The 72,089-nt window shown below is 45.1% G+C and overlaps 1 protein-coding gene and 1 pseudogene across 1 annotated transcript; one reads left to right on the top strand and one right to left on the bottom strand.

The window, feature by feature from the left end:
- The first annotated feature begins 41,281 nt into the window (after positions 1-41,281).
- LOC140216392 (uncharacterized) lies at positions 41,282-42,807 on the top strand (annotated as a pseudogene).
- Positions 42,808-48,988: 6,181 nt separating this feature from the next.
- Positions 48,989-57,761, bottom strand: LOC140216527 (uncharacterized). Its single transcript, XM_072286879.1, has 6 exons — positions 57,728-57,761; positions 57,156-57,408; positions 55,818-55,989; positions 55,184-55,295; positions 53,927-54,398; positions 48,989-49,067 (listed from the first exon to the last, which is right to left on the bottom strand). The coding sequence occupies exons 1-6, from the start codon at positions 57,759-57,761 to the stop codon at positions 48,989-48,991; spliced, it is 1,122 nt and encodes a 373-aa protein (XP_072142980.1).
- Between the last annotated feature and the right edge of the window lie 14,328 nt (positions 57,762-72,089).

Below are 72,089 nucleotides of genomic sequence, written 5' to 3'. Positions count from 1 at the left end.
TCCAACTTGAGAATTCCTAAAGCCATAAAATGTGTGCTGCACATGACATCTTACTTTTGTGTTTTACGCACAATTAGTTTCCCTCAGGAAAAACGAAAACATGCTAATCATTGTGATTTTTGCCACTTACCTTATGAAATGTCTGTTCTTGTTGTGCGGCCTGTTTATTTATTTTGCAAGCTGGTAGTGTCAGTTAACGCCTTTGCGTTACAGAAAAATGACAAACACTTAAGGCAAAAAGGGGAACTACATAGTAGGAGAAAGAAACGAGTTTGTAGATTGGAAAAAAAGGAACGCTGGTAAACATTGGAAAAATACATACGATCTCAAGGGAATACAAGGCAAAACAACGTCGAAAAACGATACAACCGAGAATACAATACAAAGTCGTACAACATAGTCAAGTGAACATGTGAAGTTCTAAAATTTCACGAAATTTGGCAGGATCTTTTAATGAAGCAATATTATTTGGAAGGCTATTCCATAGTGCGGTGGTGCGCAGAAATGTTGAGTTATTGAATGGCTATATGCGGCGAAAAATGCGCCTGAAACTGAGATGGTTATGAAATCAAATAGATGTGCGAGAAGGAATTTCGAGCGACAAATGGCGGGGCCGTGAGTTATAGTAGAATATATAAAAGAGGCATAGAAGTGCAACAGAGCGGCGGGAATGGAAATGCGGAAAAGGAACATCGTGTTTAACTTGGGTAATGCTAGATTGACGACTGTAATTAGAAGTTATAATGTGGGCAGCACGATTTTGGATGGATTCCAATTTTTCTGTTAGGTATCGTATGAGGAGACTACATCGATGAATCATATTCTAGTTGAGGGGATACAAAAGCTTGGGAGGCCTGTTGACGGATGGTAGATGGGGAAAGGTGCAGATGACGACGTAAAAAGCTTTCGCAGCCTTCACACGCTCCGGCGCATCTCGCGACGGTGCGTGTGCAGGCTGCGAAGGCGTCATGCGGCAACCGGACTCCTCTCTCGCATTTCTTTCTGTGAACGCTGTGCCATCTAGTGGCGCTGCCGATAAATCCGCGCGTTGCCTCCGAGACGAGAAGTGCGGCGCCCGGCGCGTGCCAACGCTCATGATTGTTCTCTCACTGGCCGTACAGCCAGTGGCGCATGCTCAATGACGCAAGCGCGCCAGTGCCTCATGGAAGAGTGGTGCACACCCAGTGCATGTATCAGCATATCAGTGTATCATCGGCCTTCATTAAAAGGCGGCACGAACACAGCGTACATATGGCGCAGCTTCTTAATGTGTCGGGTTGCTGTTCTTGAGGAATTCTTGTGACTCGGGTACACCTAGCATCGGAGAAATTTAAGGGATCTTTTTCGTCATTAGAGATCGGCCTATCCGCAGTGGCGCATACTGTTACGATCGGCCAGCGTAGTTAGTGACTTTCTAGACTCCTGCACCACTGCGACGAATCGTTCCGCAAAGCTTACAATGCTTCCGGGAGAGATCGTGATGAAGAAGACAAACACCACGAACTAAAGATCATACACACCATCACTGACAGCTGCAGCATTGTGATCGTTTCACGAAAGACGACGCTGATGTTATGGGTCACAGAGCTCAGCGACGTAACTGTACTAGCTGCTTGATCCAGAAATTAAACCTCACTTTAATTACAATTGTCCCAAACTTAAGATGCGTGATATAAAATTATGGAGTGCTGTTTTGTGCAATGTTAGCGCTAGAATTCTGAAGTCCTTTTTAAGATGAGCTATGCTGCTGTGGACTTTACTGCCTCAAAATAAATTCAAGTTGTGCCGACTACTTGGGTCACCGAGAGGCTGTGCTTCTGGCCGCCAAATGTAAAAATGGAAGAAGTTGGGAAAATGGCAAAGAAGCAGCATCCACTGAAGTCATGGTGGAAGTAGTTCAAATTGCTGCGAAAGGGTTGATTTGGTAATTGCATTTCAGTCTCCTTACGTCTAAAGCCAGGTGTGTTTATATAGGTCACATTTTGCACCCCTTTATTCTTTTACCTATGAACATGCCTGGAAAAAGCTAAATGATGGTCGCTTCCGTACAGACCTGACCAGTTAAACTTAACTTACCTCACAGAAGAGGCGCAGACGCCCACCAGCAGCCTGGAGCAACTCTCAGAGGGAAGAAGAGGAGGACGAAAGTGCCACAGGACAGCAAGGACTGCCATCAATTCGAAATTAATTTTCACCTGGTATTGTTAAATGCACTTGCCATTACTTTTGAAGATGCAGTTGTGCTTTATGTTGCATTGTGGGCGTAGCCATTTAGCCTTGCAAGCACTCCGTTGGTCCTTGAGGCCAGTTTTTTCTCAATCCACTGACATTACAATCGGCCACCACCTTTGTTTCATCTGCATTAAATATTTGCGTACCAGCCATGAAAAACTGTTTGTTTGAAGAGGAGCAGGTTGCCAGCTGCATTCGGAACTACTCTCTTCTTGGTAATGCTCATGTCCCATTACCAATAGTACATTTAAATTTAGAATCCACATTTCCAAACAGTAAAATTCAGAGTAAGTGCGAGTGCGTATGTTAGTAATAATCCATTGTGAAGGTCGCACCGCACATTTGAAACACACAAGAAGGGCGAATAAGGACGAAGCGCGTCGTGATTCTCGTTATTCGCCACGTTTTTCAAAAGTGCGCTGCAAACATCTTTGTATCACGGTGACATAGATGCAAACATGCAACGCGGTCTGATAATTCCGCTTTGAATGTCTGGCTAGCACACGTTTTCAACAAGTGTGAACAAGGTGCTCGCCTTCCATATGCATTGAAATCATACTAGTGGCAATGTGTTTACAGGCTCTGCCAATTTGGCTTTTACTAACTCGCTTGAAATGGTTGTCATGGAGTATGGCGGGAAAATAATTCTAAAGTATGTGGGATTGTAGCGGACTTCTTCAAAGGAAATTCGTTCAGTAAAAGTCAACTGCGGAAATAAAGCTTTTAAGGTCAGTATAAATGGTGGAACATTCTTAAGTTTCTTTAATATAGGAGTATACTTATCTCCACGGCAAGTCCATAAGTGTGATTTATGCTCACAGGCATCAGTGTGTATAGGAACCGAGGTTAGTTGCACTACACCAATGTGTTGTGCTAGACCTTAAGGGAAAGCTACGGGGGTGGGGGTCCTACACTTGTGGCATTGCGTATAGAAGGCGTAGCTTGACATCACTTTTTATTTCTTGAAACAGGTACTAAGGTATATCAGCGTTCACGTGCCATGGTTTTGCGTTCGACAAGACGCAGAAGAGAAATGCAAGAAAATAATAAATTTATCTCTCAGCGGAGTATTTTGTTTCATTGTTCTATTTGGCTCATTCTTCTATTTGGCTCAGAAAATCTCATTTTTCGCCTTTTCCCTTGTCTAAAATAAAGAGAATGCCAATGTGAGATATGTTTTATGTACGCTTTTGAGCGCCGTTTGCCACGTTTCGTTTCCCTTCACTGCCGCAGAAAGTCATCAGGGAGTATAGGAACCACCACTGGAACCACCAACAAGGGCATTTGATTCTGGTGCTGTGCAAATGACAAGCACCGTCAACAGCATTTCGCGACGTAGACTAGTAGGTAACCGTGACAGGTTCTATGAACGATTGCATATATATAGGGTACGAATTTTTCTGCTATATATCAGTAATAAATATGAGTTCTCTGAGGAGCAATGCAGATGAACGTGCGACAGGCAAGTCACCATTATTTTTTTGTGCCTGTTTTTAAGGGTTGTAATGCTTTACTGATTGGCTGAATAAATAAATGATTAGCATCGCCTGCGGAAAACATCGTCATGGGACTGCACTGTTTTTATACTTAATTCTTGAGAAATCTTCTACCAGATTTCAAAAACTATGGTTCACTTAAGGGCACCTCAAATGCCTGAATTGCTTTGGGCAGACGACCAGCTGAAATGCAGCCCATGTAAAATATGTTTTCAGTGATTAAGAAACTAAGAAGACCGACGAAATAGTAGGGCCATTAACATTGAAAGATGGTAGCATAAAGAAGTGCAAACTGTAGCAAGTCAATTTTCAGAAGTAGAAGGTTTCGTTTTTCATTTTGATCCTGATGCTGCACGAATGACATGCACCGTCGACAGCGTTTCGCGACTTAGACTAGCAGATGACCTTCACATGTTCCATGAACGACTGCATACATAGGGAAACGTGTTTACATTTCTTGTCGCGTTGTACGTCTTTTACTGCTATATATCTGTAAGAAACATGCGTTGTGTGAGGAGACATGTAGGTGAAAGTACGAGTTGCATGTCAGCCACTACTTTTTTCCGCGGTTTTCTTAAGGGCTGTATTGTTTCAAAATATGAAGCGCCAACAGAGATAGCACCCTAAGAAAGTACAAAGCTCTGAAGCAACTAGCCCCACAGCGTGTTCTACTCTAATGATTTACTGTTTCGCTCACTAAAAAATGTATAACATCGCCTGCGGAAAACATCGTGATGGGACTGAACTGCTTTTAATCTTAATTCTTGAATAATGTTCTGTCAAATTTCAAAACATTATGGTTGATTAAAGGGCACCTCAAATGCCTGCAATGCTAGTTGGGCAGACGACCAGCTGAAATGTAGCCGATGTAAAAAATGCTTGCAGTGATTACGTAAAAAATTAAAGACACAGAGGAAATATTAGGAACATTAACAATGAAAGATTGTAGCATAAAGAAGTGCAAACTGTAGCAAGTAAAATTTCTGAAGTTTGAACGTTCCTCTTTTCATTTTATTTGAACGACGAGACCTGGTTTTGTTACCAGTAATGTAAATGAAAAAAAAAAACTTATTATCCCTGCAAAATAGCGTTATTGCCACGAATTTATTTATTGTAGTCTCCTTGAATAAGAAGTGCGGCTAATTCTTCCACGCATTTAACTCGCCCTTGCAAAAAACAATGCAAGCGAGACAGCAAGTTTACGCACCTAAATATTTCTGACGCCTTTCCGCTGACTAGGAAAGAAACGTTGCACTGGAAGCCACATGGCAACTGCATACATTATCTATCTCACCAGTTAACAAAGAAGCCCTTGTTTGACATTTCGAAGTATCTTTTTATTTTCATTATTAAAAGTACAGCGAGCGAGAAGCACGTGTGGTTCTGAGATCATTCGTTTTGTGGTGAAATCACAGCTGCCAGGCTGCAATTTCAAATCCGTCGGGAGTTTTGTCGTGACGTGTCGGCATACTTCACATTCGTGTTGACGCACTTGGCATATATTAAATAGAAACGATGCATGCTTAGATATTTATTTTACACCTTTCGAAATGCGGTTAAGCTGTCAGTGAGTAATGCGATTGAACTTGCCTGCGTGTTCATTTTCGAAAGTGCCTGGATGTCTTGATTTCAAGGGACGCACACAGAGTGTGCTTAAGACGTTTGCTGTGAAGGCATTGCCGGATATCACCGCCAAACTCCATGCTGCGTTCTTTCCTTCACTCGTGTGAAATCATATCCTAAGTTTCATTACAAAATCTGTTCGGCGGAAGTTCCTGATGACTCTGCTTACAAATATCTTGGAGTTTATTTTTGTACTAATCTTGCCTGGAGCTGTCACATGAAGAAGATATGCGCTAAAACTAACAGAGATTAAGGTTTTTAAGTCGTCATTTGCACCTTTCGCCCTCTACCATCCGTCAACAGGCCTCCCAAGCTTTTGTATCCCCTCAACTTGAATATCATTCATCGATGTGGTCTCCTCGTCAACAATACCTAATAGATAAATCGGAATCCATCGAAAATTGTGCTGCCCACTTTATAACTTCTAATTACAGTCGTCAATCTAGCATTACCCAAATTAATCCTTTTCCGCATTTCCATTCCCGCCGCTCTGTTTCCCTTCTATGCCTCTTTTATATATTCTACTATAACTCACGGTACCGCCGTTTGTCGCTTGAAATTCCTTCTCGCACATCTACTCGATTTCATAACCGTCTCAGTTTGAGGCGCATTTTTGGCCGCATACAGTCATTCAATAACTCTACATTTCTGCGCACCACCGCACTATGGAATAGCCTTCCAAATAATATTGCTTCATTAAAAGATCCTGCCAAATTTCGTGCAATTTTAGAACTTCACATGTTCACTTGACTATGTTGTACGACTTTGTATTGTATTCTCCTTTGTATCGTTTTTCGACGTTGTTTCGCATTGTATTCCCTTGACATCGTAGGTATTTGTCCAATGTTTACCAGTGTTCATTTTTTTTTTCAATGTACAAAGTATTTTTTTTTCCTACTATGTAGCTCCCTTTTTGCCTTAAGTATTTGTCATTTTTGTGTAACGCCCCCACCCCTACCCACTGCTCCTCCGAGGCTGTAGGGCAAACTCAATAAATACATACATTAATTAACCTCAACAATAACAGTTGTCTTGTTCAAAGTGCCAATTTTAGGAGTCAAACAGCCTATTGATCCTTCAAAATGTTTAGAAATTACTGCCTAGTGAAAGTCATTCAACTAATTATAATTTGTTATGTTGAATGGAGTCGAGTACTTCACTTTCACTTCCGTTAACAAATGATAATGAGGCATAGCATCAGCCGAAATGGTCAAGTGCTTTTTATTTTTCACTTTTGGCTGCTTTTTGAATCGCCTCCCACTGCCTTGCACTCAAAGGCTGCCTTCTGAACTGAAGCTTTAACTATGCCATTAGATCTTTCATGACAAACATTTATGTTCGAAACTTATAAAGCTAAGAAATTAAAGCTGTTATAAGCTGTACTTAGCTTATAAAGCTCAGTCTGGACCTCTAGAGTGTTACCGAATTGTTCCTTTTTAGCACGTACGCTTCTATGCTCTACCTTAAAATTTAAGCACACAAGTAAATTCCAGCACCCTGGCAGTGCTCAATTATGCAGCCCATAGCAAAGGCGATAACTGACACTACCAGCTTGCAAAATAAGTAAACAGGCCGCACTACAAAAACAGACATTCCATAGGGTAAGTGGCAAAAATCGGAATTATGAGCATGTTTTCGTTTTTCCTGAGGCCGGCTAATTGTGCGTAAAACACAAAAGTAAGATGTAATATACAGAACACCTTTTATTGCTTTAGCAATTCTCAAATTGGACAAGCTGAGGTTTTTTTTTTCGACCCATCCAGGAAAGCTGTGCCCGAACCTCGTCCGTGATGCAGTATGACATGATTCTGCTTGTTGACCCCGTGGGCATTTTTCCCACCGCGCTGTGCCAACTCACGAACTTGTGTAAAAATGTAATACTTTTTTCCCGACAAGCACAATTTTAGATGATCTGGATCTTTTAGAATATGAAAAAGCATTAAGTTATAAAGCAAGTTAGCAAAGTACGACAAGTACTTCGCATATACTTGATATTGCCAAAATTGAAATGTTTGACCAGTTTTATTCATGAGTTTTATTACAGAACAAGCATTATGAGTTCGAATTACCGAAGAAAAGCAAACAGGATTTTTAACTACCAGAAATCGAGCTTATCATATACCTCTTGTGTTTCTTCAAGGATGCTCAATGGTTGGCCTAAGAGATCTGCGCATTCGGTGACTGAACATATAGTATATCGAATAACTTGTTCAGGCTGTCTGCTTGTTGTTCCAGCATGAAGCGAAGCGCGTTCAACAACCGTATTACATGCCACTGTAAGTCTGAAAAATTAAATAATTACTTGCATTCTATGTTAACGGCATTAAAATTTAGCAATCTTTAAGAAAATTTTAAGGAAATCGTCTTACTTAAAACAGAAGTTATATTTCTCAGAAGGTGCGAGCTCCTCTCTGCACAGAATTGATGAGGTGTGTTTAGTGGCCATTCCTGCTCTATCTGCTCAGCTGAAGAGCACAATTTCAATAGATCGGTAGTTTGAGGTAACTGTATAATGACTCATTCAACTGACATGACCCATCTAGTACATACTTGCATCTACAGAGTGGTTATCAACCATTCCTTGTGGCGAGTTTCTCTCTTACAACTGGGTCCCTGCATTGCCAAGAAGAGAGCAATGAGCCACAAGTGCCACTGTACTTGTTGGAAATTCTGATGTACAAGAGACAAGTGACAAAGAGCCTAGCAGAGCGAAGAAAATTATTGGCAACAAAGTTTTACTAGTTTCATTATAAAATTAGGCAATGCAGGTTAAACGTGTTTTTCATCGTCCACTGGCTGCAACAATGCTTGAGAATTCATCAATACATTACTCATCAGAAGTTTTATGGCTGTATAGTTTAGGACTACAATAGGTCGATAAACTCATTTGACACAAAAAACAACAGATGAGCTTGTAAATTTTTATCTTTTAATCAGACAGCTGCATATGTTTAGCATAGCCGCTGTTCTTTGGTCTCCGTGGCCAAATGTGGCCTAATTCGTTGCTTCTCTCGAGGCTAGTTCTAGAAAGCAGTAGATGTAGTTCATTACACATTCTAGCAGCCATCCCCATCTTTCTCCGCCGCCTTTTATATATAGCACGCTCCGGCGCCTGTATCTCGCGCCACGAGCTACGAGGTTAAAAAAGGGAAGAACAATAAAAAAGGAGCTTCTGCTCCCGCCATCAGTCCGACCGGCTCTCAGGTCTCACGCAGGCTGACTCACACAATCGTGTAGTGCACCTAACCTCGGTCCCTATACATATCAATGCTGTGAGCATAAATCACACTTATGCACTGGCCGTAGAGATAAGTATACTCCTATAAAACCACACTTAAAAAGCTCCAGTCTTTATACTAAACTTCAAAGCTTCAGTACCGCAGTTCACTTTTACTGGCTGAACTTCCTTTGTAGAAATACGCTACATTTGCATGGATTTTACAATTCTATCCACGCTATGCTCCATTACAACCATTTCTGACGAGTTAATAAAAGCCAAATGGGCAGAGCCTGTAAATACATGGCAACTAGCATGGTTTAGAAGTGTATGGAAGGCAAACACCTCGTTCAGACTTGCGGAAAACATGTACTTGCCAGACAATAACAGCGAAATTATTAGAAAGCGTTCCATGTTTGCATATATTTTACCATGATCCAAAGCGACGATGGCCGCGCTCTGTTGAAAAACATAGGGAAGAAGGAGATGCATGAAGTGCTTCGTCCTGATTCGCCCTTCTTGTGCGTTTCAAATGTGCGCTGCCACCTTCACTATTATTACTGACATACCCACTCGCACTTATCTTGAATGTTACTGTCTGGAAGCGTGCTTTCTAAATTTAAATTTACTATTGATAACGGGACATGAGCATTACCAAGAACGGATTAGCTCCGAATGCAGCTAGCAACCTGCTCTTCTTCAAACGAACAGTTTTTCATGGCTGGTACGTAAATATTTTTTGCAGATGAAACAAATGAGGTGCTCGATTTTAACCCCAGCGGACTAAAAAACACTGGCCTCAAGCCTCAACTGAGTGCTTGCAAGGCTAAATAGCTACGTCCACCATGCAATACAAAGCACAGCTGCATCTTCCTAAGTAATGGTAAATGCATTTAACAATACCAGGTGAAAATTAATTTGGAATTGCTGACAGTCCTTGCTGTCCATTGGCCCTTTCTTCCTCCTCTTCTTCACTGTGAGAGTTGCTCCAGGCTGCTTATGGGCGTCTGCGCCTCTTCTGTCGGGTATGTTTACTTTAATTGGTCAGGTGCGTATGCAACTGACTGTCGTTTAGTTTTTCCAGGCATATTCATAGGTAACTGAATAAAAGAGTGCAAAATGTGACCTATATAAACACGACTTACTTAAGACGTAAACTGACTGAAATGCGCTTACTAAATGAACCCTATGGCAGCAATTTGAACTACTTCCACCATGACTACTGTGGATGCTGCTTCTTTGCCATTTTCCCAGCCTTTTCCACTTTTACATTTGGCTGCCAGAAGCACACCCTCTCGGTGACCCAAGTAGTCGGCACAACTTGAATTTCTTTTGAGGCAGTAAAGTCCACGCATAGCTGATCTGGAAAACTAATTCAGGATTCCAGCGCTAATACTGCACAAAACAGCACTTCATAATTTTCTATTACGCATTTTACCTTTGGGACAATAGTAATTAAAGTGAGGTTTACTTTCTGGATCAAGCGGCTAGTAGAGTTACGTCGCTGAGCGCTGTGACCCATAATTTCAGGGTCGTCTTTCGTAAAGTGATCACGATGCTAAAGCTGTCGATCATGGTGTGTATGATCTTCCGTTCGTGGTGATCGTCTTCTTCATCACAATCGCTCCCGGAAGAAGAAGCTTCTCTTTTTACGAGCCATGTTTTGAGGCAACAACAAGAGCAGCCATACTGGCGTCTCAAGCAGTAGCGACCACGAGCGGCTCAAGGCAATGCTTCAGCCATCCACTTGAAGACTGTGACGCCCAAGACGTCGGAAGTCATAGGGGAGGAGTTTAGTAGTTATATGCGATAATTCACCGAGTACGTGCGCTGGATAATGCTATAAGGTCCATGGAGTAATAAAATGTATAACATCGCCTGCGGAAAACATCGTGATTGGACTGAACTGTTTTTAATCTTAATTCTTGATTAATATTCTATCAGATTTCGAAATGTTATGGTTGATTAAAAAGCACCTCAAATGCCTGCAATGCTAGTTTGGCAGACGACCAGCTGAAATGTAGCCGATGTAAAAAATGCTTCCAGTGAATATTGGAATTTTTCTATCTAACTTATTCTGCCTAGGATTCTGGCCGCTAAGGGCGAGATCCTTCCCTTGCTAAAATTTTGTATGGCAGTTTTGCTGTCACTGATCACAAATTTCGCGTCCGTTCCAGCGCAAGCTAATGCGATCGCAATTTCCTCGGCAACTTCTATGTTGCGCCCACGCAGAGTGACAGCAGTCACGGGAATACCCCGGCCGCTGACGGCCGTTGCCACCGTAAAAGTGCCGCTACCTCCCACCCCATCTACATAGGGCACCTCATGTTCCGAAATATTACCGAATCTAATTTTTAATGCTTCGGCTCGTTTATGCCTCCTGTCTTTGCTATGTTCCGGGTGCATGTTCGTTGGCAGGGGGGGGGGGATAATCAGATTTTTTCTCACTTCCCTATCTACTTCCAGCTTTTGGGTGGGGCCTCTGTCCGGATGTATTCCAACTTTGGCCAATATGGCTCTTCCTGTCCTCGTGGTGGTCTCCGGCGCACGAAGCCGTCCCCGGCAACGAGGGGGCTCACGAGCTGGCTCGGTATCTCTACCGCCGAGCCGCTACGGGGCCCCTCGATGAACGAGGAAGTGGAGAACGCATGCTAAAATATGGGGAGATCACGCAGCATTATAGATTGGCTCGTAGACGGCATCCCCGCCAGACCCAAAATTAAACGAGAGACAAGCAGTCGCGTGGAGACGACTACAAACTTATACGTAGCCGCACCCAGTTATGGCGAACCACATGTTCCCCGAGGCCAGGAGCGATCGATGTAATCTTTGTAGGGCGAGAGGGACCCTCGACCACATAATCTGGGAATGTCCGTACTCTCCCGGGGGAACGCACAATATAGGTGGTAGAGACACCTGGGAGACCCTGCTGCGCAGCTCGGACTCTGAGCTCCAGCTCCGGCTCGTCCAACTGGCTGAAGAGGCTGCTGGGACCCAAGACCTCCCATCCTGCATCTGAGGCGGCGGCACTCGCCCCCTGAGCTGCGTGTCGGGGGGTGGGTAGATCACCTTACCCGTTGGACAATAAAGTTTATTCTTTCTATCTATCTCCATTCAAAAAGTAAAAAATTTAAAAAACAGACGAAATATTAGGGCCAGTAACAGTAAAAGATGGTAGCATAACAAAGTGCAAACTGTAGCAAGTCAATTTTCAGAAGTTTGAACGTTCCTCTTTTCATTTTATTTGAACGACGAGACGTGGTTTTGTTACCAGTAATGTAAATGAAAAAAAACCTTATTATCCCTGCAAAATACCGTTATTGCCACGAATTTATTTATTGTAGTCTCCTGGAATAAGAAGTGCGGCTAAATCTTCCACGCATTTAACTCGCCCTTGCAGAAAACAATGCAAGCGGGACAGCAAGTTTACGCACCCAAATATTTCTGACGCCTTTCCGCTGACTAGGCAAGAAACGTCGCACTGGAAGCCACATGGCAACTGCATACATTATCTGTCTCACCAGTTAACAAAGAAGCCCTTGTTTGACATTTCGAACTATCTTTTTATTTTCATTATTAAAAGTACAGCGAGCGAGAAGCACGTGTGGTTCTGAGATCATTGGTTTTGCGGTGAAATCCCAGCTGCCAGGCTGCAATTTCAAATCCGTCGGGAGTTTTGTCGTGACGTGTCGGCATACTTCACATTCGTGTTGACGCACTTGGCATATATTAAATAGAAACGAAGCATGCTTAGATATTTATTTTACACCTTTCGAAATACGGTTAAGCTGTCAGTGAGTTATGTCATTGAACTTGCCTGCGTCTTTATTTTCGAAAGTGCCTGGATGTCTTCATTTCAAGGGACTCACACAGAGTGTGCTTAACACGTTTGCTGTAAATGCATTGCCGGATATCACCGCCAAACTTGAAGCTACTCAAAGGTCGAAACTCCATAGCCTTTGGGAAGCGATAGTGCTAATGCCACGTTCTTGCGAATGCTTCAGCACGTTATTTTTCGTTAGTTCTTTTTACAGAGAAATATCGTTTGTTTCCCGCCTACAACATCTGGATTGCTGACGCACACGCTATTTCTGAGAAATGTGTTTGAGAAATGAGAATGCAAGGGGTGAGAACAAACTCTCCCCAAACAAGCTTCATGCACATGGGAAAGATGATGAAGGGAGGAATCTCACGGGTCAAGTTGAGAAGATTTCTATGAACGTATCACGAGATATTCTAGGCAGTTCAATGTGTGGGGAGACTAGACTTTCACGCGTCCCCTCATATTGTTTTTCCCTGCATGGCCCTCGCATATCCTGTAATCAAGCTGAGGCACGTGTCTCAATCGGTGTAGATGCGAATGAGTGCGAAAGATGGCGCAAATGTTGTGCCGCCAACACCAGCTAGCGTTGGGGTTACTAGGGCGCAAATGGGAGTAGCCTCTTCCTCACTTCCTTGGGGTCGGCAGAGGCGGGATCAGACACGCCTTTTAAAGTGCAGAACTCGCAACAGTTTCCAAGAGATCTCAAATATAGTAGCCGCGTCTGCCACCAAGCGACAACTAAATAACTGCCATAATCCGGTGAAAACAAATAATAGTAAAAATTGAAAGAATGCCGACAATGCCTCCTCATTAACAAGCTTTGTTTTTAAGCTGGAAACAGAAAACATAAACAGTTGTTAGAAACGATAGTGTAAACAGGCATTTACAGAAAGTTCGCAGGTGATTGCACCTGCAGTTGAAGTCCACGATACACAATCTTTTGCTGAGAGAGTGGGGGGTGGGAGTGGGGTGCAGTCACTGCGCACCGCACTTTTCGCGTCAGTTTTCACGCGAGGAGAGTAGAACGAGCATTGCACTATAATTTTGAATGCGAAGGCTTCCTTGTGAACCCCCCTGCGCCTCCCTTGCTGGCGCTGGCTGCCACCTGCATTGTGCCGCCTGTCGTACGTTCTCACCGGCTAACTCACATCAGCAGCGAGACAGCGGCGTCGTCATGGAGCAATGCCGCAAAGTAATTCATCCGCATCAGTGGAAGGTAGGCGGTAAGCTGGCCTGCGAATGCGGCACATTGGCGACTGGTGGAAGGGGCAAGGGTTCCGCGAAGAGACGGGAGTGAGGGCACCGAAGCATATGGCCGCATGTTGAGCATGCGTTGCGCCATCTGGCAATTATGTAGACGGTCGCATCTGCTACTCCAAGGGGATTTCCTGGAGTTCAGGTGTCAGAACAACGATCCGAATAAACTGCGATAATCAACATGCGGAGGCATGTTTGTGCGGTACGAGGAACGTGTTGCTTTGCTGCGGAAACCCGCAACTAAAGGTACTACCGTGGCTACTACGTGTGAGAAAACTAGGACACAATCTGGCAGGGCTGCATAGCTGTGTTAAAATTAGTTCTTTCAAGCAAAGCTGTTTAACGTCGGGTCTTAATATACACCTGCCTCTGTGCACAAGTCCTTGCGATTAGAACACGAAGGCGCCTAGACATATTTCGTCACCTGGCATTGCAATTCGGACGCAAGGGGAGAGCGTAAGTTAATGGGAGTAATTTTCTTCAGAAGATGAACAAACGCTAAACAAATCAATACTTTAACGTGTAATTATCGACGACACCGAAACATGCCACGGAATGTTTATATAAATTATACCGCTATAAAACGCGCCAAGCGCTTCAACGCACTTTCTGACTGCACGTGCGAAATGCCTAAGGTTGTTCTATTCCCGCTGCTGGGACATGCACCCGTGTTGCACTGGTTAGAGCATCGGGCTGCTGTGCTAGTGCTAGCGGTCGTGTGTTCAATTCCTACAGTCGGACAATTTATTGATATATAGTTTTTTCGGAACATCACATATATTCGTACACGTCAGCCTACTTTTTTAGGCCGCACCATCTCCGGGATCGGCCTGCGATAAGAGGCTAGAAATATACCCGCTAGCTAAAAGTGGCGGTGATCCGCCAAAAAATACTTTGTCTCTAAAAATGTCTGTGGAACCCGCGCACTGTCAGAATCAACGTCAGCAAAGCTTTCTTTGCTGTTTCACGATAATTGGCGGTGATATCGACGGTGAGTGTCTGAGTTCTTCAGCGTTTAGGACAACCCGACAGTGGTGAGTAGATGCTGAATGCTATCTTGCGTGCACCCTCTGTATTTAAAAAAAATTATAGGGTTTTACGTGCCAAAACCACTTTCTGATTGTGAGGCACGCCGTAGTGGAGGACTCCGGAAATTTCGACCACCTGGGGCTCTTTAACGTGCACTAAAACCTAAGTACACGGGTGTTTTCGCATTTCGCCCCCATCGAAATGCGGCCGCCATGGGCGGCATTCGATCCCGCGACCTCGTGCTCAGCAGCCCAACACCATAGCCACTGAGCAACCACGGCGGTTCCCCCCTGTATTTGTCAATAAAGTACACTGAACACACATTGAGACGTGTTTAATGGAGGTGTTGGTGTGCACCATTCCCTGCGATAAGGTTAGCAGCATCGTTGCCTGACACGATGCATGTCACTGTGCAAGAAGTGTTAAGCCATAATTAAACCACGGAGTTCTATGTAGCCAACGCGACAGCCTTATTATGATAAAGGCGGTTATCGGGGATTCATCATTAATTTTTACCAGCTCGAATAACTTAACATTCTCCTAAATCTAAGTACACGAGCGTTCTTGCATTCCGCCCCTGTTGACAGCTGGATGACGCGGTAGGGACGGAACCCGTGCGTCGACCAACGTCATGGCCACGTAGCTGACGCGGCTGGTACAGAAGTGTTGATCTGATGGACGGCAGTTATACGTAGTGTCATCTAGACGCGGCCGTGCTTTTTTGCCGCTAAGCCTCTGCACACCATGCATCAGTTGTCCGCTTTACAAGTTTGCACGGTGTTCATCTTTAAGAAATAACAGAAACCTATCTTGAATTTAAATTTATCCGGTATAGCCGTAAATGCTTTCGTGTCAAGTAAACGAGAAGAAATGGTGTTAGCCGAGGGGCCCTATTTTTATTAATCGCATCATAAGGAACCAACCACCAACGACGCCTAGGACAACATAGGGAAAATTATTTGTACGTACTAGATCACAAAATGGGAATGAAAGTGGATGACAAATCAGCTTGCCGCATGTGGGAAACGATCCCACGTCTTCGCATTACGTGTGCGATGCTCTACCGATTGAGCGGCTGCAGCGACATTTCCTCATTCACTTTCTTGGGTATTTATGTTTCCTATTAGAACCCTGGGAGTGTTGGCCCGCGCCACCACTCACAAACTTTGGCGGCTGATGTGGAACATCCTTTCTGCCGCAGGCTTCACGATCACATGGTCTTTTTTTTTTTTCGGGGGGGGGGGGGGGGGGGGGAGTGCAGGCAACTGGTCAATAAACCCACGCGTGCTACCTGAAGGCATCAATGTTGCCGGATTCGAGACCCTCGTCATGTAATAAACCAGAAGAAATGGGGTCAACCAAGGGGCCCGATTTTTTATTAATCATATCATAAGTAGCCAAACAACATTGACGCTGAGGACAACATTGGAGAATTTACTTGTACTTATTAAATTAATTGAAGAAATTATAAATTAATCGAAATGAAAGTGGACTTGCCGCAGGTCACTTGCCGCAGATCGGGAACGATCCTACGTCTTCGCATTACGCGTGCGATGTTCTACCATTGGGAGTGGTGGCGCTGGCTAACACTCCCAGGGCTCTAGTAGGAAACATAAATAACCAAGAAAGTGGATGGGGAAGTAACGCCTCGGTAGCTCAACTCAAATTCCCAGTAAAGGTCAACCTTTATGGATAGCTATGGGGTGGACGTTCTGCACTTGTGGTATTGCTCCAAGTAGTCAGGCATAGCCTGACAGCGATTTTGATTTCTTAATACAGGTACTACGTTAGATCAGCATTCACGTGCGATGGTATTGAAATGCAAGAAAATAAAGAAATTTATCTGTCAGCGTGGTATTTTCGTTCATTTTTTTTTTTTTCGGCTGTCTTAGAAAATCTCAATTTCCACCCTTCCCTTGCCTAAACTAACGAGGACGCGCATGCGGCATATATTTTATGTACGCTCTTGAGCGTGCTTTGCATTCTTTGAGTCCCCTTCCCTGCCACATAAAGTCATAAGCGAATATAGGAACCTGCAACGGAACCACCAATGAGGGCATTTGATTCTGGTGCTATGCGAATGACATTCACCGTCGACAGCGTTTCGCAACTTAGCCTAGCAGGTAAGCTTCACAAGTTCCATGAACCACTGCATATATAGGAAAGCGTGTTAACGTTTCTTGTCGCGTTGTACGACTTTTACCGCTATATATCAGTAATAAACATGCGCTGTGTGAGGAGACAGCTAGGGGAAGGTGCGCGTGGCATGTCAGCCACGAATTTTTTCCGCGTGTTTCTTAAGGGCTGTAATGTTTCAAAAGATGAAGCGCCAACAGAGACAGCACACTAAGAAAGAACAAAACTATGAACCAACTAGCCCCACAACGTCTTCTACTGTAATGCTTTACTGATTGGCGGTGCTCGGTTGCTGGTTTCGTTCTGGTGCTGCAGTTTTTCTCTATATATGTTATTTTCGTGCATCAGTGCTGATGACGTTTGTGCTGAACCACGAAGACTCGTACTCTGCTGGGAGATCCTGCCCACGGAGCTTGCCATCGAAGATATGGTCATGGAGTCGTCTGGCGGTCAGCATAGACCGCCCGCGGCTCGGAAGAGGCTCAGTTCAGCAGTAGGACCCGGTGCTTCTGATTCCGAGCTTTCTCGCTCAAGATCGGAAGATTCGGATGCTTTCATACCTATCAAGCACCGCCGTCCAAGGCGGACGTCTCCTACATCGTCCTCAAGTGAAGTGACTATCATGTACATCACCGTCAAGACTACGACAGTAGCTTTCATGCCCGTCGACGCGATGGTAAGCCAGAATGCTATCTCCCGACAGAAACTTAATGATTTCTTCTTCAAACTTGCCCCTGGACTAATCCATGAGGTTCTCGTGAACCCCTGGAATAATGTCGTTGCCGTTGACACAACTGATAATAAAATGGTACAAACTCTACTTGCTTTGTCTGAAATCTGTGGGGTCCACACGGGTTCCTACATACCACAGGGTGCGAATATAGCAGCTGGTGTCGTGTCTGATGTCGACTTGGATCTCAAATACGACATATTTAAGTACATGATCGTTTGCATGCCACCATGCAAAATAATTAGCGTTCGAAGGCTGGGCTTGTCAAAGTGTATGAAGATACTTTTTGCCTCTGGAAAGCTGCCTAGCCATATAAAGGCTGGACTTGTGCGCTCTCCTCTTCGATCATTCGTACCACGGCCTTTGCAATGTCATAAGTGTTATAAAATTGGTCATGTTCAGGGCTTTTGCACCAGAGATCTGGTATGTGCCAAATGCGGTGGGAATCACCATGTAGATTCCTGTCAGTCAGGCATATCGGTGCCCTAACTGTAACGGTGAACATCTGGAAACGGATAAAGGATGTCCCTCATTGAAGAATGTACTAAAGGCACTAAAATAAAAAGCCACAAAGCAGGCAGCAGGAAACGAAATCTCCCGTCGCTGTAGTGCTGCCCCAGCGGCTGGAAAAGCACCGCATAAAAATACTCACAAAGACACAACGCATGGGAAAGTAGGGGGGTGGACCTTCTGCCTGTCAGACACATTGTGGCCAACGCTGCCATCGACATCGTCGGAAAAAGTATCTACAAAGACTTCGAGCACAGTGGAAAGCACTGCGGAAACAGTACCTAAACTGGTCTCAGCCAACGACGATGTGCAACTTGTCAATCTTCTGAAGATGCTTGTGAAAGTCATCAGATCTCTAATCACCGGTCGTCAGAGACCAGCAGCATCAGCAGCAGAGCAACTTTTGAAGGCCCTCGTTCCAGTCCTCGACGGCCTTCTGTAGACGTTTTACCGGAAACAGTTCTAACAGCTGTCAGCAGCCTCGCCCCTTTGTGCTGCAATGGAATGTCAGGTTGATGCGACCGCGGCACGCTGATCTAGTTCTTCGACTCATCGCTATGAAGACTCCACCACACGTTCTAGCGCTTCAGGAAGCTACGGTGAGGAAAAACGAATGTCGATTGCCAGGCTTCGTCGGTGTCCGAAGTTACACTGGATGCGCGGAACCAGCTTGTGGCTCTTTCCATTGTGTGGACGTGGCGCATACGCGTAATGCTTCAAAAGCATCCGTGTATGTGCGTGATGACTTGGATTTCGCGGTTCTTGACACAGACGGCATCTGTGACGATGAGTTTGAGTGTGCAGCTGTTACTGTGAGCCTCAGAGGTGTGTCTCTGACGGGTAGCAAGCATATACAACAGGCCTACACGTTCTTCCGATACCTCACTAATTGAGTGCTTAGTGTCTCGATGTGGTGCATCGTTTGTGTTATGCGGAGATTTTAATGTCCACCGTCCACGATGGAGTAGCCGTGCCCAAGACGATCGTGAGGCTCAACGATATCATTATCAAGAACGATCTGCAAATACTGAATCAACGTTCACCTACATATGTAAGTAGAGGAAAGGAGCGTTCCGCTATAGACCTTGCGATATCAACGAGAGATGTGTGTTTAGCCTGGTCATCTGAACCTGACCCGTGGGGCTCCGATCACCTACCCATTTGGTTAACACCAACACATACTGCGGATCACCAGGATGTCGTTTATACAGTGACTAATAATTTATTTATTTATCATACCCTCAAGGTACGGTTGTACATTGCAGAGGGGAGGGGCAAAGTAAATACAGAGGCAAATCACAAAATGAAAGAAGGCAAACAACATGGCAAAAAACGTCGTATACAAAATAGGAATCGTAAATAGAAACTTGTAAGCTTGGCAAAAATACATGACGTAACAAAAAAAAGAAAGGAAAGAACATACGATATAAAAATACAAGCGATAATGTAAAATAATGGCATAAGAAGCAGTTATTATACAGAACAAGCAAACGCAACATTAATTTATAACATGAAGCTTTGAAGTGTGCTTTTAAAGTTATTGGTGTCAATTATGCTCGTAAGTAATGCGGGTAAGTTATTCCAATCTTTGCTCGTTTGGGGAAGAAATGAATGTGAATGACGGAATGAATATGAATATGAATATGAATATGAATATGAATATGAATCTCAGAGGCACCATCTCAAGACAGCCTGTTTACACTTATGAGTGAGCGCTTACGAGAAGCTACAGTACAACGACGACGGGGTATCGGCAAACCAAACCCCGATCTAAAGCTTTTGCGTCTGCGCGCATGTCGATGGCGCGCTTATAGACGGCCACAGCGCTCTAAACAACGCACCGACTGGACTATATATAATCGCATTGATGCAGCCATACGGCGGCATACAAAACAGCTTCGTCGCAAGAGCTGGGCAGCTTTGTGTAGTTTGTTGCATACTAGAAGTGGTTTTGGAAGTGTATGGCGACTACTGGGGCTCTCCGCACTCCTGGAATTTGCAAGAATCCTACGGCTGCATTGAGCATAGCGACTGGTCAGTCACCAAAAGGTAAAGCGGAGGCATTTGCAGACATTTCCGTCTCTTCTGCATCTAGTGACACCACAAATAGCGACCTTCCTTTTTTGACAGGTAACAGCACCATAACCGCTTCCTACGATCCAGCCTGCAATATTGACGAGGCAGATTTCACACTTGAGGAGCTGCGACACGCGCTTCACCTGTCCAAACGCCGTACTCCTCCAGGTGAAGATGGTGTGACGTATCAAGCATTGCGGAACGTCGATAAGAGTTTTCATGACCGTACATTGGATGAGTATAATGAAGTATTGAGAACTGGTATAATCCTTGCTGAACGGAAATCGTCCGTGGTGATACCAATTTTAAAACCCGGGGGCTCTGCAGGACACCTCAAGTCCTACCGGCCAATATCCCTAACTTCAAATGTCATCAAATTAATGGAGTGAATGGTCTTGTTTCGCTTAGAGGACAGACTAGAGGAGCTGAATTTTTTTCCTGATGTCATGACTGGCTTCCGTCGCCGCCGTTCAGCTCTGGACAGCATAACAGACCTTATCTCAGCCTACGAATTTGCTAAAGGAAACAAGCATTCCGCCTGCATGCTTTTCCTAGACATACAGCAAGCTTTCGATTCAGTTCCGCATAAGGCGATTATTTTCGCTCTTGCAACCGCGGGAATTTCGGGTCGTCTTCTCCGCTTTGTGCATAACTTTCTAACGGAGTGCCGGATGAAAGTGCGTGTGGGAGGAGTAACTAGCGAATATCGAAATCTGAAGTGCGGTGTCCCACAGGGCAGCGTATTATCGCCGCTTTTGTTTAATACCATACTCGCCGCGCGTCCAAGTCGTTTGCATCACGACGACAGTGACTTCCCTGTGAGCGTAGCTGTCTACGCAAATGACATTGCTCTGTGGATAAGCGGCCCTTCGCACCTTGGTCCGCGTCTTCGTGCAAGCCTGCAAAGAGCTCTAAACGCTACTTCGGAGTACTTGGGTGAAGTTGGCCTGCTCAAATCACCTGCTAAGTCGGCAGCAATAGCATATCACCCTAAACAACGCGCTCGTCGAACAATGAGCCGAGTGTACCTTGACGAAACGCCTATAAACTGGTTGCGACAACACCGTTATTTGGGGTTAATTATAGATGATCGAATTTCTTGGCGTGCTGCCCTTAAATTTGTACGACGAATATGTGGCCTCCTTGGCTGTTAGAGGTGCTGGCTGCGACAAAACAACGTCTCTCCAGGTGTACCAGTCATCTGTACTCTCAGGCATGATGTACGGATTGCCAGTCCTGAACATACCACCTATTTTGATGGCCCAACTGGAACGAGATCATCGCGTTGCCCTTCGACTAATGCTTGCATTACTTCGTGAGGCGCAATCTGTTGCACTACTCACTGAATCGCACCGATTACCACTGAGGATACAAGCAGACCAGAGAGCTCTATGTCATATTGAGTGTCTGCACCGCGCATCGAATGGTCATTCGCTCCTTGGTCATCTCATTCAGCGCCCGTTATCTCGCATGGGAAAAATGGCGGCATTATTTATGACTATCACTAACATTTCTGAACGTGCTGCTTCAGTTACGCCTCCACCTCCAAAAGATGTCATGAAACACGTATTCCCCAGTTACCTCACAACAACTGACATACACAAAAAGTGTGATACGCCTGTTTCCGCAAAATTCCAATTGGCTCAGTCTCACATGTTCGAAAAGTTTCCAGATTATCTTCGTGTATTCACAGATGCATCTGTACCCAGCGACGCCCAAGGCGCCTCTGCATCTTTTTTCTGCCCTTCGAATCAAATGCGGCGTATCTTTCAAATACCTCATCCAACTACGTCAACAACTGCTGAGCTAGCAGCGAATAATGTTGCACTGAAATACGCGCAAGAGGAGTTAACTACATCGAAGATTGTCACCTTTACGGACTCCCGCGCTGCTCTTAGCCGGTTACAACGCAGTGAGATTGGTTGTCCATTTGTGCGCAGCATTACTGACTCTGCGAGCAAAATTTCATCACGTGGGGTATTTCTCGTTGCTCAATGGATACCTTCCCACGTAGGAATCGATGGAAATGAAGAGGCTCATCGGTTCGCTTCAACTTACACTCATCACAACTGTGACTGGCCAGAAATATTGCACAAGCTTGATGACGCTCGTCTGCTGATTCGTCGCCACCTACTCAAGCAGCATCCAGACCAGCGCGTCGCAAAGGGAACGTTCCCACCGCGTGTTCGCGGTCGAAGCTTGCCTCGACGTGCTAGAGCACAATTACTCAAGCTGAGGGTAGGCTGTGTGAACGTGCACGAACGTTTGTACAGACAAAGACGTGTGGTGAGTTTATCGTGTACGTCTTGCGGTCGCTGCGAGACACTTCAGCATCCTATATTTGAGTGTCCCGCTCTCAGTGCGCAGCGCATGTCCCTAGTAAGAAGGACATACGCTGCGGTGTATGACACTCGACGAATGTTTGTACCCCATTGGTTGTGCGTCTAAACGTGATTATGCTCATCGCGCTCTACTTACTTTTTTAGAGTTAACTAACTTAGGTTCAGGTTTGTAGCGTCGAAACTATTTTATTCAACATTCTGTAGTAGCGTGACGTTCAGTGACCGGCCCTACTGTGTGTCATCTGTACTGTGTGTTCTACTTTATTCTTTAGATTTGTCCTGTTGCTCTTCCTTTCCTCTTTTCTCCTCTCCTTCCTATCTTGCATTTCTGTGTTACTGTCACCTCCCTTCTGAAGAGTAGGCAGGCGTTGTGCCCCTTCTGGTGGCAGTTGACAGCCTGCTCCTAGCTTTCCCTTTCCTGTTAATGTTATATATGTGTTCAAAACATATAATAATACTGATTTGGCTGAGTAAATAAATGTATAACATCGCCTGCGGAAAACATCGTGATGGGACTGAGCTTTTCTTAATCTTAATTCTTGAATGATTTTCTATCAGATTTCAAAAAAATTATGGTTGACTAAAGGGCACCTCAAATGCCTGCAATGCTTGTTGGGCATACGACCAGCTGAAATGTAGCAGATGTAAGAAAAGCTTTCAGTGATTAAGTAAGAAATTAAAAAGAACACACGAAATATTAGGGCCATTAACAATAAAAGATGGTAGCATAACGAAGTGCAAACTGTAGCAAGTCAATTTTCAGAAGTAGAACGTTCTCTCTTTTCATTTTATTTCAAACGACGAGAGGTGTTCTTGGCGCAAGAAATGTGAAAGGAAAAAACTTATCCCTGCAAAGTAGCGTTATTCCCACAAATGTATTTATTGTTCTCTCCTTGAATAACTAGTGTGGCTAAATCTTCCACGCATTCAACTCGCCCTTGCAGAAAAGAATGCAAGCGGGAGAGCAAGTTGACGCACCCAAATATTTTTTTTTTTTTACGCCTTTCCGCTGCCTAGCAAAAACACGTCGTGCTGGAAGCCACATGGCAACTGCGTACATTATCTATCTCACTAGTTGACGAAGAAGTCTTTTTGCTTTCCATTACTAAAAGTACAGCGAGCGAAAAGAACGTATGGTTCTCAGAACACCCTTCCATCATAGGCTCTGCGCTACGATACCAGCTGCCAGGCTGCAATGTCAAGTCCGTCGGGAGTTTTGTGAAGACGCATGTGCATGCTACCCATTCCTGTTGATGAGCAAGTCATAAAATAAACCGGAAAGCTTGATCACAATTCCACGTCAAAGAATATTAAAACAACTTGCTCAAACGTATTTCTTGCCTCGGAGAGTATATTGCTATGAAGAAAACAGCGAAAATATAATTGAATAAAAATAAATTAGCATCGTTATTACTTAATCAGTAATTCATTTGCTGAACCAGCCACACTGAACGCACCCTCCAGAATATCAAAAACTTTAGTACGGGCTGTGCATCAGGTTTACAGCACTAAATCAGATTTCCCAGGCATCAAATTCAGCGTTTCAAAAATGATACGTTGGGCTTTCTGGAGTCAAATAGAAACGCTACATGTTTAGATATTTATTTTACACCTTTCGAAATTCTTATAAGCTATCAATGAATTATCCTATTGAACTTGCCTGCGCGCTCATTTTCTAAGGTGCCTGCAGGTTTTAATTTCAAAGAACGCTCAAAGTGTGCTTAAGACGCTTCGCTTTTTTAAATGTCATTGCCCAATATCACCGCCAAGCTTGAAGCTACTCAAAGGTCGAAACTGCATAGCCTTTGGGGCCCGATAGTGCTAATGCCACGTTCTTGCCAACGCTTCAGTATTTTATTTCTTTTAGCGTTTTCTACAAAGAAATAGCATTAGTTTTGCACCTACAATATCTGCATAGCTGATGCACACGCTCTTTCTGAGAAATATGTTTCAGAAATGAAAATCCCATTGAGAACTAATTTGCGCAAGACAAGCTTCATGCTCATTGGGAAGATGGCGAAGGGTGGAATCTCACGGGTCGAGTTAAGCCGCTTTTTATGGACGTATCACGAGGTATTCTATAGGCTGTTCAATCTGTGGGGACGCTGGACTTTCACGCGTACCCTGGTATTGTTTTTTCCTACATGGATCTCGCATGATATGTAATCAAGCTGAGCGACGTGGCTCGATCGGTGTAGATGCGGATTAGTGCGACCATGGCACGAATGTTGTGCTGCAAACGCCAGCTAACGTTGGAGTTACTTGGGTGCTAAAGCGAGTTGCCTCTTCCACATCTTCTAGGGGTCGACAGAGGAGTGTTCAGACATGCCTCTTGAAGTACACAATTCGCAACAGCTTTCAAGAGATTTCAAATTATGTAGCTGCGTCTTCCACCAAACGACAACTTAATAACTGCGAGAATCTGTTGAAAGCAAATGCTAGCAAAAATTGAAAGAACGGCGACAATGCCTTCTTTTTCACACGCATTGTTTTGAGGCTCGAAAGAAAACACATAGACAGTAGTTTAAAACGACAGTGTAAACAGCCATATAAAGAAAGCCCGAAGGTGATTAAGCCTGGAGTTTAAGTCCACGATACACAAAGTTTTCCTGAGAGAGTTAGGGGTGAGATTGGGGTGCAGTCATTGCCCACCGCACCTTTGGCTCACTCCTCGCGTGAGGAGAGTAGGAGGAGCGTCGCACTATAATTTTCAAAGCGAAGGTTTCCTGGTGAGCCCCCCCTCCCCTCCAGTTGCTGGTTCTGAAGGTAACGTTGGTTTCCATGTGAACCCAGAAACATAATTATCTCGAGTTACAGAAAAACGCCTACTTCGCCTATACCTCACTCGAATAGACAGCAACGCAGCCAGGCATGTTTATCCCAGTGTGTAATTTGCGATTCTTCCATTCTTCGAAAAAGCGCGGTAGATGATGGCGACAGTACAAATGGGCTCCGGCACACGCTGTGAAGGTTCTTGGACAGACAAGCTGTGTTATCGCCTTATGAGAGAGATCGATGTGACGTAGGCTTGAACTTGGTCCTGCGGAGCCTGTTCACGACGTCGTTGTGCATAATGACGTTGCTGTTCTTTTCGTTGCTCATCGTATTCGCGCTGCTCTTGAGGCATCATAACTGCGCGCAGCTCGCTTTGGGCAGGAACCATGCGTCATGCCTCGGCTGAACGAGATGCCCCTGTGCATACTGACGTTCCTGTTCGCGTCGCCGCCCATCGTGTTCATGCTGCTCTTCGGGAGTCCTAACTACGCGTAGCCTTTATGCGTGTCGCCTCGTAACTGGTGTTTTATTTAGGCGCTTCATAAGAGTTCCATGGTTGAAGTAGTGACAGAAAGAATCAAGCAGATTTCACCCATTGTGTAAGTTGACTACAGCTTCGCTTCTACGCGAAGCTGTGGAGGGCCTGCAAGACGAAGCAGCGTTTTACGGCAGGAAACGCGCAGCGGATGTCAGCAACGAGCGCACCCCGCAACCGTCAGTGGAGGTGGCGGAGGAATGCGACATAACGCCTCCACCGACAAACAAGGTTTCGCCTAAAACTTTAGACGCCACAAAGGCGTCGCGCAAGAGCCCTTGCGCCTCAAACGTCTTGTTGGCATAATAAAGATATGTGCGCATTAGAAGTCCCTAACTTCTCCAACCTTTAAAACCGAAAATATAGCAAGAAAGCTATTTACTTTAATAAAAAATGATGCACTTGAGCGCTTATGTTTGTCGAAGCGACTAAATGTTAGTATCGTTTATTTTTTTGTAATTTGTAATATCGAAGACATTTGTCTGTTTTACTATGTTGCGCTGCTCGGCAGGAAAGCAACAACAGCACCCAGCACTAGCCACGGTTAACGACGTCTAGGAGGGCTCGCTAACAAAGCCTCACTTAACAAGCACTTCACGACGGGGAACAGATTCACAACAGTCGTGGTTGGCCGTGGCTCTAATGATCACCGATATACGCCTACAGGCTCCCGGCAATTGGAGGTTATCATCGGAGCCGATATTGCGGGTGGTCGGCGGTTGCAAGAGCTTTGATCTATAGATCTGGTTTATGCGTGACTAAAAATGGGTGTGAAAAAAAAAATGACTGCTTTGTTGTTGTCGTTCTTGATTTTGGAGACAATAGACGACGTCCGCTTTAAGCAGAATACCGAACGCCCGTAATAAAGGTTTAGTTACCGCTTGCTGTTCGTACCACGTGTCCTTATTCGCGATCTGCTCGCGGCAAATCTGCCAGCGGCCTTTTCGATTAGTCATACGACCACTTGCAGATCTACCGGCAGCCTTTTCGGTTAGTCACACGACGAATTGCAATCGATATCGCAGCATATGCTTTCAGCTATAAGTTGAGTGCTGACGCAGGTGATGGGTGGCATACGGAAAGTGGGTTGTGGCAGAATCAAAGCAGCGGCAGAGCCGGATTCGCTAGCGCTAGCGCAGTTTGACTACGCCCCCTCTTCCCCCCGTTTTTGTGGTACCTCCTTTTAAAATAAGATATTTTAATCAATAAGTTCTTTCACTTTTACGGTTGCTTAAACAGTTTCCATTCCGAGTACAGCAAGCAAGATGTTTTCAGCGCATCATTCATTTGTGACAAGTGCGCATAAACGCGAACATTAAAGCAGTAAACCTTGACTTCCCGAAAGGAATGTCGCAGACGCATATCCGGGAACAATACCCTATCATCTTGATTGATCATCGTACTGCCGTCAAATAACGTCATCGTAGGAAGAATGTCAGAATAGTATAAATTCGGAAGGTGCTGACCAAAGAACAGAAGGGCTGCGCAAACATGAAGGCTAAGCTCTTGATTCTTATCGCTCTCGTCGCTGCCTGTGTGTTGGAAACAAAGTATGTAGTAGCAAGTTGTCTATGTGTAACGCCCCATTTCTGCCTGATTTCTGAGTTTGTTTTCTTGTTGTTGTTGCTCGTCTCGCTCGAGAACAGGGCCGGTATTTTGTAGCGATGCCTTTTCCGATTATATCTTTTTCAGGCTTTTCGCGCTTGGCCAGTGGTCAGAGCGACGGTCTGCCCGCATTATCAACGGGATCAACGTGTGTGGTGGATGATAAGAATAGCATGGAATAAGGCATAAGGCATCGCTAAAAAATAGCGGCCCACAGCTCTCGCGATCGGTGCCGGATGCTTGATCAACAGACCTGCCTGTGCATCGTGTAACGTTCTGGCTTGTCAATTAAACCGCCTTGCGTAATTGGTGCAGGTGCGGCGTAGTGCCCCCATCAACAGAGGTAATGTGCTGTGCGCCTGCTGCATGGAGCGACAGGGCAGACAAGGGTGTCATTACTTTTCTGAGCGAGCGACAAAGTACTTTGGTAATTACAGAAACGGCGGCTCCTGTGTCTACTAGGGCAAGTGCAACAAATTCCATCTGCAGGTACTTCAATAATGTTCTTCGGTGAATAGCGACGCATTGTGCTGTTCGACACAGACGCAATTGTTGCCTAGGAAACTGCGGCTACCAGTTTCTCTGCTTGGTAGAGTCGAAAGATGACGCATTGGCGAAAGCGAACGGCGTTGGTGAGGTGGCAGCGGCACTCGTGCCCAGGGTTGGAGGTGCGTAGAAAAGTCGGGCGTGATTCACGAGTCGACAAGAATGGGACTGGAGGGGCGCAGGTTGGTCAGTTCGGGAAAGCCACGAGCGACTGTGACAGAGCCGTGCCACGTGATCGGGGATGCCGCAATTGAAGCACATTGGGCGGTTGTCGGGCGTGGACCATGGTTCAGTGTTGGCTGGTATCCTGGTGGGAAACGCCGGCGCACGTGACAGTACAGCGAGCTGCGGTGGCGAGAACGTGGATGGCATGGTCCACGCTACAACATCATCGTATGTTATAGGTGCAGGCGCCTACGGCGCTGCACCCGGGGACGGAATAGCCTCAGATACTTGCTCCTGTATCACTTGTCGCAGGTTTGGAGTCAAAGATGGCGTAGAACTTGGAACGGCAGTGAGTAGAGACGGCTGCCGAACGGCTTCGGCATGGTTGAACTCTTCGATCTCAAAGAGCAGGGGGCCGTGGGCGGGAACTGCAGTTAAGCTCGAAACAGAGATATCCTGCGAGGAAAAACGGCGGGTCAGGATACGTTGTCTGCGGAGTTCATCGTAACTCTGACAAAGATCACCGACTTCGACGAAGGTTTGCGTGCTTTTCGATAGGAGCATATGAAAGGCGTCGTCTTCGATGCCTTTCAAAATATGGCGGATCTTGTCGGATGCAAAGGTCGCTTGCATAGGTCGACGACGTCTTCCATGTATTTGGTGATGTTCTCACTGGGCTGCTGGGAACGGTTGCGCAAGCGCTCTTCGGCACGAAGCTCTCGCACCGCGCGCCGACCGATAACTTGCGTGAAGCTCGTCTTGAAGTCTGACCAAGTGCGAAGATCAGATTCGTGGTTGCGGAACCACACGTTCGCGACGCCCGTGAGGTAGAAGACCGCGTTGTTCAACTTGTGAACATCGTCTCGCTTGTTGTGGGGACTCACGCGTTCATAGGACAAGAGCCAGTCTTCGACATCATTTTCGTGTGAGCCGCTGAAGATGGCTGGGTCCCGTTGACGCGGCGAGCCGGAACAGAGAAGGCTGGGCGAGGCGCGTAGCTTGCGTCTTCAGGCATGGTGGGCGGCAACTTCCGACTGCGGAGTTCCGGGGTTGGGGAAAACCTACCAACCTCCACCAAATATGTAAGGTGGTTTAATTAACAAGCCATAATGTTGCAGGGTACATAGGCAGGTCTGTTGAGCAAGCGTTGGGCACCGAGCGCGCGAGCTCTGTTCTCAGGAGAGGCGTTAAAGGTGCGCCTGAGCCACACGCCTGTCTTCTTCGGTAAAGCCTGTAAATTCTTTGTGTACGTCCTGTGTAGTTTATTTATTTGTGTTGCCTAGATTTTGCTCAAAGCGCGTAAACTTATAGATATCGCATGTCACATAAAAAAAACTCTCATTACTGCAGCTAGTCTAGCATAAAGCTCACCATAATGCATTAGCATGAGTTATCTGACAATTATTGACAAAGTTCGCCGCCAAGGCTTAGAAACTGCGCGCTAGTGAATTTCCAAAATTACGAGCTTCGAATGCAAGAAAAGAAACGAAGTATGCTTCTTGAATGAAATTAGGGCAAATAAAACACAACGGAGCATTGTATACAAAAAAGGAAGTAATACAAAAAATATCACGAATATTACAAAGGCTTCACCCCGTGTTCACGTTAAGGCTGAGTGGGTTAGAATTATTTTCATTCACTTAATGTCAGCATTAGTTGATGAAAGCAAGAAAATAATACATGTTTGTATTAAATGAAAGGGTATCAGAAGGCTTTTAATATGTTAAGGAATGTCAAATCTCAGATACCGGGTGGTCTATGCACAGCAGTGTAAGATAATTCAATGGTGTTATTGCAGACATTTTGACTATGGTGATGACTGAGGAAATAATCAGAAGAATAAGAATGGGCTGGGGTGCGTTTGGCAGGCATTCTCAGATCATGAACAGCAGGTTGCCATTATTCCTCAAGAGAAAAGTCTATAATAGCTGTGTCTTACCAGTACTCACCTACGGGGCAGAAACCTGGAGGCTTACGAAAAGGGTTCTACTTAAATTGAGGACGACGCAATGAGCTATAGAAAGAAGAATGATGGGTGTAACGTTAAGGGATCAAAAAAAGAGCAGATTGGGTGAGGGAACAAACGCGAGTTAATGGCATCTTAGTTGAAATCAAGAAAACGAAATGGGCATGGGCAGGACATTTAATGTGGAGGGAAGATAACCGATGGTCATTAAGGGCTACGGACTGGATTCCAAGGGAAGGGAAGCGTAGCAGGGGGCGGCAGAAAGTTAGCTGGGCGGATGAGATTAAGAAGTTTGCAGGGACGACATGGCCACAATTGGTACATGACCGGGGTTGTTGGAGAAGTATGGGAGAGACCTTTGCCCTGCAGTAGGTGTAACCAGGATGATGATGATGATGATGATGATGATGATGATGATGATGATGATGATGATGATGATGATGATGATGATGACTGAGGATCATGAGCAGTAAAAACTACCGCCATTCTTCATGAAAGCCCATACGGTAACAATACACGAAACCGATGTCCGTCGAGATTACGTAGTGTTACTTTGCCTGACTATTTTAAGTTTTCCTAGACATGTCTACATGTAGAGAGAGAGATGAGGAATTATTAAAGGAAATGCAGAGTGGTTCGCCTAAGGATATACCCTCTACCGTGCAACTCTGCTTAAAGGCAAGGGAAATGGTAGAACAACAGCAGTATACAAGGAGTGATAATGAGGGTACATTGTATAATGCGGTCATTAGAGTAACGCTCTTGTTCGAATGGTCCGTTGAAAGCCTTGAATCTAGGACAGTGTTAATCTAAAATTCTAAGTATTATTGAAATTATGCGCCAAGAGGACCAAGATATCAATGAAAATATACTTGTTTCGTTTGGTCGTGCTCAATAAAGGGGAGATCAAAAGTGACAAATATACACATGCCATGGTCAATCCTGTTGTAACATATATGAAACTCAGTGTTACCAGGCTGCAAGTAGACCTTCAGAAGGCATACGATGGCGTGCTGGACGATGATCATGAATGTGGTGTTCTGTGGAGCAAGGACCAAGTATAGATTGTGCGCCGGACGACTTGCTTCTGTTTATACTTGACCACGTGAATTTTCGCGCAGTGTTTAGGTAGATTGTGGATGGCTTAGAACGCTTGCACGACAAGGCTAAAAATAAAAATATCAATACATCAGCGACTACCTGTTCCGCGATCTATGAGAGCAATTCCTTTCTCGCCTTCTTGGTTTTTCGTTCTTTTTTGTTTTTAATGCGCAAGCTTTCTTTGGGGAGCACCCCTGCAAGATCTGTCCGTCCTGTGACGCCGTATATCTATAAAATAAGTGCATAATTGCTGAAGTTAACAGATGTAATCATTATAATAGTGTACTAGTCGATGATAGGTCGCGTTAGAAAAACATGTGACCAGGATTCGAAGCATGGACCGAAGGCTAAGTAAGCTTCTTTTGGCGAGTACCCCAGCAAAATCTGCCTGTCCCGTGACGCCCTTATATCTGCAAAATAAGATTACACTTCATCATGTTAACACATCACATTGTTATAATAGTGCAACAGTAGATTATTGGTAGCGTTAGAAAAAATCGTTTCTTACCGGAATTAAACCGTGAACCGCACAAACCGATGCCTCTGTGCGCTGCATTACATTCATGAGAGGGAAAGCTGCTTTGGCCTCATTTTATATGACATCTGGTTCAAGTGAAAAATATATAAAGGAATTTCTCTCCACTTCCAAAGTTTCCTACAGTCGTACGGTAATGAGCATTCTTTGATGAGTAGCCCAGCAAAATCTGTCTATCCCGTGACGCCTGATATCTGCAAAATAAATGCATCTTTGGTCAAGTTAACACATGTAATTATTATAACAGTGTACTGGTGAAATTATTGGTAGCGTTAGAAGAAAAACTGGCTGTATCGTCATCACCGTGTCAAGGTCGGAACAAAAAAGTAAAATAAAGAAACAAAATAAAACATGCTGTGCTGTGGAAATAAATTAGTTGTGACGGCGTTTCGGCTCAGTTGATACGAGATATCTGCCAAATAAATACATAATTCTTCAACCAACCAGACCAGCACTCAGCTGCCAAGAGTATTTTGATCTTTGCCGATGTCCTTGTATGGTTGTGGTTTAGCATGTCTACACCTGAAATTTATAGCTGAGCGCACGATTTGTGCCACATAATTGATACGAGGATGACCTTGCAATAAAAGCCCCAGTAATATGTAAATATTTTGGCGCAGTATCCATTCACAAGCTTTGGGGTTGGTTTTGTTGGAATTGTTAGGAGAACGAGTTCTGCGGCTAAAGATCCATGAACCATACCGACCACGATCGCATATTCTAACCTTCCCATTACAGAGCCCGCCATGTGCGCAGTAATAAGGCCGGCTTTCTTGAACAAAGATATCTGCAAGAGAACTGCCCGTCCGTCGATGTAAGTAATGTTTTCTACGTTTCCATTTGTCACAATTTTCGGCTAGCAGCGAGAAGCTCACGTACACGCCATATTTCTACGACTACCACTTATATTTACATGTAACACCAAAAACGCTTAATGAATAAAAATACAGTGTGTCATTCTAGGCAAAAAATACCAGGCTTTGTCCATTCGGAAAATTGACCACGTTTTAGATAAAGGTCAAGCATCTGACCACTTACTTACGGAAAAGGTTTTCTTTCAGTTTAGTAGATACTTTCTACAGTAGTGCTCAATTAACTACAGTTATTCGTCTTTAGGGCATGAATAAGTTAACAAATTTAATAAAGAAATTTATCTGATCGCAAATGCTAAGGTTTGATATGATCATTGGGCTTCGGCAAACTAGCTTTAATGACACACACATTTTAGTGTAAATAAGATAGTAGCAGGTTATATGTTGGTCGCTCAAATGTTGCTCCTGCGTTTCTAAAATATTTCTGTGAGCTACGAAGATGTGCTGCGATGTTGATAACTAGCAGGGCGGGAGTAACAAGGAACAAGAAACCATAATTTTCTACCATTTCTTAAATTCTAGCATACCTAGTTACACTATCCATGCCTCCGTATAATTTCGACATTGCATATAAAAGTCTAAAATAAGGTGCTTGCCCTGATTTCATCAACACGAGCACCTTATATAGTTTTATATCGACAATTGCAATTGCTGGCTATCATAAAATTCACAGCTTTCAGCCTGACGGCAAGTTTTGGTGATGAGTGTCATTTGTGAACATCTTTGCCACTCCGCTAAGTAGCCAACATCATAGATATCTGGCTTCGGAAATTCTTAATTTTTCTTGACTGTTTAAACATTCCTTCACAGTGTTGTCCTTGGCGCATTTACATAGCAGTATATTCCAACGTCACAGAAATATCGGGATGTTGTCAGCGTGTCGGAGTAAAAAATTGCAGAAAAATTCATCTATTAGAGTAGCTGGTACTGCTTTGACAAGGGTGGCTACTTAAATACATTATGAATTGTATGTTACCTAATACCAATTGATTATTCACTGTCAGAATTCTTCAAGTTATCCATACTGAAATTGCCGTATAATAATTTTCGAACACCAAGATTCGCAAAGAAAATTTACAACTCTCAAATTCATATTCAAGTGCACCTATCGTTGGATTGGTGTTGAGAATCACAGACCACAGCGATAAATCATATGCACTTTGTTATCAGATCCAGCTCATTTATGGTACATCGGCGTTGGACGTCTCATCCACAATAAGATTTTCGAGCCACACATACACAAGCCGTTCATACGACGCAAGAAATTCACTGAACTAATTGAGTTTCTGGAGCTAAAATGCGTAGAAAAAATTGTAAACTATGACTTACACACAACCTACAGACATGATAGGTTTCGTTTTGTAGTCTTAATATACGAGAAAAGATATTTCTGTTACGCGAAAACAAACAAACCCATTTTTCAGCGTTTCTGCAATGCAAAGACCCAAGACGGCGTCCGCCATTTGTGCACGTCCGCTAGGTAGATATCTCAGAGTCCACGGAGCATCGCGCCCACTTCCTTGAAATACTTACAGATGGCGCTCGCCCCCGCCGCATTGTAGAGTCACTGGAGTCACCCTACTGCATTGCGGCCCACGCAAGAGGCCGCGCTTCGACCAGAAAGCCTGCCTTCGTAGACAGCGTTCACCGCGAGCGTTTCTCTGTAAACATTAGGGTTACATACGCTGCAGTTGCTTGGAAGCGTAAGAAGCAGTCAAGCATCTTTGAATGCTATCGCGTTCCACTCTTAAAGGTGAAGCTTAAGCGTCCTCCAATTTTGTTTCTAGCACAAGCTGCTAACGCTACAATGGATGAGAGTGCAACAGCAGCTGTTAACAAAATTGTCATCCCATTGCATAATAGGCATGATTTGGATCAGTCAGATATTAACATATATGTTAGCGCCAATTTTCATTCCCAATGTCAACAGCCCATGCAGTTACTGCCTTCCTTAAAAGCACGTTTCCATGCGAGACAGATGCAAATTTCCTGCTGTCCCTAGCTACTTATCAATGGCTTTAGCATGAAGAGTTTTCATTACAGGACACATACACATTAATATAAACGACACCAAAATAATCATAGCCAAGATCATCAGGAGTCACTTTTTTTTCTCCTTGACTTCTGGAAGTAGGCTGCTCGCACAATATAAGACGAACACCTCACTACGGTTTACGTCTTCTCGCACCTGCTTGGAGCTCAGTCGATTTCTACCAGGAAAAGAAGAATGACATGCTTCTATCCGAAGCACTGCACCACCTCAACGAAATTTTGGTTCGCTTTACACGTAAATTGATTTATCTCTTAGTTTTCCTGCCAGGAGTACTGTTGGAGCTCCATAATTTCATTGCGAGTCACAAGAGAATTCCCAAACACGCTGTTTTTTCTTGTTTAGTACAGCTTATTCTCTTTTGTATTACCTGTAGTAGAGTTGCAATTACTTATATTGGAGCTTCAAAAACTCATGATTGCTTGATGACCTGTATCTCTTCTCGAAGACCAGAACCATGCGAGTGAACCTTTGGTGATAGCTCCGCCAGAAGTTTAACAAACATTTAGATCGTGGTTGGTACTGTCTCTATCGTAGCCAATGCTCGAGTTGCTACAGTACCACTCTTCCTGGATCAATAGGGGAAAAAATGCCATGGACAAACAGTCATGGGGCAGTCCAGGCTCCAGCTGCGTCAAATGAAATATGCCCCCATCAATTACTAGCTGCACAGTAGACGGTCGTAACTAACACTTGCTGGGTTTCCCTGCTCCCTGGACTGCCCTGCAATGATGCCGGTCGTTCGGCGCCGTCCCAATTTACAGCGGAAGAGTGATGACGGGCCTGCCGATGGGCACCAGATATTTGTTCTGTTTTTAAAAGGCTGGCTAATAATTTATTTTTAGAGCTCGAACTTCCCCTATCAGTTATAAATGCGACAGAACACGGTGACATTGTTGTACACTTATCCTCGTACGTACTAGGATAAGTATAGAACTGATGAGCTATTCATCGCATCATATGTGCAATATCGCAGCACATTACACTCGAGGCCTCGATATCATAACAAAATTATTAGGTAAAACATTTTCACATTAGTTAGGTGTAAACCCAGCTTCTCATGAAGTGACACCGCCTTTTATTTGTATCCCCCACCGTTATTCTATTTCGCCCCAAACCAAAGCTAGGATCACATATCTACGAGATCAATTTACCGTGTGACGATAAGGGTGCCATACAGACATAAACTCAATATTTGTATGCATAGAATTGCACCAAGAACTTAGTCCTAAGTAAACAAAATTTGCTAAAGCATGTGGTTTGCAAGTTACTTTACAGGGCATTCAATGGAGACAAGAAAGTTCCACAGTTCCATAGCATCCTGGTTATGCTACGCTGCACTCTACGTCACCTCGATGGTGTCGTCTCCAACCTCCTGACTACTTGGTGGGCGCACACACATCATGCATTCGTTTAATCTCCAGTCCATTACTAACGCTCCGAGGACGTCCCAATCACCGCCCATCTTGTTATCAATGTTCACAATGTGAACCTGACCTATACCTATGACGCACCGAGGAGTGACAAATATCCTCTCCCAAATAATCCTATCACTCCGTGGAAAAATTCATCTGCTTGCAAAGCCACAATTTAACAACTCGCGAGTAGTTAGAAGAGATGGACAAGCACAGAGCAATGTTAAACATTGCTACGGTAAACATTCGTTCCATTAAATGACTGAGTTTGACTACATTTAATTAAGGGGTTTTGCGTGCCATCACCACGATTTTATCATTTTATCACGATTTTATCATGGTCCACTGAAAAGGCCATGTATAGCGCATATTCCCGGTTATAAGCCGTAGAAAAGCCACTTGCACATTTCAATACACCGCCTGGCCGAAAGACTGACGAGAAAGCAAGGACATGAGTTGTTGCGCTTCAGTTGTGGTAACTCATTTGCCCCTTCAATGTCACCCCCCGTTCTTGTCAGAAAAAGAAGCAGATAAACAAAGCCAAAAGCACTGCTTCGTTTAGGTATCAGTATCGCGTCAGATGTTCGTGTTTTTCTTTTCAGCTTTTGTAACGAATATTTATCATTAAGTTGTCTAGACACTGCATTGGCAATGTTGGCCATACTATTACCCCAAGAAAACGTAAAGAAGGAATGTAGCTACAGTATACGTAATTTATTTGCTCTTTTTCTCCTTTTACGTGGGCCAATCAGAAAGCCTTCGCCCCTGTTTCTTGATAGCCAATATAAGGCACATACGTATAGGTAATTACAAATATGACGTACTATTCTACGTAGCTGACACTTTTTTTCCACACAGTTCCCACACCGGTTCAGACATTAGTCCCATCACAGCACTAGTCTTGAGGCACCGCTGTGGCGGAATTTGTTCGGCTGACTGTGAAACCACCGTTGGACTTACTTTTCATCGTTGCACGTGAATCGCTGTCCTGCCAGGAACGTCTTCAGCGGACCGAAAACGTGGAAATTACTAGGGGCGAGGTCCGGACTGTATGGTGGGTGGTCCAGACTCCCCCAGTGAAATGACCAGACTTAGTCTGTGGTCAGCGACGCACGCCGCCTCCCTGAACGCTAATTGTCGTGAAATTGTCATGGAAATGTGATGCTCACGGTCTTTTGCGAACTCACACTAGCACCGCCTGACACTTATCGAAGCGATACACCTTTCCCCATACGTGGGCTGCATTTCCCTGCGCGTTTCGATAGGCGTTCATCCCCTCGCTCCATAGAAAACGAATCACATTTCCTTGCTCGTAGGCCGTGCACCTGTGAAGCACAACCGCCGTATTTAACAAATGAGAGCATCGCCGTGTCGCGGAGCTGCCGGCCGATAAGGCCGGGCTGGTTCTAAGAATGGTCCACCGCTGGGAATGGATATGTTGACTTCACATTTACAGCCGTAGTTTGGCTCAAAAAAATAGGGGCAAGGACTTTTACTCGCCCTCGTCGTTAATCACATACTGACCTTCATATCAAGGACCTCATTTTAAGTCACAGTTTTTAACTTTTTTGACAGCCGCTTTTGTGGTAATGAAAACCTCTTTCTCTCTCTCTCTCTCTCTCTCTACAGGACTGCAAAAGCGACGCTGATTGTGTATACTGCACATGTTTGCCAGAGAGCGGCACCAATAAAGGCTACTGTGTATTTATTCAGAGCGAATAATATTCAATAAACTTTGGGCTCACTTGTTAAGTTGGTTCTTTTGCAACATAAATTATTATTTCATTCTTCCGTTCCTAAAATTATGCGTTATTTTTTTTAAATTTATTCTACCCTCTATTATAAGGCGTTGTAGACCTATTGAAAGCTTACTTTATGATTTCTTTCCTTTACTTGCGTATATTTCTTTTTCAAACAGAGCTGCTACTCGTCCGTGTCTCAGACATCTATTCCAATTGTGAATTTTAAATTGTTCTGTGGATCACGTAAATATTTATCCAGGAGCAACCAGATTGTATCTAACGAGTTTGTTCATGGTTTAGTTGGCGCATAGCTACTTGTAATGGAAACAGTGAATGCTAATGGGAATAGAAAGCGAAATGAAATACAGGCTCACCTGCTATGGAAGATTTCTTTTTTTTTTTTTTTTTGCGCGCTGCAAACTGCATTCAGAATTGGTAGAAATCACAGAAACATGAGTGTAACATGACCACGGTTGCATATATTTCGTGTAAAAGTTATAAGTAGGGAGCTTTTCCGAAGACTTTTCATTTTAGCATTTTTGTTTACAGTATACAGGATGTTTCCTTGTGCTTTTTTTCTTTAACAGGCATTACGATATTTAAGTACAGCCTGTGGCATATGACGGAATTGTACTCACTGAGGTAGATTACTCAAAGAGGTGGATATTACTGGCACTAGAAATCTAAACTCATAATTCTCTAACTGAAAAAAAATCTCGCTATTCAACTTGTTCACCTATTACTTTAGCGCACATACAGCAATAAATGAATGGAAGCCAGCCATACCACAAAGGACCTCCACGTCGAACAAAATTTGAAGCTAACAGCAGTTTTGGGAAAGGCGCTGTCGAATTTTCAGTAAAAATGCCACTTTTTAACAAAACTTGGAGCTCAAGGAGCTTTTTCAGCCCACTGGAGCTCCAAAGTTACTGGAACACTAAGCATTTCACCGCAAACTTTGGGAAGCATATTTTGAAAGTGGTATAATCCTCATAATTCGATCTATGTGGATATGAATTTCGTAGCCACCGGCGAAAATTCGCAAATTGGAACCTGTGCTTTAACGTAATTAGTTTACAAGTTAATTTGCGACACTGCGTCAGGGCCTAAAGAAGCACCCGTGCGACCTGAATGCTGACGTCTCGCCGTCGGGTGAGCACTAATCGAGAGAGGTCGCTTATGTTAGTGTGACGAGTGAACTGGAAAAGTTGCAATGCGCGGCCGCAGCGCTAAGGAGTAAAATAAGTGTGCGCGGTGGCGTGACACGCGAGGAGAGCGCGTGCCGAGATTCAATTGCGGACGTCTCGGCGAAAGGAGCTCTGACCGTCGAGGACCTGCTATTGATAATAGCAATATTGCAGTAGTACTATTATTATTATTATTATTATTATTATTATTATTATTATTATTATTATTATTATTATTATTATTATTATTATTATTATTATTGTTGTTGTTGTTGTTGTTGTTTGCTGTTGAGTAATTAAATGAATTGATTTATTGATTTTGATTGACATATACGATTGATTGATTGATTGATATTGTCACGTATACCCTGCTGAAGTATACACGCTAAAGGGGGTCCAGGCGTTTGTACTTCACGAAACGTAATCGTTGACGCGCGATGCCGAGGCGAACCTCGTTCTCTTCTTCTTCAGTCCCCTTGCTGTGCCACTCCATGTGGCACTATCCGCTCCTCAAAAGAAAAGAATGAAAACATACATAGTCTTGACGTGAGAGCGCCGAGATGGCCTAGGACAAACTCATAGGCTATAGTCACAATCACAGTGGTGGGCGATATTAGCCCCAAGAACGAACACTGGCGTCGCTGCAACCACCGACGATCTGCTAGATCTGCACCGCCCACGCCCGCTTTTGTGCGATACGATGGTGACTTACTGCTCTGTTCCGCAATGTAAGTCTCGCAAGGACGATGGTGTAAGTTTTCACTTCTATCCAAAGTCGACGAAGCTTAAAAAAGTTTGGTTAATAAAGCTTAGAATGGGCAAGCTGCCGCCAAAGCACGCCGTCGTCTGCAGCAAGCACTTCAGAGAAGACGATTTTGTATATCCCGTATACAAGACGCTTGGTAAGGCCATTTCGGGTGTACTTTTCGGTTCTTTGCATGCACTCAATGTGTCTGTCACTTTATTACCAGGTTACAAGTACCGAAAGTTGTCACCGGAAGCAGTTCCGGCCGTCAACCTGCCTGTACGTCCACACGATGCGAGGCGGCCGCTTGTGCGAGCGGCGATAAGACGGCGTAAGTGTATCGATATTGACTCTCTGTGCGGTTAGCAATAACAAGTCGTTTACACATATATGTAGATGCCAGGAATAATCGAAAACGATCTGTGATAGCCAGAATAGGCGAAATTTGCTGTCGCTTGCTCCGGTGTTGCTCGGTGTAGGAGCGAGCAGGGTAACACAATGACTCACGGCGGAACTCCTATCGCCCGTGTTTGATTATGCAGAAGCAATGTCGATCGCGCATTTGTACTCGCACTAGCGCTTCCTCCGTTGTTTAATTCACTGTAGGAACGAGTCATTACTGTATACGTATTAAAAGAGCTCTGCAGCTATCTTAAACGTGTGTCACATTGGGCACTTTCTACCGCGATCCAGCCTGATCGGAATCGAAATTATCGATCGCGATTGGCCCCTCGCGCAAGCTACCGAAGGAAGTGAATCGCGATCGACAATTTCGATCCCGATCGGCCTCAATCGCGGTCGGAAGTGGCCTTAATGTTACCTATTAATAAAATGTCCAGAAAAGCTTGGATTTCAATTTCAGGGGATAGAGGCATTCCCATACGCTCTTACCAGCTGTTACAGACATCTCCCATTTGCACTGATGCTGGAGAAAAATACCAAGAAGGCGCAGAGGAAAGCTCGAGCAGCGCGATGTTGGAACTTGATTCACCACTGGCCGAAGAGACAGAACCAATAGAGTGCGATGGTATGTTTATCCCTTAAGTAATACCAAATTTGATGTGCCAAATTTCTGTTGCATTTGGGCACCCACGTCATTAACTGTGGTGTATAGTACTTCGCTCTTTTTAGCTAGTTTCATTTTATTTTAGATTTCCAGCCTCCAGAAGCTTCGGCTGCGAGTCCAGGTGATTGCACTCCAATGTCAGAAGGTATCCAGCAAACAGTGCAGCACTTTTACTGCTGTTCGTAATACTAATTACTACTTGAGACTGCTATAATTTATGTTATTGTTACGCTCAATTTGTCCTCTCTTTTTTTCAGAGATAAGTGCCGAGGCTGAGGAGCTGTCTAAAGGAAATTGGAATTCAGGTCAACACTCGAAACAACCTTTTTGCAAGAGAACAGCTAATCACAATTGCAAAAGTGCCCGATGAGCATGGTCTTGTTGTCCTCACCGGCATAGGCTACAGTTGTTCTACAACATAACAGAACTTTACACAGAAATGCGGTTCCGTCAAGGAACGCGAAGCTTATCCTTAAATGATGAAGATGATGTGCTCCTCACATACATGAAGCTCTATCATGATTTAACATTTTCTCTGTTGGCGGTCTTGTTTAGTGTCCACCGTACAACTGTGTCGAACATTTTCAAGGATTCAATTGTAATTCTAGCAAGCATTCTTGAGCATGCAATTTTCTGGCCAACGAAGACCGCAGTTGTGAACTGTCTCACAATGTATTTCAAAGAATACAAAGACACGAGAATGGTGCTTGACTGCACTGAAATAGAAATTGAGCGCCCAGAAGATCTAGCGTCAAGGCTCCTCACATACAGCCACTATAAGCGCACGTACACTGCAAAGGTCCTGGTGAGTGAGACACCAGGAGGCTTAATTAGCCATGTAAGCCCGACATATGGAGGGAAAGCATTTGACACATACATCACAAATGAGTGCAGAGTTCTAGACAAGTGTATTCCCCATCTTGACAGTGTGATGGTAGATAAAGGCTTCCTAGTCGGTGAACTTTGCAAAGAAAAAACATCAAAATGATCAGACCTCCATTCCTCATGGAAAAACAGCTCACTGCAGAGGAAGCTAGGAGAAACCAATCCATAGCAAGCGCCCGAGTACATGTGGAGAGCGCCATTCAAAGGATAAAACTGTACCGCATTTAAAAAAATCTGTTTGATCTCGACTTTGTGCTATACATTGACAGCATATTCCAAATAATTGCTGGAACTGTGAATCTCTCAAGGCCATTGTTCAGTAACAACAAGTTCCTTTTCAACTGATAATGTCGGTGCGCGTATTTAGCAGGTTAACTCTCTCCGAAATAATTCTGCAGTGATTACTGGCTCTTACCAAGTAGCTTTGTGAGCTGCCAGGCAAAGTGTGATATTTAACAAATGTGATGAGCGAATTGTCTAAAAATAAAAAAAAAAATCTATCCACGGAGCCACTCAAAGTGTAAAGTTTTTGTCAATGTGCACACTTACACTGTGGATAGTCTGAGTGGAAGGAAAATTTCTGTCTGTAACAAGTGTGGTGTTCCTCAAACACCTAAAGTGTACAAAATATCATCAGCAGTGTCCGTAGTTCTAGGTTGTATGATTTAGAGTACTAAAAAAAGCATTTCTTTTTTAAGAGAGCCATTCTGCACAAGTTTTGTGGAGACTGTAGTTATTTAGGCTTATACAGGCACACACGGAAATGTCTGTCATACAGTATTGTTGTTGTAGCAGTACATATGCACAGATAAGTACCAAAAGTGACCAGCTTTCAGGTTGTTCATTGAATTTGGCATAGTAAGTACTACTGCTAGCTTGGAAATATTTTTATTCCCTGCCAAGAACACGAAAGAAAGAGCAGGACCAATAACATGCGCTGTCAAACCTGTAAAAAAGACCTTGGGCAGTTAGATTTATGGCAAAAAACAGCACACTTGTTCATGTAACAAAGACTGCATGGTATGGCACATTCTGGTAGCAACCTCTCCTTATGTTTTTGAGATACAATAATGCAGTGATCTTGTCAACAAAATGGGCAACCAGCTTGCAGGATGTGTACAACAAGATACTATACAGTAAACATCATCTAGCATGGACTGCCTTTAAGCCTTTGCTTCGTGGCATACTTTCCTATGTGCGAACACCTAATTTTTGTAGCTACTATAAAACTACTTCAGCAGCTGAAGGCTTTTCAATGCAGTACTCGTGGTGTATGGTTTGAAAAATAATATGCATGCAAGAATATTACTTTTACCTTTTCCAATTGGTACCGTTTAACTAGTTTTATTTCAAAACTGCCCACTACTAATAGGTTAGTAAAGCAAACTGGAAGAACAGATTTTGTGCTTCTTGTCAAGCACCACTTTTAGTTTTCCTGAGCACCAGAAATGCATGACTCTTGCATTTATTTCAATAACTCCAATCTCAATTTGTACATTTTATGAGAAATGCAATGCGTAAAACAGTGCGCCTGCATTCTTCACTGTTGTCCTGTATCATAATGCAGTTACATCATTACATATCACAGTAATGCTTGTCAGCATATCTTTGTTTTAGTATAACAGTTGGACAAAATAGGCGGCAATACATCAGAACTAGAAAATGTAGTGCTCCTGAAAATTGCAATCTTTCTCTACCACAATAACAGAAACCCTACATGTCAAAGGGAACAAATGGCCCGCGTGCCAGAAGCAAGCCACGCCATTGCCAAACAAGAAAGGAACTGTTCATGGAAACTGTTTGTCTGGTGTCATTCTGATATAATCCCTTATACTATCACAGTGGTGTTAAAGCGTGCAGCTAACTAAAAATTTAACTGGGTGAGGCACTTGTTTGTTTTCACAACACAGTAATGCCAGTTAATGCCAATTACAAAACAAACAACAGCCAGAAACGAAACAAGTAAGAAAACATATGCCTGCTGTACTGTGCTACAGTTGTCTGGCTGCCCTAATATTAGTATTGTAGTAACAACCAAATATACCACAAACATAACCACATGAGCAGCAGACAAAAAATGAGAACGTCTTTGTAACATGGTGCCTTTGCAATTATCATCCTCGTATCAATGGAAGCCCATGCGAGTTAACACAAAATGCACATAGAAGCATGATTGGATACCCACGTAGAAAGCTGGGCATGGAACATAAACCACAAGTGACTACTGTCATTCCCTCGGATGACTTTCTGATAACACAGTTATAGCATTCTAACATCACAATTGCTTCACAAAACAGTCAGCCAAAAATTTAATTGTTCGTCTTCACAACACAGTCGTGCTAGTTGCCATACTAACTATTTCACAAAACAAACACCAGGCGAAAATGATAAAAAAATAGATTACCGACGCCCACTGTAATGAGCAGCAGTTGTCTGGATACCATAGTATCACAACGTCAGCCAAATATCCCACAAACATGACCAAATAAGCAGTAGACAAAAAAATGAAAGCATCTTGAAAGCATCTTTGCACTTATCATTGTATCATTGGAAGCCCATGTGAGTTAACACGAAAGGTACATACAAGCATAATTGAATACCCACGTAGAAAGCTAGGCATGGACTATAAACCACAAGTGACTGCTGTCATTCCCTGGGATGTCTTTCTGATATCACAATTATAGCACTCTCATATGACAATTGCTTCACAATACACAGTCAGCCAAAATTTAATTGCATGAGGCACTTGTTCCTCTTCACAACACAGTCGTGCTAGTTGCCATACCAACTATATCACAAAACAAACACCAGCCGAAAACAAAAAAAAATATTGAAGATTACAGACGCCTACTCTAGGCGTGCCGCATAATCGGAAAGTGGTTTTGGCACGTAAAATCCCATTTTTTACGCCTGCTGTAATGATCAGCAATTATCTGGCTACCATAGTATCACAGTATCAGCCAAATATCCCACAGACATGACCACATAAGCAGTAGACAAAAAAATTAGAGCATCTAACACGGTGCCTTTGCACTTATCAGTGTATCAATGGAAGCCCATGTGAATTAACACAAAATGCAAATACAAGCATGATTGGATACCCTTGTAGAAAGCTGGGCATGGAACTTAAACCACAAATGACTACTGTTATTCCCCAGGATGAGTTTCTGATATCACAATTATATTTAGGGTATCACAGTCGCATCGCATAAGGCAGTGACCGAAAAATTAAATGCATAGAATGCCACATAGACAAATGCATTGCCTGTGATTCCTAGTCAGTCATTCGAGTGTCTGTTATGGTTCGGGGTTGCATCTCAAATTGCTCTAGCCACTGCACGACTCAGCTGTTAACACACAAATGTGTTTTAATAGTGACATAATGCTAATTTTTGTGTGCTACAGCATGCTACCGTGTTTGCATTTTCTTGCTCACTGTACAGAGGGGTCCACTGTTAAAGGGAACACATTAGTGCACAAATGTCTAGATTTTCCTTTCTAGAAGCAGTTCAATCACCTATATTTGGAGCAGATAACTTGTAGTTGTTAGCTCGCACCCCTTTCAAGACACCTGTTTAGTGCACTAAGACTGCTTCCGCAGCCACATGCAGCTAGGTTGCCAGCCAAGCGAGGGCCGCGCATTCCATTGTTCCCTTTAACAGTGGATTGCACTGAACATCAGTAAAAGCACTCAAACTGCAGATGTCTCCAAACTTTCTAGGAGTGCTTTCTCTGATTGCACATACAGTTTTTTTATGCATCGAGTTACCTTGGCAATGGCATTCTGTTGCTGAAGATGAAGTCGCAGGTTCATTTCTCGGTTCCGTTCCTACTGAGAGAGCAAAAAAATAAGCAAACTTTATTCACGTTATAGCAAACGTAATATAGATGTAAAACGTCCCCCGACATCATCCCTAATAAGCCTTTTGTTACGTTGGAATGTTAAACCTCCTAAATGAATCATTTTGTGGCTTGAAAAGGGAGGCTGTAGTTTGGCTTCTTGCAATGCATAAAAAATTGCATGTGCAACTGAAACAAGGCAGTTCATGTAGAAAGAACATGTGGCAGGATGTACTGCTCAAAGAAATAGGAAGATCTTTCAACCACATCGCTGAAATATGCCTCATCAAATAGCACTGGACTGCAAATATTATCTTCTTCATTGACAAACACAAACAAATCTGCATGCTCAACTGCCGTGATACCCATTTGTACCTGCACTTGGCAGAAATATGTGGTTGCACGCTTTAGGTTCTGAGTCAAAGCCTTTTCTTTGTTTTTCTCCATACTCTCTTCCAAGAATTTTTTCATGGATTCAGGGAATTCGATTTTCAGTACCCGCTCAGGACAACGCTGCACTTTACTAATCCATCTGGACTTGCACCCATGTAAGGACGGCCTTCCATGATGAAAAGTCCACACTGCCTGAAAACCAAATTCTCATGGATTCTAGAAGAGTTGACTGTTGGGCTAGTTGGTCGTCCATATTTTAAGTAGTAGCTTAGCGCAAATAAAACCACGGACACAAGGAAGACAGACAAGGACAAGCGCTACTCACAACTGTTTGATGGAAGGAAGCGCATATATATATATATATATATATATATATATATATATATATATATATATATATATATATCCTATTGTCACGCATGCGCCTACCAAGCAGAAGTGAAGCCGGTACATGCACATCAAAGGCGGTTGCGCAAGAAGTTAAATTCGGCATCCAGTAATGTGGTGGAAGGCTCACTCACACATCTATCTCGATTCTTCTTGATAAAGAAGGCCTCAAGAGCGAGCCTGGAAGTCGCTTTGCCGCTCCTGCCAAGAATAGTTGCCGCAGAAAATTGAGCGTCGCAACCACACGCGGTAACATGAGCCACCAAATGTGCGCCCGTATCCTCTTTTTCCTTTAGTTTTTGCGCATGTTCCCTTAAACGGAAATTCACACAACGCTCAGTTTGACCAATGTAGAGCTGCCCACAAGGGTGCAAGGAAATTGCATAAACAACCCCTCTGGAGCACTCAACAAAGGGCTTCTCATGCCTCGTGCGGCAGCCCCGCCCGCTCTTACAGCAAACTCGAGAACACAGCTTCGAAAGCTTGTTGGGCGCAGAAAAAACCAGAGAAATACCATGACAGTTAGCAACCTTTTTAAGGTTGCGTGCCACCTTGTGTACATAGGGAATAACCGCTGGTCTTACCTTCGGTCGTTCGACCTCTGCGCTCGCCCTTCGTGCTCCAAGCTTAACTTTTTGCAAAAGAGACTCTACTATAGCATTGACGACCGTCAAAGGGAAACCAGCTGCCAAAAGGTGTCCAACTTGGTTCGTAAAACTAGAACGCATTTGGTGTGCGCACGATTTCCGCAAAGCCGATTCCAAGCAAAGACTACCAACTGCTCGCTTCACCACTTTAGTGTGTGCGGAATCGTACGGCAGCAATTGCTTCATGGCTCGCGGTTGATAGGACCAGCAGACGTGGCCAACTTCAAAAGACAGTTTTAAATCTAAGAACTGCAGGTCTGTGCCGTCGGGAAGTTCATGGGTAAAAGCAAGCCCTTGGCATTGGTTGTTAAAAGCTTCTAAAATAAAAGCAGGGGATGTAAAGTCACACTTATTGTTTAAAAGCACTAAAAAATCATCAACATACCTAGAAACTTTTAAAACCGGCCCCCCATTAAAAACCTGCTCTAAAGACCTATCAACAAAAGACAACAAAATGTCGCACAAATAGGAGCAACACAAGACCCAATACACACTCCCCGGCGTTGCAGATATGGCTGCTCGTTGTAAAGAATAAAAGTCACGCTTAAATAAAACTCGAGCCATGTTAAAAAGCTGTCCACTGAAAGGCCCGCTGAGTTCTGGAAGTCGACTACGTCGTTGTATTCAATACATTCCCTTAAGAAAATGAGAAGCTTGACCTGAGGAATTGAGTAGAATAGATCTTTTACGTCAACGGAAAAACCATACTTAATGCCGTCATTACACTTAACAAATTGCGCGACCTCCGAAGAACTTTTAACACGGAAAGGGTCATCCACTTGTAGCGTCTTAAGCTTATTCAAAAGAAAAAGGCTTACGCAGTGCTGCCACGCCCCGCGCTCGCTAACGATAGTTCTGAAAGGAATATCGGGCTTGTGCGTTTTCGTGGTAAAGAACACGGTCAAACAGCTTTCTTTGCTATTCTTGATACCTTTAGCAAGGGTGGTCAAGTTCAAACTTTTGCAGAACTCGATGATTTTCGACTTGACTCTAACTGCACTCTTACTAATAGGAACGAAATTCTTATTCACCGCTGCCTGCGCTTTTTCGTCAAACCGACCTTTTGGCAACACAACAAACCCTGCTTCCTTATCTTACTGCAACAGCATAAGCCTGAGCGTACACTGAGCGTTGTGTGAATGACCGTTTAAGGGAACATGCGCAAAAACAAAAGAAAAACGAGGATAAGGGCGCACATTTGGTGGCTCATGTTACCGCGTGTGGTTCCGACGCTTGATTTTCTGCGACTATTCTTGGCAGGAGCGGCAACGCGTCTTCCAGGCTCGCTCTTGAGGCCTTCTTCATCAAGAAGAATCGAGATAGATGTGTGAATGAGCCTTCCATCACATTACTGGATGCCGAATTTACCTTCTTGCGCAACCGCCTTTGATGTGCATGTACCGGCTTCACTTCTGCTTGGTAGGCGCATGCGTGACAAGAGGATACATATATATATGCACTATCCTTCCTTCCATTGAACAGTTGTGAGTAGCGCTTGTCCTTGTCTGTCTTCCTTGCGTCCGTGGTTTTATTTGCGCTAAGCTACTACTTAAAATATGGATGACCAACTAGCCCAACAGTCAACTCTCCTAGAATTCATTTCTCGTACACTGGGCAACTCCTTTTCTGTGTATCCTCTGCAATCCTCTGTCACCGTAGTTCTTATTTCCCACATCGTCGAAGCCACATGCCGGGCCAGGTTTTAGCCTTCTGTGTCCGGAAAGGGTTATACCCTCGAGATGTTTGTGTTCCGTTTGGTTTGGTGAAGCCGTCCTGGGGACACCTCAAGAGGCTTTACAAACTCTTGAACTCTGAGCTCTGGCGCCAAGTCCGACTTCTGCAAGACCAGCTGCGCGTGGTGTGCCACCACGGTAATCCGGAATGGCTAGCAAGCAGTAAGCTGCGTGAGTTTAGAAAACTTGCGGCTCAGATCACGGAGACAAGGTGGAGGGCCATGCTGAGCTTCCTTCTGAGGTCATCAACCGCCATTCGCCATTCGTGCACAGGGAAAACCGGTGGTCGTTTTAGACCAAGTTTCGATCCTCGGGGACGTGTCTAGGCTACTGGAAAAAGGTCCGAAGTATGCCGTTCCGCCCTCCGTCCGGCCCCACGACCTGGTAGGTCTCAACCGAGACGTTTCTGCAAGGTGTAGCCAAGATGACCATGACCAGTGTCTGAAGGAGGGACTTTACTTCATCTCGAGGTATTCAAGCAGGGCTTCAGACGTTCATGCTAAAAAGAGCTTAGAAGGTGTCGTAAAGCATTTCAAGCAAAATGAGCTTATGCTGTTGCAGTCAGATAAGGAAGGAGGGTTTGTTGTGTTGCCAAAAGGTCGGTTTGACGAAAAAGCGCAGGCAGCGGTGAATAAGAATTTCGTTCCTATTAGTAAGAGTGCAGTTAGAGTCAAGTCGAAATTCATCGAGTTCTGCAAAAGTTTGAACTTGACCACCCTTGCTAAAGGTATCAAGAATAGCAAAGAAAGCTGCTTGACCGTGTTCCTTACCGCGAAAACGCACAAGCCCGATATTCCTTTCAGGACTATCGTTAGCGAGCGCGGGGCGAGGCAGCATTGCGTGAGCCTTTTTCTTTTGAATAAGCTTAAGACGCTACAAGTGGATGACCCTTCCCGTGTTAAACGTTCTTCGGAGGTCGCGCAATTCGTTAAGTGTAATGACGGCATTACCTACGGTTTTTCCGCTGACGTAGAAGATCTATTCTACTCAATTCCTCAGGACAAGCTTCTCGTTTTCTTAAGGGAATGTATTGAATACAACGACGTGGTCGACTTCCCGAACTCAGCGGGCCTTTTAGTGGACAGCTTTTTAACATTGCTAGAGTTTTATTTAAGCGTGACTTTTATTCTTTACAGCGAGCAGCCATATCTTCAACGCCGGGGAGTGTGTATTGGGTCTTGTGTTGCTGCTATTTTGTGCGACATTTTTTTTTGTTTTGTTGATGGGTCTTTAGAGCAGGTTTTTAATGGGGGGCAGGTTTTAAAAGTTTTTAGGTATGTTGATGATTTTTTAGTGCTTTTAAACAATAAGGGTGACTTTACATCCCCTGCTTTTATTTTAGAAGCTTTTAACAACCAATGCCAAGGGCTTGTTTTTACCCATGAACTTCCTCACGACACAGACCTGCAGTTCTTAGATTTAAAACTGTCTTTTGAAGTTGGCCACGTCTGCTGGTCCTATCAACCGCGAGCCATGAAGCAATTGCTGCGGTACGATTCCGCACACTCTAAAGTGGTGAAGCGAGCAGTTGGTAGTCTCTGCTTGGAATCGGCTTTGCGGAAATCGTGCGCACACCAAATGCGTTCTAGTTTTCCGAACCAAGTTGGACGCCTTTTGGCAGCTGGTTTCCCTTTGACGGTCGTCAATGCTATAGTAGAGTCTCTTTTGCAAAAAGTAAAGCTTGGAGCACGAAGGGCGAGCACAGAGGTCGAACGACCGAAGGTAAGACCAGCGGTTATTCCCTATGTACACAAGGTGGCACACAACCTTAAAAAGGTTGCTAACCGTCATGGTATTTCTCTGGTTTTTTCTGCGCCCGACAAGCTTTCGAAGCTGTGTTCTCGAGTTTGCTGTAAGAGCAGGCGGGGCTGACGCACGAGGCATGAGAAGCCCTTTGTTGAGTGCTCCAGAAGGGTTGTTTATGCAATTCCCTTGCACCCTTGCGGGCAGCTCTACATTGGTCAAACTGAGCGTTGTGTGAATGACCGTTTAAGGGAACATGCGCAAAAACTAAAGAAAAAAGAGGATACGGGCGCACATTTGGTGGCTCATGTTACCGCGTGTGGTTGCGACGCTCGATTTTCTGCGACAACTATTCTTGGCAGGAGCGGCAAAGCGTCTTCCAAGCTCGCTCTTGAGGCCTTCTTTATCAAGAAGAATCGAGATAGACGTGTGAGTGAGCCTTCCATCACATTACTGGATGCCGAATTTAACTTCTTGCGCAACCGCCTTTGATGTGCATGTACCGGCTTCACTTCTGCTTGGTAGGCGCATGCGTGACAAGAAGATATATATATATATATGCACTATCCTTCCTTCCATTAAACAGTTGAGAGCAGCGTTTGTCCTTGTCTGTCTTCCTTGTGTCCGTGGTTTTATTTGCGCTAAGCTACTACTTCAAATTCTCATGAGTGGCTCGCTGGCTAGGTGCCAGAGGATGCTAAGAATCCCTGGCTCCGGACAGGCCGCCATTGGAATATGAACCTGGCAACGTTTAACGCTAGAACGTTATCTAGTGAGGCGAGTCTAGCAGTGCTATTGGAGGAATTAGAGGGCAGTGAATAGGATATAATAGGGCTCAGTGAAGTTAGGAGGCCAAAAGAAGCATATACAGTGCTGAAAAGCGGACACGTCCTGTGCTACCGGGGTTTAGCGGAGAGACGAGAACTCGGAGTAGGATCCCTGATTAATAAGAATATAGCTAGTAACATACAAGAATCCTATAGCATTAACGAGAGGATGGCAAGTCTTGTTGTGAAACTTAAGACGTACAAAATGAAGGTTGTACAGGTCTACGCTCTTACATCCAGTCATGATGACCAGGAAGTCGAAAGCTTCTATGAAGACGTGGAATCGGCGATGGGTAGAGTGAAAACAAAATACAGTATACTGATGGGTGACTTCAATGCCAAGGTAGGCAAGAAGCAGGCTGGAGACAAGGCAGTGGGGGAATATAGCATAGGCACTAGGAATAGCAGGGGAAAGTTATTAGTAGACTTTACGGAACAGAATAATATGCGGATAATGAATACCTTCTTCTGCAAGCGGGATAGCCGAAAGTGGACGTGGAGGAGCCCGAACGGCGAGGCTAGAAATGAAATAGACTTCATACTCTGCGCTAACCCTGGCATCATACAAGATGTGGACGTGCTCAGCAAGGTGCGCTGCAGTGACCATAGGATGGTAAGAACTCGAATTAGCCTAGACCTGAGGAGGGAACGGAAGAAACTGGTACAGAAGAAGCCGATCAATGAGTTAGCGGTAAGAGGGAAATTAGAGGAATTCCAGATCAAGCTACAGAACAGGTATTCAGCTTTAACTCAGGAAGAGCACCTTAGTGTTGAAGCAATGACGACAATCTTGTGGGCATCATTAAGGAGTGTGCAATGGAAGTCGGTGGTAACTCCGTTAGACAGGATATCAGTAAGCTATCGCAGGAGACGAAAGATCTGATCAAGAAACGCCAATGTATGAAAGCCTCTAACCCTACAGCTAGAATAGAACTGGCAGAACTTTCGAAGTTGATCAACAAACGTGAGACAGCTGACATAAGGAAGTATAATATGGATAGAATTGAACATGCTCTCAGGAACGGAGGAAGCCTAAAAGCAGTGAAGAAGAAACTATGAATTGGCAAGAATCAGATGTATGCGTTAAGAGACAAAGCCGGCAATATCATTAATATTATGGATGAGATAGTTCAAGTGGCTGAGTAGTTCTACAGAGATATATACAGTACCAGTGGAACCCACGATGATAATGGAAGAGAGAATAGTCCAAAGCAATTCGAAATCGCACAGGTAACGCCGGAAAAAGTAAAGAAAGCCTTGGGAGCTATGCAAAGGGGGAAGGCAGCTGGGGAGGATCAGGTAACAGCAGATTTGTTCAAAGATGGTGGGCAGATTGTTCTAGAGAAACTGGCCACCCTGTATACGCAATACCTCATGACCTCGAGCGTACCGGAATCTTGGAAAAACGCTAACATAATCCTAATCCATAAGAAAGGGGACGCCGAAGACTTGGAACATTATAGACCGATCAGCTTACTGTCAGTTGCCTACAAACTATTTACTATGGTATTTACTAAATAGAATCAGGAACACCTTAGACTTCTGTCAAGCAAAGGACCAGGCAGGATTCCGTAAAGGCTACTCAACAATAGACCATATTCACACTATCAATCAGGTGATAGAGAAATGTGCTGAATATAACCAACCCTTATATATAGCTTTCATTGATTACAAGAAAGCGTTTGATTCAGTCGAAACCTCAGCAGTCATGGAGGCATTACGGAATCAGGGTGTAGACGAGCCGTATGTAAAAATATTGAAAGATATCTATAGCGGCTCCACAGCCACCATAGTCCTCCATAAAGAAAGCAACAAAATCCCAATAAAGAAAGGCGTCAGGCAGGGACATACGATCTCTCCAATGCTATTCACAGCGTGTTTACAGGAGGTATTCAGAGACCTGGATTGGGAAGATTTGGGAATAAAAGTTAATGGAGAATACCTTAGTAACTTGCGATTCGCTCATGATATTGCCTTCCTTAGTAACTCAGGGGACCAATTGCAATGCATGCTCAACGACCTGGAGAGACAAAGCAGAAGAGTGGGTCTAAAAATTAATCTGCAGAAAACTAAAGTAATGTTTAACAGTCTCGGAAGAGAACAGCAATTTACAATAGGTAGCGAGGCACTGGAAGTGGTCAGGGAATACATCTTCTTAAGGCAGGTAGTGACGGCGGATCCGGATCATGAGACGGCAATAACCAGAAGAATAAGAATGGGCTGGGCTGCGTTTGGCAGGCATTCTCAGATCATGAACAGCAGGTTGCCATTATCCCTCAAGAGAAAAGTGTATAATAGCTGTGTCTTATCAATACTCACCTACGGGGCAGAAACCTGGAGGCTTACGAAAAGGGTTCTACTTAAATTGAGGACGACGCAACGAGCTATGGAAAAAAGAATGATGTTGTAACGTTAAGGGATAAGAAAAGAGCAGATTGGGTGAGGGAACAAACGCGAGTTAATGACATCTTAGTTGAAATCAAGAAAAAGACATGGGCATGGGCAGGACATGTAATGAGGAGGGAAGATAACCCATGGTCATTAAGGGTTACGGACTGGATTCCAAGGAAAGGGAAGCGTAACAGGGGGCGGCAGAAAGTTACGTGGGCGGATGAGATTAGGAAGTTTGCAGGGACGACATGGCCACAATTAGTACGCGACCGGGGTTGTTGGAGAGGTATGGGGAGGCCTTTGCCCTGCAGTGGGCGTAAACAGGCTGATGATGATGATGGCTCGCTGGCTTTGAGAACACTTTCTTGCACTGCCTTCGAGTGCACTGCCACGACACATTGTTGCTGTGCGAACATTATTCTGCCGCATCACTTTCTTTAGCAAGGGTCCCAAACCATGAGGGCCCATCGGTGTCCTCAACGTCTTTACAAGGGTAAATATGCTGTAGGCAATAGAAGCTGTGATCATGCCTACCCTGTGGCGCAACCAGAGACTAGATTTTGCCTGATCTCGTGTTAACTTTTCAATCATTATAACGTCTTCGTGACTCTTGCTTTCCTGCAAGTGTTCAAGTAGCTCTTCGGTTGTCACTTCACCACTGATGCCAAGAAAACTTCTTAACTCCTGCAAAGAACTAATGAGTGTTAAGTCTCTGGGTGCTGGCTCAGAAGTGGAACATCCTGGTTCTATGATTGGCTCCAACATGGCTTCTGTTGCTGAAATACATTTTTCCAGAAAAAATGCGCAATTAACATTCACTGTATCACGGAGAAAATTGGTATGTACAAGAAATATGGTGAAGCAGATAAAATCTTTTTTGTCTTGGATGCAAAGTACACAGATGCTTGGATAATTAATTGCTGTGGTAGTCATCACACCTACGTTTGAACAGCGGACACTGTTTAAAGGTTTCAAAGCAACATATCCTTAGCAGCAAATGTTTGTAGCTGGAGAAATACCTTGAAGACACGTTGGATTCTATTCAAAAGAGTCGCAAGGTTTGGTGCAATAAACACAACATTTCGCTATATGTAGCTGCCTATGAAGGATATTGGAAGGCATGAGCCTTACTTACAACACTTCACACAGCCTCAGATGTGTGATTAAAAATATGGTTAATATTTTTCAGGCTTAGCTAAACTCAGTGAACTGCCTAAAGCGTCACATAAATACAGCTGGCACATCTTAAAACTGGCTATTTGCTACTGTGGTTATTGATGATATTGATGAAGTGCTTCTCTTTAAAACAATTATGTTGCAATCACAACGAAACACTGCACACTGCCTGACTAAGCAGTATGTTGCGATGCAGCTCATTAGGCGTGTCATTGACTACATTGCAAATACTCAATATAGGAAACACATGCGAAATTAAATTTTTGCAGTACTGGGACATGTTTGCGCACTGCATTACTGCCACTTGATAAGGAGATTATGCTGCTGCTGGCCAGTCCTTTATGAGACTCAGATTCAAAATGCCAAACCGAATTTGAATGCTTACCTAATTCAGTACCTCTGTCTAAGTGCATTTTTGCTGCACATTGATAGCTGACATTCTCCAGAAGTCTTTCAAGTATGTTGCCTTCCAGCTGGGCAGTCTTTTTGATTTTCGCCTAGAAGCACCAATGTTATGTTCTAGATGAAAGCTTCTTAGTTGTAAACACGGCACCCATTCGATAGGTGAGCATTTGCATTAAGGTTTGTGCATTTATTTTCCCACCTCTCAAACTTGATAAGCAAGCGAAAAATTCATATTTTCGCGTCATCAAAGAGTGCTACATCCTACTTCTGTTTAGAATAAGAGATGTCAAGCATTCACCTAAGGTGTGCATATTGTTAACTATACTCAATAGCTAGCACTAATGACTTTATTCGTACTATGTGCCCATGGCAAAGGCATCTCTAAATAGCATTTGCAGTAAATAGTTTACAGTAAAGCTAGTGCGTTTGTTGAAGTCATGAAACTGTTCTTGCAGCTTAAGAAAATGCATGCAAACAGCAAGGCTATCTACAAGAGCATTTTCACCAAACCAACATTGAAAGTAGAAATCGTGAGCTGCCCTTCATTTCAGCATTGGACTTGCTGTTTTCCCTCTCATTCCTCTCAGTTTGAAAAGAATAATATATGTGCAAACCTTCTTTGCACATGGAAGGTCGGCTATAGCTCTTGGCTCATACTTTTGGTTAACACGCTCTTTGTGCTCCTTGCCCCACTTCTGTGGCTGGTCAGTTGGCGAGAGCTTGTCGAAAGTCCTGGCAGCATTAATATGCAGCAGTAGAGCTACAATGTGTTTACACTTGTATTTTCTGTAAAATAAGAACGGTTAGGATATATCAATTCCGAAGACATTAAATCTCACAAATTGGTCTTAGTCTTTAAGCATAATATTTTTCGATAAATAATGCCTAATCATACATTCATTAAACTTGTTACCATCCATTAGAACAGTGACTGATGTGCAGTTTCAGTCGGAAGGAATAACTTTTCTGCCAAGACTAATGCTCCTTGCAGCCTACAACAGGTGACTTTTTAGTAAAAAGAGACAGTGCAAAAATAGCTTCCCTGCAAAAAAAGAAAGTTACTAGTTTAAATGGAACAGGAATTCATTTAAAAACATTTTTATATAGGTAGTTTTCACCACATATACAAAAGAAAATTGGTGCTAGGCAAATATTTCTGCTAAATAGATGTGACTTAAATAGGGCTCGGCTTGAATTCCGCAATTGCAACCTGTGCCCCACTGTTAATAATGATGCAGAAAATTAGTGAATCATTGATGTTACCTAACCACGTTGCAATTTATCATGCAAGTAATGCGCACCTTTCCAATAATGAAGTTGATCTGACAGAATAGCTCTATCTGCCATGGAAGACATTAAATAGATTTGTCTGCAATAAAAAAATCACCTGATATCTAAACATCAAACAAAGCAGTGCCAATCACACAGTGCAACATGTACTTTCGGATGTCAAATGGAAACTTAAGTATTAGGGCATAAGCATTCTTTTTGAGTACCCTAGTGCCGTCACGCGAAATTGCAATGCCTTTTGTGTGCTCGAAAATGCGTAATATGCAAAATTACGACATTTATTTAATATAATAGTGTAAATGTAGATGGGTAACTTTATAAGCGATAAAGAACAATTTAAAGCAAATAAAATAATACTCTAAGGATACAGGAGAGAGCGGGGGATATAAGGAAGGTAAGGATACAGGGATTCATGGAAAATGCACCGAGAAGCTTATGGTAAAGCTGAGCCAACTGAAATTTGGACGTGGGCCAATTTGAAATTTGTGGGTTGACCAACTTAAAATCTGGGGGTAGGCCAACTTTAAATTTGCAAAAGAGCCAGCTTAAATTTGAGGGTGGGCCAACTAAAGTTTAGGGGTAGGCCAACTTAAATTAGGGGGTATGCTTTCGCATACTCGGACAAGCTTTCCCAGCAGCCTCCAGTGATCGAGTAGTCATACCCTGCTTTGCACGAACAGCTGCCTCGATCTACCACCGCGTCGCAAACAGTAATCTTCACTTCATGCGGAGCACTGTTGATAGCAGTCGTTTGCAAGACGAACGCCAGAAAGTCGAAACGAGCGTTCTCAGCTGTTTCGACGGCGCACTCAAAGACGTGGCCCGCATAATAAACCTCCTCCGCCTCAGTGAGGCACCGGCTCGTCTCGCACGCCTTGTCCACATACCGGTTGATGCTGCTCAGCGGTAATGCAACTGCGAACAAAAATAATTTACAAGCAGGTTATGTAAACTAATACATGTGACAGCGCGGCTGCTGCGCCGCTGCACGAATTGAGACGAGCGGCCAGCAGGAAAGAAACTCCAGCAATTACCACCTTCAACTCGTTCGTGAACATAAATAGAAACGATAACAGCTAGATATTACAAGGTAAACATGAAATTAAACAAGGTGCGTCAGTGAGCATACAAGAAAACTGACGCAACAGCTAGGGTGGAATTTTCTATGGTGATCACTTTCGGATTCGCGTTCGCGCATTGAGGACGATTGTACACACAAATATTGTTTGCTTACCTGAAACACGATCACTGCTGTTTACGTCATTCATCGGAAGCTTGCTGCAAGCAAAAAGCGAACGCAAACACCGTGCTACGCGGTGCGACGAAGCGAGCGCACGTTATCTGGGCGGCTGCCGAAACTCGAGTCCTGGCCGTGACGTCATCTGAAGCTGCCGCCAGGCGGCGCCGTTCCTCTTTCTCGGGGATAGTCACAAGGAACTGAGGGACGAGCAACAACGAAACCTAACCTAAGCGGCTGAAGACGTCGGATTTTAGGGGCTATAGTACGGCTTCAACCGCACAACGTGCACAATCTCAGATTGCGGTTGTCGACGTCGGGGAGGCTGGCTTCCGTCAGGAAGGACTTCGTAATTCACGTCACTAATTCGCTGCAACACTTTGTAAGATCTGAAGTAGCGACTCAAAAGCTTCTCGGATAGTTTTTTTCCGCGCACGGGAGTCCAGACCAAAACTTGATCACCAGGTTGGAACTCGACTTGTCGATGGCGGAGATTGCAACGTTGCGCATTCGATGCTCTGTTGTTTCTTTAAGTGCACTCGGGCAATCTGACGGGCTTCTTCCGGGCGTTGCATGAATGGTTCGGCACCTTGGGCGAGATCGAGGTGACCCATGCTGTCGCACGGCAGCATTGCTTCTAACATAGTCTGCACTTCACGGCCGTAAAAGAGGGAAAACGGCGTGAAGTGTGTTGTTTCTTGCATAGCAGTGTTATAGGCAAACGTTACGTATGGGAGTATCTCGTCCCACGTCTTGTGCTGTACGTCTACGTACATTGACAGCATCTCAGTCATCGTTTTGTTCAGTCGTTCGGTGAAGCCGTTTGCCTGCGGATGATAGGCAGTTGTCCTTCGATGGGTTGTGCACCTGAGTTTAAAAACGCCTTCAATGAGCTGCGCTTTAAAGGCTTTCCTTTGGTCTGTGATGACGTGCGATGGGGCGCCATGCCGGAGGACGATGCTCTGTATGAAAAACTGGGCGACCTGGGAAGCTGTGCCTCGAGGCAACGCCTTTATTGTTTCGGCATACCGCGTTAAATAGTCTGTGGCAACGATTATCCACCTGTTGCCAGAAGATGACAGTGGAAACGGGCCAAGAAGATCCATGCCAACCTGGTCGAAAGGTTTGCCAGGGGGGGGGAATAGGATTCCGCAATCCCGCAGGCTTCACAGCTGGCGACTTTCGGCGCTGGTATTCACGGCAGGCTTGGACGTACCGCTTAACACACTCGGCAAGTTTCGGCCAATAGTAGGATTTACGCACTCTATCAAGCGTTCGCGTAAAACCCAAACGGCCAGACGGAGTCTCGTCATGACAGGCGAATAAAACTTCGGCACGGAGGTCTGCTGGAACTATCAAAAGGTATGTCTTGTTGGTGGCAGCGGAGTTCTTCTTATACAAGAAGCCATGTCGTAAACAAAAAGACGACAATCCTCGAGCGATGTGCCGGGGTATCGATGGGTTTCGTCCTTCCAGATGTTCGAATATAGGCCGTAGTGAGTGGTCTGCGCGGTGTCGCGTGGAAAAATCGGTAACGCTTACGGCCCCAAGGAAAACGTCGTCGTCCTCAATGTCTTGGTCGGTAGTGTCGATAGGGGCGCGCGAGAGTGCGTCAGCGTCTTCGTGTACACGATGGTCACGTCGTACTCCTGCAAACGTAGACTCCACCGTGCCAGTTGTCCAGAAGGGTCCCGCATATTTGCAAGCCAGCATAACGAGTAATGATCGGTTACAACTTTGAATGGGCAGCCGTAGAGGTAAGGTCGAAATTGGACCAGCGCCGATACGACGGCAAGACACTCTTTCTCCGTAGTGGTGTAGTTAGTCTCTGCACACGATAGTGCGCGACTTGCGTAGACGATCACTCTTCCAATACCTTCCTGCCGTTGTACAAGCACCGCACCAAGACCAACGTTACTGGCGTCTGTATGAACTTCCGTATCCGCCTCCTCGTCAAAGCGGGCCAAACCTGGTGCTGACACCAGACACTGTCGAAGCTCAGTGAAAGCAGTCTCTTGCTCTGAGGCCCAGACGAACGATACATCGTTCCTCGTGAGTCGAGTCAGCGGCTCCGCCATCTTCGAAAAATTTTCGATGAAACGCCGGTACTATGCGCAAAGGCCCAAGAAGCGTCAGAAACCTTTCTTGTCGGTCGGTGTTGGAAACGTAGCTACAGCGGCAGTTTTCGCGGGATCGGGGCTAACGCCTTCCGCGCTGACCACGTATTCCAGAAACATGAGCTAATTGTGGCCGAAATGAGACTTCTGAGGCTTAAGGGTGAGGTTAGCCGATCGCATGGCTTCGAGAACTTGCCGCAGTCGTTTCAGGTGGTCGTCAAATGTAGCCGAAAAAACAACCACGTCGTCGAGATAAACGAGGCAGCTTTGCCACTTCAGACCAGCGAGAGCGGTGTCCATCATTCGCTGAAAAGTTGCTGGTGCCGAACAGAGCCCGAAAAGAAGTACCCTGAATTCATAAAGGCCATCTGGAGTGACGAAAGCAGTTGTTTCGCGGTCTCGTTCATTTACCTCAATTTGCCAGTAACCACTCTTTAGATCGAGAGACGAAAAATACTTAGCTCGCCGCAACCTGTCTAAAGAGTCATCGATACGTGGTAGTGGGTACACGTCCTTCTTGGTGACATCGTTGAGGCGTACGATAATCAACACAGAAACGAAGCGTTCCGTCTTTTTTCTTGACCAGAACGACCGGGGACGACCACGGACTGTGCGAAGGCTGAATGACACCATCATCTAGCATCTCCTTGACTTGGGCTTGAATTGCCTCACGTTCTTTCGGCGAGACACGATAAGGCTGTTGTTTGATGGGGCGTGCGTCGGCGGATGTCGTTATTCGGTGCTTCGTGATTGGCATTTGGCCCCCCTTAGTAGACCGAGCGAAGCACGCGTGGAATTCGTTCAAGAGTTCCTGCAGTGCGCTCTTTTGGTCGTCCGTAAGCTTGGAGTTTACATCGATGTCTCTGAGTTTACCGTCGTCTGTGTCCACTTCAGAAGCAAAGCACTCGACGATGTCCGTTGATGGTTCGGCGTAGACGACGGAAGTGCCACGAAAAATGTGCCGATGCTCAAAGGTAAAGTTGGTAACGAGGACCGCTGTCTGGCTATCACGAAGTTCCACAAGGCTTCGTGCTACACAAATACCTTGGGTGAGCAACATAGACATGTTGCCTTCTACAATGGCTTCACCGTCTTGTAGCTCGTCGGACTTGACCGGAACCATAACACTCGCACGCGGCGGTATCGTGATGCTGTCGTCCGAAACGCGAAGTGCGGATCTGTGTCCAACGGCGTCGGTCTGTGTTGTTGCCCTTTGCGTTGAGAAAGTGATGCAGCGCTCGCGAAGGTCAATAATGGCGCCATATTCCCGGAGAAAGCCCATCCCAAGAAGTAAATCGCGGCAACACCCGCGTAGAACCAGACAAGTGGCGAGAAAAGCAGCACAGCGAATTTCTACTCTCCCCGTGCATAAGCCAAGAGGTTTGACGACGTGGCCACCTGCCGTACGATCTGGTGCCCCATTCCAGGGCAACCTAACTTTTTTCAGAACGCTCGCCAGTTTGCGACTAAGAATAGAGTAATCGGCGCAGGTATCTACAAGTGCACTCACTTTTCTGCCGTCGATCAACACAGGTATGTCCAGTGATATCTTGTTCGCGGGAACTAGTTCTGGCGTAGTCGGGTTTTCCTTGTTCTGCGGTCGGCACGATACGAGGTCTTCAGTACGTCGAGTATCAGCGTCCCCGCCTCGGAAGGTTGCTTACGACAGTTTTTCCGGCGTGGACTTGGTGATCTCCCTTGCGTCGTCCTCGAGGTGGTATCACGAGCAGGGAAATATCGCCGCGGTGAGGGTGAGCGTGACTGCCGCTGCGATGTGCCCGGCCTGCGCTGCTCCTCGATGAATTCTGCGATGTCGGGAGGCCTCTGGCCAAACCTAAGTCGAGGCGAATCGATAGAAAAACCCCGCAGTCCGAGTCGTCGATAGGCGCACTCCCGATACACATGACCAGCTTCGCCGCAGTGGTAGCATAGCGGTCGTCGATCGGTTGCTCGCCAAACCTCTGATTTCCTCGCGGTTGTTCGGTGGTCGTCGAAGTGCAGTAGCGGAGTTGTCGGAGCGGCTTTCACCGATGGCAACGCGACTGGCGACGCAAGATAAGTAGGTGCAAAAGGTTGGGCGGGGCTCTATAATGTTTCTGCGTAAGTCTTGCGCCGGGATTCACTTGGCAGAGGTGGCGCTTCATTGCTCGAAAGAGATGCCTGCAGTGCCTGCTGTACTTCGTTGCGCACGACGCTGGCGAGGGATCTGACGGGCGGTGGCGACGTACCGTGGTGCTTCTGCAGCTCGTCGCAAACCACTGAGCGAATCAGCTCACCAAGCAAGGCGACGTCGTACCAGAAGCCTACCGGCGTATCCGGAGTGCCGGCGGAATTTAGTTGTCGGTTGTACATGTACATGTTCGACCGTTGCTGAAGCGTCTTCTCCATTCCGGTGGCTTCGGTGAGGAACTCCGCGACAGTCTTGGGCGTATTCCGAACAAGACCGCCAAAGAGCTGTTCCTTTACGCCTCTCATCAGATGACGCACCTTCTTCTCTTCCGACATGCTCGGATCGGCATGCTGAAAGAGACGCGTCATGTCCTCCACGTACATCGTGACGCTCTCGTTGGGCTTTTGAACGAGTGACTGAAGGGCTCGCTCCACTTTTTCCCGGTGACCGGGACTGGAGTAAGTCTCCAGTAGCTTGCGCTTGAACTCAGGCCAGGATGACAGAGCACTTTCGCGGTTCATAAACCACGTGCGAGCACCATCCTGGAGGCTGAAGTAGACGTTCCTGAGTGCTGTGCCACACGGTGTGGCACAGCAAGGGGACTGAAGAAGAAAACAACGAGGTTCGTGTCGGCATCGCGCGTCAACGGTTACGTTTCGTAAAGTACAAACGCCTGGATCCACATTCAGCGTGTATACTTCAGCAGGGTATACGCGACAATTTGGTGGAGCTTGCTGGATACACCCAACTTATGCAGGAGACCCCACTGGGCAGCAAGAACCTCGCGCAATTGGAGTTGACTCCAGTTCACCACACAAGCCGGCGAATCCGAGGACTCGCCCCAGAATTTGGAAACCTCCAGGCGTTTGTACTTCACGGAACGTAACCCCTGACGCGCGATGCCGAGACGAACGTCGCTCTCTTATTCTTCAATCCCTTTTCTGTGCAACACCGTGTGGCAATATAGTTATTGCTTTATTGTTGCTCCTCCTGCTTATCTTTCCTTTTTCTATTTGTATGCCATACCTTCTCGTTGTAGTTGTTTTACATTACTACCTTTTTTGTGTTTGTTTCTTTGTGCACCAGCACTCAGACCTCATACAACGCCCCTCTAAAAGGCTGGCAAACGCACGCATAAGTTGTCACCTTCTAATTTACACAGACATATCTGGTGGAGGATTGTGCGCAACAAATTTTTAGATCAAGTGGCTATAATTTCTGCGCGTGTGTTCTTTGTTTGTTGCAGGAATTGCCGCATACTTCAAGAGCAAATGCTAATTAACGGAACCCCAGAATGGAGTATCGAGTCCGAGGCGTGCTTCGCCGGCCTACGTCTCTGCCTTTCCTCTCAATAAACTTACCTTTCCCGGTCTATTTTTATTTCTCCACTCTAGCAAAACAAACCTATCGGTTTGAGATTGCTATAAGCAGCCGTAGAATGGAAAGCAAAATAATAATAATAATAATAATAATAATAACAAAGGTATGCCACATTTCTACACCTTCTTTTAATGAAGAACGCAAGAACCAATTCTGCAGGGCTAGCTTTTGGAAAAAGTTCTATTGCTTACGCAGCCAATGATGGGACATTTATGAAGATTACTTTCACATGCGTTTAGCGTCACTCTCTTCCCGCCGATAGTACAGACCGCATCCGCATATGCACCCGCATTTCTATCACGTAGGCCCAAAACGTGAACGCTGCAGAAATGAAAGGAAATCTGTACGGAAGCAGATCTTCCTGGACGATCAACGGGTAATACAACGCATTACCAATGAATTAACAGAGAGCATGGCGAACACCAAGACATTAACATCCTTAAACATATCACCGGACAACGCTCCGATTCGCATAGCTGCAACGGAGAATTTACATGATGTAACCCCTGTGGAGCTCCGAAAAGAAGTTTTCAACCCTAATAACACCCAAAATAGAGACACTTACGATTAACTTTGAAAAATGTCAGTGCGTATGGCAGCTCCTTTCGTTATGCGGACCCCATCAACTAAAGCAGAGATTAGTATTCACTTGTACCGTTATCCTAGTGCGTATATAAAGCGACACTACCGCAAAACGGACAGCATGCACAGCGCAGACTCACAGCTGCACTATCCAGGCAGGCATCTCGGAAGTAACGGCGCATTAAGCTTTCGCACACACAGATGTCGTTGGCAGTACGTCGGTAACTGGGAAGTGCAAGAGGCGCAAATGAGACCGTGTCTTCCACGGCTTCTTGTCAAACCACATGTTTCACTAGCCTGAAAGACGCTACGGACGGAAGCGCTAAGTGCTCCGTCTGGTAATATAACACATAAACAACTCAACTGCTCTCACGCCGCATTTCCCGGCCGCACTGGCTGTCTGTCAAATGCCTCTCGTAAAGTTAACACAAAGTGCTCATCCTGTTTGCAGCGAGCCGAGGTCATGTCGTTTTTATTGCTAAATCCCTATTCACCTGCCGTATTTCTGTCGTATAATTGTAATATATTGAATATAATATCATAATGTGTGTTGTCAAGCCGGAAAGTGCGTTCTAGCTGTCAGGAGTTTCGTATGTATGCGCATTAATTTCGACAAGCCTAGTGTCATGTACACCACGGTGCGCGACCGTTGTTAGAGTTTGTCGCCATCGTAACATGGCTGCCAACGCTCTAAATCGAACGCAATATCTTGTGCTCAGCTGCAAAGTGCCATAACCACTCAGCCACCATAGCAGGCTTTTTTTATACTATTCTAAAGGCACACCACCTTCCTCGAGGACCTATACATATAATAAGGAGGCATAAACTCAAACTTATGCAGGAACCTTAGCGTAGACGTACGTGGGCTGCCTGATTGGTCTCCACGGTCCAGCCACCCGTTAGCGCAGAGCTTAACCAGCCAAACAAAGAGCTAATATTGCTCTAACCAAGTGTAAAACATTTTAAACATTTACAAAAAACAACGTGTTAACGATTACACTCCTGCGAAAAATTTACACCAGCAGCAAGAAGAATACATTTCGTTACTCCTACTGTGTGTGGTTGAGCTCTGTCCCACCAGGTGGCTGCACCATGCAGGCCATTCACATTTGCGCTTCTGCTGATCCCGTGAAACGACACGGTCAAATGGCCAGGCCCGGTCCCCTTGCGCTTGCGTTTACCCTAATACCGGACTCACGAAACGCTGTTGCGTTAGTAATCTTCCGCTTTAAAGTGACGGCCGCAAACGCGCAAATCCTGTGCGCCGATCGGCAAGCGGCAATCCGATGCTCTGCAGCCAGTCCGCTCGTCTGCTGCCTTGCAGCGGGACACTGATGTCGCAGCTTGACATATTGCCAGTTGCTACGTTTGCAGTCCACAACGCAACCAAATCGAATCATAGTGCTCGCGAAAAGACTGAGACCGACTCTGACCAAGGAGCTCTCGTCAAAATGGAGCCCGTTGTAACACAAGCAGACGACGCTTGCTTTGTGTCGGAAGTGTTTAAGTGTAGTGAGAAATTGTTCTTGTGCATTCTCTTTCTGTTACTTTCTTTTTATATAAACAAATTACCTACATTCCAACTACTACGAACAACATTTGTTCATCATAAAGGTGGAAAAATATATTTGACGCGCCCTGGGCAGCCAATCGGATAGCTCGCCCTACTGACGTCAATTGGGTGATTTACGTCATATGGGTAGAGGCGCCTGAAAATTCTGCCGAGCAGTGGTTGCGATCGGCAGCAATGTACATCCTTAGAACCATATAATAAATTACACGCTTTACGTGGAGCACTTAGATGCGTCAATTAATGATAAGAAGGACTTACTCTAACGACTCAGTATGTTTGCACAAAATCGTCAAAATCGTTTAAGGGTCCCTGTAATACAAATTCGGCAAAGTTCAAGTGGGAAACGCTGCAACATCGGCCATTCAGCCCAGGTCTGCTGCCTTGCGATTTCCACATTTTGGGGCAATTGAAAAAACATGACAGAACAGCTCAGGGGAACCATATTCTTGTCGGATGATGGCGTGAAAGAGTCACAGACATTTTGAAGCAGCAACCCAAGGAGTTTTATGAAGCAGGAATCACACGACTCGTTAGTCAGTGGGACAAATGTCTGAATGGTCATGGAGACTACTTTTAAATAAAGTACGCCGTTTCTCATATATTCGCATCGGCTCACTTTCATTTGACTCGCTCTCGTATAATTTGCAGAACTCCTGCTTTTTACACGGGCTCTCTTTTGCGACTATAATTTCGGTGCAATTACTCACAATACACGGCCGGTGACAGCTGCTGCTGGGCAATACATTGGAACGAAGGAAAGCGCCATTGAGATTTTCCCTGGCCGCTGCATTTGTACAGAAATGTAGACAAGGATATTGAATCACAAATTTTCATTAAAATATTTGTCCTCAACTTGTTCATTTCATGACCTTTAGATTTTTTATATCCGTGATATGCACTGCTTTGCTGGTATCGAACTGTATAGTTCTAAAGTTCTTGTGATATTTTCTTTACTTATTAAATAGACAAAAAACATGGAAGCATTGATATGAGTTATTTCGGATACAATTTTTGGGACATGCGAGTATATTCGTGAATGAAAAAATACATATTTTACTTGTCTCTATAGTCTGTAGCGTTCGAGAATTCGCTTGCAGCCGCTTCAGCAATGGCAATGCAATTATTATTCATGTGTTCGATCCCTCGACAAATTCATTACGAGGAGGAAATTCATAACGACAAATTCAACGTGAACACCGCCCCCCCCCCCCACAAAATTTCGGGCTACGCCACTGCTGGCGGCGCATACCCAGTGGCAAGATCTCAGCGGCCCAAACCCAAATTTGAGTCGACAATGTTTATTGAAAATTGGCACATTACAAATCACCCCAATGCCTTGTGGCACATACCCGCTGGAACACGCCCAACATGGCGTCGAAGGGGCTCACTGAAGAGTGGCACGTGCGAAACAACGGCACACGCCGAATGACCCAGATTTCTAGACTGTTACTATTTTCTGGATCACCCCACGAAATTGCCAGATGCCAGGTATCGGCCACATGGTCTTTGCAGGGAAAAAGGTTTCATTCGACTAAAATGCATCGCGTTAAGACACTGGTAAGCTCTACGAGGGCCCTAAATAATTTTTTTAATTGTTTCGTGAAGCCAATTTCGGTTTGGTTTGCCAGGAAGTGTGTGTGCCGTGAGGTATTGACGCGGAAGGTGGTCACGTAGAAGGACATCGCGACATTCTAGCATTCGCTCCGACTCGCTCGGTTGCCTCCTCTCCAGTCCCTTGACTTGAGTCACGACGTAGCAGCATACCGCATGACAGAGCAAGCCGGAGCGAGTGTTAAGACACCGCGACGTTCTGCTCTCACGAAACCATTTTTCGCGTCATGACGTCATGATTGAGCTAGCTCTTGGTAACTGAAATCAAAAATAGCTGTTGAAATTCAATATATTCTGTTGTGTAAGATACTCTCAAGCTTCGCAGTATTATTCATGGGACTTAGAGGTCTGCAACTTTCAGGTAGCGGAGAAGAAATAAAAAGAGTCGGAAATGTCTCGGTACTCATTTAAGGTGTAGGCTGTTTAGACCAAGATTATATAGCAGCCGAACTTAGTCGCCTAAGCCGACAATCTGTCGCCTTAGTAGGTCCGTTTTTCATGTATATATCCTCGTTCCTGGTGGTGGTGATGGTGGCTTACGGACCCTTTCCACGAAAAGAAACCTATGCCCACATACATGCATGCCTATACAAATACAGATACACATACAAATGTCTATATAAATAATTCTTTTTGCCAAATTCTGCGAAAACTTCAGCAAACACCTTCCTCATAAATTTTAAAATAATATGGCTGCTACACGTTTAAAAGCACTGGTCAGATGTTGCCATTTACTTTATATTCCGACAACGGCAATTAAATACTGCGCGGATTGATATTATATTTTCCCCCTCTTGGTAACTCTTCAAAACAGGTGAGCAACTGGGCGGGAGTCGCCTCTCATTCCTCCTCTCCCCCCTCCCAATCTTCCCCAATGGAACTCGAGATGCGGAAAGAGCTAGAAGCTCTCAGGAGACAAAACGCTCAGCTAGCTAGCAAAATTCATGCACTGGAAAATGCCAGGACGAACAGTCCGATTCCGGGAGGACCCATGGATGACGAGGGGGGTTCGGCACCTGTGTGCTCGGGCAGCGCCGTAAAGTCGGCAAGCGCGTCGCCTACTAACAACCTAGAAGTCCGGGTTACCGCCCTGGAGCAGCAAATGAAGGCCTTAACGGGGCAAGTGGCTCAACTCCCAAATCTAATCAGTGAGCCAGTCCAGTCTGCCATTCAACTGCAAACACAGCAAATAGCCACAATGGTCACGCAACAGGTGACTCAAAACATCAAAACATGGATCCAAACTAACCCAAGACTCTTCCGCCGCACCGGTCCCATTAGAGAGGCCGGGCGTCCGAACAAATTCCTCCGCGTAACGGAGGACGAGGAACATGAAGAATTTGCTGATTCACTGGATACCATACAGAGTGCCGGCACGGTTATTCATAGCCAGCCAGAGTCTACTAATGCTAATCATGGCGCAGGGATATAGAAAAAGGCAAGCTAAATCAAGACAGGAACCACTGTCAATCGTACAGTGGAATTGTAGGGGCTTCAAGAATCGGACTAAACGCGCTCATTTTCGTCTCTACTTAGAAACATTGCAACCGCTAGCAGCCATCCTGGCTCTACAGGAACCAGGGGCCTCAGCTAAAATTTCAGGGTACAATGCATTTCAGCGAGATCCATCTACTTGCATCCTTGTACACAAAGCGTACACCGCACAAGAGGTAGACCTCGACCTACAGACAACTTATTCGTACACCATGGTCACAGTGTTACCTCTGCGACGCTCTGACCCACAGGTACACATCCTTAACATATATTGTCCGCCCAAGCTAAAACGTATCACTTTTGCAGACATCTTCACCCGGGCACTGAAGATAGCTGGTCGGGACCCCTTACTTATTTTGGGCGACTTCAATGCTCCCAGTAAGGTGTGGGGTTACAAGAAGGAGGAGATGCGCGGTAGGAAGCTAGCGGAGCTCATCTCCACGCTAGGCATAACCCTTCAGACCGACCCAGCACAACCAACACGTGTTGGAAACTCCGTGACTCGGGACACTTGTCCCGATCTCACGCTTTCCAAACATATACAACACGTTGAGTGGTACAACACCGAAGACACGCTAGGAAGCGATCACTGCATCATTAACACTTTAATTCATACCCGTCCCCTAAAAAGGCACATGACTCAAGCGAAATTGCCGGACTGGACTGCTTTCCGTAAGTCCCTGCCGCAGGCCAGTCTTCTCGAGGAAGGGTACAGCTCGTGGGCTCAAAATCTTATGGCAACACTCAAGAAACATGTGAAAAGCATACAGATTGCGGAGGACTGTCCAGCGGTGGATAATCATTTACTCCATCTCTGGGAAGCTCGCCGCAGTCTCACGAAAAGATGGAAACGACAGAAACACAACAAAAGACTGAAAAGACGTATAACAGACCTGACCCAGCGGGCTGCCGAGTATGCCTCTCAATTAGCTGATTCCAACTGGGTTGATCGCTGCAACACGGCAGCCAGACAGATGTCAGGGAAGAATACATGGAAGCTCTTCCGCAGCTTGATTGATCCCGCTCAATCTCGAGGAGAAACACAGAAACACTTACAACGTGTTTTACACAATTTCCAGGGCACAACAACACAACTGGCAGAAACCTTAAGGGACAAGTATCTCTGCACCAAACAGGACCCTCGGGGTCAGGAATATCTCTATGCAGGCCGAGATAATCCAGAGATGGATCAGTCGTTCGAACTCTACGACCTCAAGGCAGCCTTAGCCAAAATGAAGAGAGGCACTGCGCCCGGTCGGGACAAGGTCACAGTCAAGCTGCTGGCCAACCTCCCGGATCGCGCGTATGAAGCCCTTCTTGACTACATTAATGCCATACGGAAAGGGGAGACTCCCATACCCCTCGATTGGAAAACATCCCTTGTCACCTTCATTCCTAAAGCAGGAAAGGAAATTAATACGGACAACCTGAGACCTATCTCGCTCACATCGTGTGTGGGCAAACTAATGGAGACGATGGTGCGAGATAGGCTCTCAGAATATTTGGAAAAGCATAACACTTTTGCAGACACCATGTTCGGCTTCCGCCCACACAAGTCGGCACAAGACATATTATTGCAACTCAATCACGACATATTACAGCCAACGGAGCACCCTCACAACGACAAAGTTGTCCTGGCCTTAGTAAAGGGAGCTTTCGACAACGTTAAACGCAGCACTATCTTAGCACACCTCCGTGAGACCCACTGTGGCAAAAACACATTTAATTATATCAAGGATTTCTTGACGGATCGAGCCGCACTCGTCAAAATCCAAGACACGGAATATGGACCCTACGAAATGGGTACTAGGGGGACGCCACAAGGCGCTGTGCTTTCCCCGCTGCTCTTTAACCTTGCGATGATGCATCTCCCGGCCCAGCTAAACGGTATTGAAGGCGTGCGGTATGCGCTGTACGCCGACGATATCACCATCTGGGCCACAGAGGGAAACATAGGGCACATAGAGGAAAACCTGCAAGCAGCCGCCCACGTAGTGGATCGCTACGCAGAGCGCTGTGGACTTCAGTGTGCACCAAACAAATCAGAATTTGTGCACCTTAGACCAACACCTAAGGACACTACACAAATACATCTCTTTTTGGCTGGTGGTCCCATACACGAAACCAAGGAGCTCCGAATTCTCGGACTCTTTATCCACAATCAAAGAAGAGTCGACACAACACTAGCAAAGCTCCGCAAGGTTGGGGACCAAGTGGGCCGAATGGTCCGGCGTGTGTCCAACAAGAGAGGGGGATTACGAAGCAGGGACGCTGTGCGGCTAGCTCATGCGTTCGTAACAAGCCGAATTCTATATTCGGTCCCGTATCTCTATCTGCGGAAACATGATGTAGCCAAACTCGAAGTCATCCTCCGCAAAGTGATGAAGAGGGCCCTTGACCTCCCTGTCACAGCTTCGAACGCGAGACTTCTCGCTTTGGGAGTAGTGAACACCTTTCAGGAGCTCAAGGAAGCCCACCTTACCAGCCAGTACACACGTCTATCTCAGACAAACTCGGGACGGCATTTGTTGGACCGGCTCCACTTGAAACACACCCTTCACATTCAGGAGCGGATCCGAGTACCCGAACCCTGGAGACGCGCCATCAGAGTTCGACCCCTCCCCACAAAAATGGATAGGGAAGACCACAGTGGTCGTCGCCAGGCGAGGGCGGACGCCTTGCAACGCCACTATGGCAACAAACGCGGAGTCTTCTACGTGGATGTGGCCGGTCCATGCCGCGGGGGGTGGTATACGGCAGCGGTCATTCACGAGGAAAAGCAAGTAGATGGGCTCACTTTCGAAGCCTCGGGCTCAACACATGCAGAAGAAGTAGCTGTTGCCCTGGCTGCCTCTGACCCCGGCTCAGTTCCGGGGACGTCGACCGACAACTTGAACTGGTGGACTGGGCGGAAAAGGCCAAGCAGGCCCAGGGCCTTACTTGAGCCCTAACCCTCAGCCACGTCCCTCTTTACCCTTCCCCCTTTTAATAAAGTTTATCACCACCACCACCGGTCTCAATATATCATAACCGACTCACGCGGGGCTTGTCGAAATTATGAAGCTGGTTGGATCACCCCACTAGCGGAACGAATATTGGAGAACTACAGCAACGGGGGAGTAGATCCTACCCCCCATTGTCTGGTCTGGACTCCGAGCCACCAGGGCCTAGCAGGGAATGAAGCCGCGAACACGGCGGCCCGAGCACTCATATACCGGGCGCCCCAGTTAGACCGTGAGTACCTGGAATCCGAAGGCATTTATCTTGTAACATTCAAAGATATCACGACCTTTTACAAAGATAGGCATCGCCAATACCCAACTCCCGCAAAAGGGCTTGGCAAGGCTAATGAACGGATCTTGATTCGACTTTTCACTAACACTTTATTGTGCCCGGCAATCTTGAAACATTTCGATTGTTCCTTCACTGGCA

This window comes from Dermacentor andersoni, chromosome 3, assembly GCF_023375885.2.
Source record: "Dermacentor andersoni chromosome 3, qqDerAnde1_hic_scaffold, whole genome shotgun sequence".
Classification (NCBI taxonomy): Eukaryota; Metazoa; Arthropoda; class Arachnida; order Ixodida; family Ixodidae; genus Dermacentor; species Dermacentor andersoni.
The sequence above is the reverse complement of the archived record's forward strand: the minus strand, read 5'-3'. Positions and strand labels throughout refer to the sequence as shown.

What these genes read in the sequence shown, in the direction of transcription:
- LOC140216527 (XM_072286879.1), bottom strand. Translation starts at nt 57,761, where the DNA reads ATGAATGACGTAAACAGCAGTGATCGTGTTTCAG. An exon ending in CAGCAGTGATCGTGTTTCAG is followed by an intron (nt 57,409 to 57,727) that starts GTAAGCAAACAA and finishes TTTTGTTCGCAG; the next exon opens with TTGCATTACCGCTGAGCAGC. An exon ending in AGCTGTTCGTGCAAAGCAGG is followed by an intron (nt 55,990 to 57,155) that starts GTATGACTACTC and finishes CTTATTTTACAG; the next exon opens with AAAATACAAGTGTAAACACA.